The sequence below is a fragment of the Vidua chalybeata genome, chromosome 2, assembly GCF_026979565.1.
Source record: "Vidua chalybeata isolate OUT-0048 chromosome 2, bVidCha1 merged haplotype, whole genome shotgun sequence".
Lineage (NCBI taxonomy): Eukaryota > Metazoa > Chordata > Aves > Passeriformes > Viduidae > Vidua > Vidua chalybeata.
Genome location: NC_071531.1, coordinates 91575976 through 91647098, shown reverse-complemented (window position 1 = coordinate 91647098; position 71123 = coordinate 91575976). Strand labels below are relative to the sequence as shown.

Sequence of the window (71123 nt, the reverse complement as noted above, 5' to 3'; positions counted from 1 at the left end):
CTGGTAGCTGCTGTAGTCTGTGATGGAGTAGACCAGCAGGAAGCCCTCTGCCCACTTCACGCATCTGGACAGGGAGTCCAGCACCTGCACGCAGTCTTCCTGCACCTGCGGTACAACAGAGAGCACAGATTCGGCATTGGGTCATGAAAACATGAAGGCTGTATCACAGTACCATCAAACGGGTCCAAAGGAAAGCCTGAGCTCTGTCTCAGGAGACGAAGTCTGGGCATGCAAGAAATTTGGGCTCAAAAGCTGAGCCTTTGGGTAGCAGAAGAGAACCGATTGATCTAAAATATCTCCGTACCTGAATGCACCCCGGCGTGTCTTGGATCTGTACGGCAACGTGGTCCCCGTCCAGATGGACCAGCCGGGAGTAGAGGTTGCCTGGGGAGCAGAGAGCCGTGAGCCGCGGGACGCGGGGCCGCGCCGCGCCCGTCCCCGCCGCGCCCCGCCTCACCTGTGTTGGGCTCGTAGTCGCCGATGAAGCGCTTGGTCAGGAACCGCACGATCATGGCTGAAACACAGAGCGCCGCGTTAGGCGGGACGGATGGACGGGCGGGCAGGGGAGGAGGACGGGCAGGGGAGGAGGACGGGCAGTCCCGCACTCACCGCTCTTGCCGACGCCGCGGGCACCCAGCACGGCCAGGCGGACTTGGGCGCCGGGCGGCCCCGGGGGGCACTCGGCGATGGGCGCCAGCAGGAAGGGCTGGGACATGCTGGGCAGGCGCATGGGAGAGGCGGCTCGGCAGCCGGAGGACTCGCACGGCTCCGCTCGGCTCGGCCGGCAGCGCCCGGAGCGGGCGGCCCCGGCGGCTTTTAAAGGCCCCGGCGGCGGCACCGCCCGTGCGGCCGCCCCGCTCCCGCTGCACCGCCCCCGGCGGCACCGCCCCGCGGCCGTCCGGCCCTCTCCGCTCCGCTTGCCCGCCCGGGTTGTACCCCTTCCTCTTCTCCCACACCCTCCCCACTCCCAGTGCGCGGGGTGGCCCCGGCGGGCACAGGCACCAGGGGTCTGGCGGACAGCCTGGGCAGGCCATGCAACCTGCGTCCCACAGCAAAGGGCAAGCACCCTGCTGGGCATCCCCCGCCGAGGCAGACGGGCAAATGCACCACCCTCCCTGCAGTGAGGGACTCCAGTCTTGAAGAAAGGAAATTATTATTTTACCTCAGTCTGTTTTGTTTCTCACACTCGAACGTATCCCTCTATAGCCAGTGTTGAAAACCCAGCTTGCGGATTAAACAGCCAGGCCTAAAACCTAAGTGGTCTTGATTTGGCCCTTGGGTTTTTGGAGTGGAAGAGTTTTGGAGAAGAATGGTGCTCCACCACAGGCTGCTCTTAAATGAGCCTTAGACCTGCAAGCAGCTGTGTGGATGTTTCAGTCTCCACAAACCATTGCCCTGGCTCCTGCTTCTGCTTTGCACTGCCTTGCAACTGTTTAATTGCTTAAAAGATATATAATCCATTCAGAGGCTGCTTTAATTTTTATCAGGGAGATTGCACATGCCAGCAGGATACAACAAGGAGGAGGATAGTAAATGGTACTCAAATGGACTGATCTCATGGCACAGAGGGATGGAGCCGCTGGGCCCTGGATGTAGGTTGATGCTTAGACAGCCCAACTGACCCTGGGTGCTCACACACAGGCAGCTGTGTTAAGACAATACTAATAAACATCAGTTAAAGTAGTACCTGCAGAAAAGCATGGTGGAAGAAGCACTGTTGGTTATTTGTGCTACTCTAGTGCCTAAGAACCACTATGGGTTTCTTTTAACTTCCAAAACCTATTGCCCTTAAAGTTTCTACTTTACTCCCCATCATGCCAGGGAGCTCTTTTCTTTTGGGAAAGATTTCTCTTGTATCACTAAAAGCTTTTGGTTTCCAGAGGTTCCTGCTATTGTCACCTGCTCCTATTGTCAGGCGATTGCTTGTCTTTGGCCTCACTCACACTGCCAGCGGCAGCTAGCTTTATACACTTCTTGACAAAAGAGCTATCAGAGTACATTCAGTATGCCTCTGAAAGAATGCTATTGAAACAAGTCCGTTCCAGGCAGATGATTCCCAGGCACTGAGCTGTGAAAGCAGTATTAAACAACTGTCCTTCCCAAACCTTGAGGAGCTGCCTCTTTCTGGGCAGCTGTACAACTCAAGCTGTCTTGCCTGCTGCTGGAGCACCCCCAAAGGGCAAATGAGGGTGGTCAAGATAACGTTTCCTAAGCCCAGGTAGGACACCCTGTGAAGAAATTAATGTCCAGGGTGTGACGGACTATGTCTCCGTCAACATCTACCCAGGTGCAACAGGAGCAGCCCAGTAAATTGAAGCAGTTGGGGCCCAGATTAGCTGTCCCCATTCTACAGACTAAGGACCCCTGGGATGTGTGGAGCTCCAGGCTATTCCAAGGGGCCTTTCTCTGCTCTGCAGGCCCCACTTGGAAGCGCCAGGCTGTACTTTTTCACTCACCCTCTGTGGATGGCCACTAACCCTATGGCCCATCACCATCCCCGTTCCCTCAGCAACACTGCTCAGTGCCAGGTTCGCCATACTGCTGCCTGACGCATCTCCCTGGTCCAAGCTCTGGCAGTGTTCAACAGCTGTACTTTTGGGGAGAGAGTAGGTGGCTTGCTCCTGTGATGGTGACATGGAGGACATCCTAAGAACATCTGGAGCTTCTTTTTTTATTTTTCTGTGTTCCCAAGCTGTATGGGTGCTGCTGGTGGGAGCAATGTTCCTACCCTGTGCAGCCTCTGTTCTGACAATGGTTCCTCCTCCCCCTTCCCAGGCCTTTTCGCTGACCTTCCCTGCCTAACACTGCCTATACAGTGCTCAGGAAACCTCAAATCCTGGTGCTGCCAATAGGCTAAAAATGATGAAGCTGACAGCTCAGAAGGCAGCTTCCTTGCTGCTTCTCTAGAGACAACAGATTTTGCTGTGGCTTTAGGCAGGGAACCAGTGGTAAAGGTTTGTGGCTGTAAAGGAGCCTCAGAACAGGACTGCAGAGAACTGGTTACAGCTTATGGCCTTAGTGTGTAAAACCCCTTCCAGGGCAAGTCAAAACTGGTGACTCCAAACCCTGTACGGAACATGCTTCATGTTTCAGCTCAGGACTGGAGATGTTCCAACAGGCAGTTCTTCAGCTTTTCCCAATTCACAGATCTCCCTCTTTTGTCAGGATTGTGCAAAAACAGGGCAGCCAAACACACAGGAAGCAAACTTCAGCAGCAGGTACCGAGATCTGTTAAGTGTCTGGGCTGTGTTTCTGCGAACTTCAGATGAGCATGAAAACCCCCACTGCACTGAGTGAAACGAACAGACAGGCTACACCTTAGTTTATTTGTCCTGTTTCCAAACATTAAAAACAAACAAACAAAAAAGGTTATTTTCCTGTACAAACCCAACTTCATTTTCAGTCATTTCTGGGAATCCTGACCAAGAAAGCTTTCCCAACCTCTTCCCAGCCCACACAGGGCTTCCAAATATGTATTTATAACCAACTACTGTTGGCATAGTGACCTTAAAAACACTTTTTCTAAATAAATCGAGAAGTGTTGCAATGCAGTGTCTCTGGGAGCACAGCTCTTAAACAAGACCACTGTAATGCTGTCCAGTCTTATTATTCTAATTTGTTGAAAATGAGTTCAAAAGTTTACAACTATGCCCCACTTATGATGTTAATAATTTCATCATGCTGCTACAGCTAATCCACCGTGATTTTGACAAATGACTACTAACCAAACACAGAACCAAAATAGCTTAGACATGCATGCATGAGAAGCAAATTTAAAATGCCATCACCAGTTTGTATCCAATAGCCTCCCACTTAATTCCTACAAAGCCTAGTGGAAAATGATGCTTATCTTTTAAGGCAAATACCACTTTTAAATGGCTGTGGAAACTGACAAGCCAGAGGTTGATAAAGCACACAAATCTTGCTGCTCCAAGAAAAGCCCCTTGACCATAGAAGCCAAATGCATATGGTGCAACAGTGAGAGCTTCAGGATGCAGTGGCACGCTCCCATGTCCAACACCTCCAGTGTCAGAATACAGCACTATTGTCATGGAGCAGCCTGATAAGGGGCAAGCTCCTCCAAGTCACTTCCAAAATCATTCAACCTATACAGCCTGCTGCATCTTCTGAGATGGGAACTTGGAGAACTTCAAACATAGCAATCTGCTCACTGGAACTTGGAAACTCCAGCCCATCCAACCTAAAGCCCATCACCCCTACATACCAGCCCAAGCCAGACTCTGAATTCAAGGTCCAAAACCTACATTCCGTGAGAATGGGAACACCCACGATTGGGAGTTAGGTAAAAGCAAACCTCATAATCTCTCTGCTCCTTACTCCCACACTTACAAGCTGCCCTGCAATTCACTGCTCAGTAACTCTCAACAGTGAACACCTACAAACAGCTTGAGGTCACTTGCTTCTCTAGTACTTCTCCCTCACTACAGGTAGAGACATTAGTTTTACATCACTTACTGAAGGTAGCTGAGCAATGCCTGATATGACACTTCAAGGTAAACTATTATTTATCTGTAGCTACAAAACAAGCCTGAGACTGTGTGTTTTCAAGGCTAACCAAGCAGATTCCCTTCAGCAGTCTCTAGTCAGCTTCATGCTGTTTGAAGCAAAGCTCATTGGTTGGTAAACAGCCAGCTGAAGGTCTTCATCCATTTAAGAACTGCACAGATAGCACTGGGTATTTCTGAGACATCAGTAAATCCGGGATGAGAGGAATTCACTGCAACATTCAATAGGCATGCAATAAATGTATAAAATACAAGTGTTTAGTAGCTATGCCAGCCAATTAAAGTGTTAAAAATCAAAACAAAAGCTGGCAGTTTTGGAATGAAACCCTTGTTTCTAAACTACTACTATTTTTAAGAATGCTTATTGGCATGGAAATGCTGTAAACATTATTTTGCAGGTTACAGTGGTGGAAGACCAAAATTTGCCTACAGACATTTCCCTAGAGGCTGTTTTTAAAAATGGTTCTGATAATTCTTCAGTATTCATGAGGCCCCTTAGCCAAAACCTTGCATCAATTGAAATCTGAAGCACCTTATCTCTTTTCCTCCAAAAAAAAAAAATCAAGCCTTCAAGTGGCACTGTGCAGTTCTTGATACAAGTTCTTAGTTTGCTGATGAAACATTCCATGTCCCCTCATAACAGCTCATGATCATTACTAAGCACCAGCAAATTTCAGTGTTCCTAGCATTTATCATCTATATAAACGACGAAACTCGTCAGCAAAAGCTGCAGATGATTTAAATGACTAAGCATCATGGTAAATGCAAGCTAAATAAATAAACTTCAATAAAAGAAGGTTTCTAAAGCATCTGTTCAAACAAAAAAGCCCCAAACCCAACTAAATGAATCAGCCACAATCACATACACTTGTCCAAAATCATATCTTTAGTTTATTTTTTAAACATACATTATGCCATGAACTCATAAGGAATTGGCTCCAGCAGCTCTGGATCCTTGCCATTAGTTCTCACAAAGTGTGCTTCTCTTGGTGGAGCAGGCTGTAAACAGAAAAATAAAAAATGAAAACTCATGACATTACAGCTCAAAAGCAACTTTTCAGAAAATAACATTTTGTCAACCATTTAGCACCTTATTATGTAAACATTACAGCAATTTTACCATTCCTAGTCTCATAGATTTGATTGAAGGAGTAGCAGTAAGAAAACAATCTGCCAGAAAGTGTGCCTGACTCTTACTACTGAATTAAAAAAACCTATGCTCTACTCTCTGCAGCTTACCAACCCAATGAACATGGAGTGATGTATCCTGTAGTTCCAGAAGCAATAGCCGTTACCTCTTAAGTCTGGCTGTTAATTCTTTCCTTCAAGGGTTACAATTGAACCTGTTGCAACTAAAAATTCAACTAAACCAAAGACTCTACTGACCCTAAAACCATCCAGAGCTGCTGCTGCTGCAGACAAGCAACAACACAAGAAGCACCCAACCCTTTGTTCGGAGCTACAACTACAATTTTCATCTGGCACAGAGCAGTGCTCAGGCACCAAACATCCCAGACAGCCTGAATGCCGACACACTGCATGAGGCCACTACTCCAGGAATTAAGTCATCTCCTGCCCAAGGATTGTGTCCTCAACAGAAACATTACCTGACGTTTCAGCTGAACCCAAATGCCTTTTTCTTTTGCTTCCTTCTTCTTCCTTTCGTTTTCTTTCACACGCTGCAGAAAGCTGTCTCTGCTCTTGGAATGTTTAATATGCTCTATACGCACATTAATTCTCTTCGCCAGAATCTTGCCCCTAGGAAAGGCAGTCAGGTTTTATCTTCACTTGGAAAAGGTCACAGTAAATCAAGACTTGCAGACCTTACAGAACTAACTTCATAAGCTCAATTACAGGTCATTTTTCTTTAAAGGGCAATACCTCAAAACACAGATGCACATCAGATATAACTTGCATATAACTAAAAGCTTATTATTATATAACAATGTAATATGTAACAATGTGCTGACAATTTCAAATTGAAATTGTAGTGAATATGTAGTTTTAGTCTCTTAGCATACAAACAAGTAATTTTATTACCAGTGCACAGCAGCCAAGCTCCTGGAACCAAAAAAACCTCAACTTGTCAGGCTTCAATACCAGCACACATGCTGAGAAACCCTGCTAGGTAATTTGACTTTAGGTGCTGGTAAGAGAAACAAAAGATGTTTCCTCTGACAGGATCCAAGTCAAATGAGCATCATTTGCTTGGGTTATAAAAAGGAAATACACTTTACCCACCTTGAATGACCAATCAAGACAAGAACTGTCTAACTGGCAAAGTGAAAGGAGGGTGCAACTACAGTTCAAGTTTCTCAAATACCAAGTTCCAGTACACAGAATTTCTATTACTTACTTAACCTGCTTGTTAACAATAATGCCCACAGCGTGCTGAGTGACATTATACACCCTTCCAGTCTTGCCATGGTAACACTTGTGGGGCATGCCTTTTTGAACAGTACCCATACCCTGTTAAGAAGCAAAAAGAAATGGGGAAAAAAAGGGGGGGAGGGGTAGAAGTAGCATTAAAGATTTTTCTTTCAGAAGTAATTTAAAGTATACATTTCAAATTATTTGAGATTTAGTTTAAAATATTCCCATTTTATCTTAAAAGTTGAAATTTATAACCATGCATTTTGCATCCGAAGACTACCAAATTTTGCTATGTCAGTTCTGGTAGCTTTCAGTGTCGGTGAAATGATAGCTCACTTTGCTTACAGGAAGAGCAAGCAATCACAAGAGACATTCATCATCAAGCTCCAGTGTGTGAGGAAGTGTCAATTCTGAACAATAGGTTCTCCAAGTCAAAAAACAAACTACCAAATTAAACACCACCTTCCATGTGACTGCTACAAGAAATGTGGCATTCCAAATGAAACCAAAGGATTCAACCAAGCAGGAATCCTTGATGAAAGGCTTTCACATCCATTGCAACTCAGTTGTGAAAGTACAGCTGACTTTAAAAGACAAATTCTAAAATACACCAAGTGATGGGAAATGCTGCTTCACTTTTCTCACCTTTATTAATATATATGATGCATTCTCACATTTATTTCTTGATTTCCAGTTTTAGCATAGCTTTGCAATCATATAACTATGAACTGTCCCACCACAAACCATGGCTCCTAACAGAGTATCTACTAAGTGACAGCTGAGGCTCCTATGAAAGTTGTACCAGTAGCCAACTCGAACATTGGCTATGGTATATTTCACTCCCCTTTTTCAGCTGAACACACCAAAACAAAGTATACCCAAATTATATGGATCTACAAAACCCCACATACACCAGCATATGAAGTGCTACTACTGGTCCAGTAGCACGGTCATTCCAATATTGCTCCCTAAGTGAGCAGCAGGCACTCGTGTTGACACACGTGACCCAAGCAACAAGAGAATCCACCCCAAGGAAATGGAGACTGCGCAGGACCACCCTGCTTCAGCTTTTAGTCACACAGCACTGCAGAAAGTACCTTGATATCAACTATGTCACCCTTCTTGTAGATCCGCATATAGGTAGCCAGAGGGACCACTCCTGTTAAGAGATACAAATTTGGATACTTAGGAAGCCCAGAATTTCATACACACATAAAAAAGGATGGGGGACACAGATCATGCATCTGATACAGTTTTCCTAAATACCTCAAAAATCAAACCATGCTTTTTTAAAGCAGTAATTACACACTTCACATACTTCAAATTTTTAAAATACCCAGCTAAAGAAAAATTAGATTTGTGTTCCTAATGCCAAAATTGAAGAGATATTAAACTATTTAATTTATCAATATAAATACAAGTGCTTATTGATCAGAGGAAAAAACCCTCTATGTTTTAAGTAACTGCTGAAATACGTTCCTCACCTTCAAATTAACTTTCAGGCACTGACAGAATTAGCACTGTGGCACTGACTGTCAAGCAATCAGAATACCAATGCATCTGCAGTAAGAGCTCAGAGCTCTGTGTATAGTTCTACAGTTTTTAGAGAAAAAAAAGAAATCCTTTGGCACAGGCCCTTGTTTCACAGTCCATCCCCAGGGACTGCAGCTGTCCATCAGGTCAGCAACTGGATGCAGTGCTGGTACTGTAAGGGATACTCACCATGCTTGCGGAAGGGCCTCGAGAACATGTAACGCGTCCCCCTCCTCTTTCCCTTTGTGTTCGTCATTTTGGCTGATTACTGTAAAAAATGAAGGCAAATTATTCAGAACCACTAGTTCACTCACTACAAAGTTGATGGAATTTTCAGGTATTTCAGATTAATGGAGTCTTTAAACCTATTCAAAATGACACTGCTTCAATTCAAGCAATGGTATTCACTTAGGCATCCAAAGAAATCAGAGCTTATAGGACCATAGCTTAACTCAGAATGGATGCCAGCAAGGTACTCAAGTTTGACTCCTGCTTACAGCAAGGTCTACTCAAGAACTACAAGAGCTACTCAAGAACTTTCTCCAGTCAGGTCTTAAAACCCTTCAAAGACTAATGAATATTCAGCATTAGAAGGGACCCACAAGGACCAGCAAGACCAACTCTTGGCTCTGTGCAGAACACCTGAAGAGTCACAGCATGTACCTGAGAGCATTGTTCAGAAGATTACTGAACTCTCTAGAGCTGGTGCTGTGACCAGCTTCCCCGGGGAGCCTATTCCAGTGCCCAACCACCCTCAAGGTGAAGAACCCTGATACCCAAATTAAAACCTCGCCTGACACATCTTCATGCCACTTCCTCAGATCCCATCTCTGGTCACCACAAAGATCAGTGTCTGCCCCTCCTCTTCCACTCATGCAGAAGCTGTATCGATGTCTCCCCAGACACCTCAGCTGCTCCTTGTATTACTTTCCCTCAAGACCTTACTGCACAGCCTTCCTAGGGAGCATATTTGGAGGACTGGCTGTTGCCATTAACATTATATCCTGTCTGAGCTTCTCCTGACTTCACGTGGTTGTTTCATGCTCCTTCCGCATGCCCCTGCCAGGCACCAAGGTACATCCTCTCGCTGTGAGATGTCCCTCGATGACACCTCTGCCCCGTTCCCTAAGCCTCTCCTTACAAGGCATCCATAAGGCAGGATCTCCGCCACAACATTTACAAGCCACTATCACGTCTGACACAAGGCTCACATGCTCCGCCGGCCTACGCGGCCGTCTCGGGGTTGTCGGCCCCGAGGAGCCAACCCTGTGCCGCCTTCCCTGCCCCGACACCCCGCCGGGGTGGCCGGGCCCGCCGCCACATGCTGCAGCGCTGCTGCTCCGCACCTGCACCCGCCGCGGGCCTCGGCGGCCCCTTCCTCCCTCAGCGCGCTCCCTCCCGCCCGCCCCCCGCAATCCGCCCGGCACGGCCACCCGCAACCCGCGGCCTCCGCGCTCCCCCACTCTCCGCCCTAGGAAGGCCGTGGTGCTCCCATCAGAGCCGGCGGTCCCCCCGCCCGCCCCTGTCGGCAGCAGGACCCTGCAGGCCGCGTCCCCCCTCCGTCTTCCCGACCCCCTCGTCCCGGCCGCGTCCCCCCTCCGTGTTCCCGACCCCCTCGTCCCGGCCGCGTCCCCCCGAGCGGCGGAGGGCCGCGAGCGCTCACCGTGCGTGCGCACAAAATGGCGCCCCGGCTCCAAAGGAAGGGGGAGGCGCCGCGCCCGCCCTTAACAGCGGGGCCTTGGCGGGGCTGCCCGCGCCGCGCCTGACGAGGAGGGAATGTCCTGAGGGGCAGCGACCCCCGGGATGCTGATCCCGGGAAACAGCGGCGGGACAAGGCTGACCCTGCGGCTAAAGCAGGGACAAACGCCGGGGGGTTCGCGGCCGTGCATGTGTTTTCGCGGCAACGGGCAGAAAGCGATGCACAGGAAGTTGCAGCTGAACACGAGGAAGCGCTTGTTTCTTGTGCAGTGACTGCGCACTGGGACAGAATGCCCAGAGAGGTTGTGGAGCCTCCCTCACTGGAGCTTTTCAAGAACTGTCCGGACGCAATCCTGTGCTCTGCGCTGTGGCATGGCCCTGCTTGAGCAGGGAGTTTGGACCAAATGACCCACGACGGTGCCTTCCAGCCCGACGCATCCTGTGATTCTCTGAGATGGGGGTGGGAGAGGTTCGGCAGGGGGGATGTCGGGGAACAGGGAAGACGAGCGAGGTGTCAGGGATCCCGAGGAGCGAGTCCTGCGGTGAGCAGCTGGCCCGCCATCCATAAGGAGTCAGGTTTGGAAATGTAAAACATAAGCAGCCAGCCGGGTGTTTTACGACATGAAAGCAGTACGCCAACATTTAAATTCGCGGCAGTGTGAGCCTGCCGGCGCTGCTGTGTGTCAGTCACGGCTGCCCGACCGGAGATCCCGGATTCCCGGGCAGGGAAGCGGGGTGGGAGAAGTATGCCAACAACCAGAGGCGAAGAGGCTGTGCAGGATTGGGTTTTCTTGGTATTGTAATGAGTTTTTTTCGTATTATGATGCCGTAATCTCCAGTTTGTGTGGCAGAGATTTCCACCGGATAAATAAAGCCCGGATTCTCCACAAAGAGCCCTTATAGTGCCACAGGTTGCATCGGCTGCGAGAACGAAGGGAGTGGTGAGCAGGTTCCCGAGCTGGCAGAGTCACTCACCGTGTTTGTGCATCTCCAGTATCGGAGCAGACAGGAATCACCATGAGAAGCTGATTGCAGTGAGTCAAGAGAGGGCCTCCTTCCCCCAGGCTAAACGTGCCGGGACGGTTCAAAACTTGTCTCAGAGAGGAGTTGCCCTACTGCAGAAATTTTTGTTTTGAATGAACGAAGCACTTATTTAATTTAGAGGAGGAATGATTACTTAAAGTGGGGTATAAAAACCTTCTTGATCCTCTCACTAACTTCACGGTTCTACTAATGTTGTCTTGCAAAACTCGAGCCCTTTCAATCATCACTTTAAAACAAGTTTAATATTTATGGATCTCAAGAATGGATATGGAGGATTAAATTCACTATCAGGTTCTTCTTGCAGAGCTGCTTGGCAGGACATGTTCTGACTGACAGGCTGTGTGTCTCCACATGAAACCTTTTGGAGTGAAGTATTATATTTAGAAAAATGTACCTGTAATTTATCCCTTCACCATGAAAAATTTAGAATTTACAGCACATGGTATCTATGCAGAGAAAAATATATGTCATTTAATATGCATTCAGCCGAGGTACCGTGAAACTTCTCCAAGCATGAGGATCGTTACAAGCTTGAACATCTCTTCAGTGAGAAAGTTCATTGGCAACAGATTTCAGAGAGTATATCAAGCAAAGTAAAGACAGGAAGCCAAATCCTAAAAGGTATTATTGGACAAAGGAAGTTAGGCATTTGCAGTGAGTGAGCTGAATGCCTTAATCTTACCTGTGATTTACATGGAGGACAAATCTCCACATCCAGCTGGAAGGAACAGGGAAGAAACACCACGTGTTAAAACCCTGTGATTTACATGGAGGACAAATCTCCACATCCAGCTGGAAGGAACAGGGAAGAAACACCACGTGTTAAAACCCTGTGATTTACATGGAGGACAAATCTCCACATCCTCCTGGAAGGAACAGGGAAGAAACACCACATGTTAAAACCCATACCCACAAACAGAACACATGTGGAAACACATATGGAAAGTGTCATTAATAAAGGAGCGGTAACTGGGAACTTGAACTCTGCTCTTTGTGGCCAAGTAACACATTCAGAATTTGCTACATATTTTTTCCTGAATAAATCACATGACAGGTTGAGTCAAATTTCTGTAATGTTTTTTATTCATAAATTTACTTTGATTAGCACATTACCAGGATCCTTCTTTAGCTCCACATTTCAAAGAAACAATCATATTTCACAGTTTGTCTCAATTGAAGCATTCCCTAGGCATGCTGAGTGATCCAGAAATCCATCCTATCTACCAACATTTGATACATGGTTTCCCAAAACTGAGACCTGATGAGCAGCTAAAGACTGCAAAGCCTTTGCATGTTGCTCACAAAACAATTTCTTAATAATGGCAGTCTGCAGCAGATAAAGGTGCACAATTTGTGGGGTAAGTTCTAGTCTGGAAACTGGAGCTAGCAGCCAAGCAGTTGTGGGGGAGACCTGCAGCTCTGCATTCCAGACTGCATGTCCTCCCCTTACTGCCCTGCCCTGCCCTCTCAAAAACCCAGCCTAAACTGCTTTTCCCTGATCAAACCGCAAGTTGTAGGATCCAGACTCCAATTTCTCCTAGGCTGTAGGCAAGCGCCTAGTCTAGTTCTGCTCCAGAAACACCAGGTACTCAAGATGGATGAACACAATGTAGCAATGCACAGCTTAACTCAAAGATCCAAAACACCATGAAGGTCCCAGACTGATGCTCCACCCATTGATGTACTCTGAAACTCTTTCTCTGCCATTGTAAACTGTGTCCCTCCCACTTTGCCTGGTTTGGAGGTAGAGCAAGACAGGGAAAACAGCTCCAGTGGGAGCCAATCCAAAAGTTGCTGGGGAAGGCAGCTTGAAAGGGAGGGCTCATTAGAAGTCAGAGGAGTGAAGAGTAGATAAACATCACTTTGTTTTTTACAGAGTGGAAAGTACCATGCCAAGCCCCAATCGTTTTCGGTCTCCAAGCTCCCACAGTCAGGATCCTGGTATCTTCTCTGGGAGAGCTGTATTTTCTTCTGACATTTCTCTGCAGCATCTGCATGGATGATGGCTCTCTGTAAATAATAAATGTGCTGTGATGATTCTGCACATGGGGTTGCCAGGAATCCTTCACTGAAATTTTAATGCACAGTGGGATCTGGCTTGCTCCTATGCTTAGCGGACCAAGTGATACACACAGAGATCCTGAGTGTGACATTCTGTTTGTGTTGGGTTTTTCACTAGGTGTGTGGAAGGAATTTAAATTAATGAGAGTTTGTAAAGGGCTTTGAGGTGAAAAATGAAAAATATTCCCTTTCACTAGGGTGTAGGTTTCCTGTGTCTCACAAAATGCATTCATTACATAAAAAGGAAAAAAGATAGCTGATTAGGACTGGAGTAAAATTTTAACAGAAGTAACTGAGAATCGGTGTTAAAGAGGATTAAAATCTGCAGTTCCCTTTGTGATAACATTGCAAAACCAAGATCCTAAATTGAAAATCAAGATTGTGAAGTTAATTAGTTACCCCAGCCACAGAAGTGCAGCATCTATACTATGCTTTTGCTTGTAAAGTTACTGACCAAAGTAATGTGTCACCTCCTCAGCTGACCCAGTTATTCCATTGTTCACTCCTACCAAAAGGATCATGTTATATGGCATCTCAGAGTCATGCTTCTGACCCTTTTTATGGTCTCTTCAGCTCCCCCATGATTCCAGCCCTAACAACCAACCTTTTTATTTCTGTGGTTAGTTCATCTCTTTATCCACAAAACCCCTTCTGTAAATACAAGCGTGAGCCTAGTTCCATGAGAGTTAAAATCAATCAAATTAGTGTCTAATCATCCTTCCAAAAATGACAGTGCAGACAAACTTCTTCAAAGGATTCATTGTGGAATTGCAGAAGTGCCAGTACAGGTGGATGTACTGGCTGAATTGCCAGTGAGGCATATCATGGGGAAAGGAATGGGAAAAACGACAGCCTGCCTTTGAGAGAAATGAAAAGGCAAAAACTCTATAGACCAAGAATTGTGATGGGGCTCAGCATGTCACACATGGGTGGAAGTTTTCATTACACTTACGGTACTTATAAATTTGGTGCCAATTCAAAGTGTTCCTCAGTGCAGGTGGATTGACACCAGAGTGAAACAAATGGCCTTTTTTCTATCATTATCTAGACTGCAACACGAAATCTGAAATACTGAACAAGATCTGTCATTCCACTGCTTATTTGATTAACATGGCATTCTACCCATACAGAAATCATCAGGAACTTCCAAGAAAGCTGTTTTGTAACTGTGACCATCTTCTTATAGGTACCAATTAATATAAGACATTTATCAAACTTTGGATTTCTCAGACTTCATTTCAAAAGCAATTAAGGTCCCTTTCTTTCCTTACTAACAGAGCAAGGTCTCCATCACTTGGTTTTATTATTCAATGTATCTGTTATTCTGTTATTCAACTGGTATCATCATTCAGTGTTTTCTCAAACTTCTCATGTTACCACATTTTTGTCTCTCTGTAACCTCTCCTGAGTCCAAACCAGTTACCCAGGAACAAGAAACTCCTTATATTGTCACCATAAGCTTCACTGTACATTTACTTGTTTTGGCTAAAGGTAAATAGCCACTCCTACACTGATACAGCTGATAATTACAGAAAATTCCACTCCTTTGTCATGGAGGAACTCAACTGCTGCCAGGAACAAATCTGCATAAGGTGGGGATTTTTGTGGGGATTTTCTTTTGATAATGTACAGAATATAAGTACACAATTAATATTCAAATATGTTTTTAAAAATCTGATCTTTCGCAATCCAACCTTGAGTCTTTTGCTAGCCCTCTTGGGAGTTACTAACTACAGTTTAAGAGCTGGCTTAATGATTAGGGTGCTATTTTCTCTTCATTTATGTCTGATCTTATGCGTACTTCTAGCTGGAAGAACAATGCTTGCCCTTTTTCTGTAATTATTTGCACAGAATATCTCTTTTACACTTTAATTTTACCAAACTAAATTCTCCATTCTCCTGAAGCCTCCACACACTTAGCAGGCTCTGTGCATTTTCTCCCATTCCCACACACTTCTCTTGACTATAAGTGATCCAATTTATACACAACAGTCCCAGTTAACTTGATCACTGTGAACCCATTACTTCTGAGATACTTTCTGCTGTGTACTGAGGATGATCACAATCATCAACGAAATAAAGGTGCTGTAGTTTAAAAAGGTCTGATGGATGTAACAGCACAAAGTAAAAATGTGGGTGGAATCATTCTCTAATCTATAAATACTCTATGGCATTCTATTAGCAAATTGGCATCTGAAGTAGCCATTTGCATTTCTCATTAATTGTTCTGATCACACCTATTAGCATAATTGTTTTTAATTACTTATGAAATGGCAAAGAACCTTGCTGGAATGAAAGGGCTATATAAAATATTGCTAGTTTCATTTCAGGTAAAGGAATGTTTTCTACTCAGTATTAGCTGAACTCCTGTAAGCACAAATTAAAATTTTTCTTCCAGCTATGCCATGTTAAATTTGCTTTTCTGTATGAATGCCTAAAGACAAAGTAGGCTCTTTATAATTTTAATAGTGCTACAAAATGCTGGTTTTAATAATGTATGAAGTAGCCAGAGTTATTGCAAACTCATTGTAACATTCTTTCAGTAATCATCATTGTCTTGACTCTAGATTTAAATATCTTCTGGAAGCCAAAAGAAACTCCTATCCTGCTTCCATACTATCTTCTTGAAAGAAAAGGAAAGAAGGATCACATCCAAAATCTACAGGAGTAAAAAGCACACTGTTATCTGCATTAGAATGCTTCTCATGCGTTTATAATTCCACTTAAGTATTCTCTCCTTGGTACTTTAGCAGAGTTTGGATCTGTGGTCAGAAAATGTTAGCCTTCACTGAGTGATTTGCTTTCTGCCTCCTTTCCAAAGTGGGAAACGGTCTGTAGCTTCTGCAGTCTTACACGTACCGGTACCTTAAATGATGAACCTGAGACAGAGTCCTTGACATCACAAGGTAAAAATGCCTTAAAACAGCTGTATTTTTAAAAAGTACATGTCTGTTTATTTTCACCCAGTTTTGAACATTTTCAGTTCTGACATCATTTTCCAGCTTTCTAGCTGACTGAGCCATAAACTTGTTATAACAAGGTGAATTTCTCAAGTAATCCTCATCACCTGATCCCAGGAACTGTGGTTGCAAGGGAGCTATCAAATATCACAAGGCTTGCGATAAAATAATGAGAGTTGGCTACACTCTGACAACCCCTGTCAGTGAGACAACAATAGCTGCTCTGAACAAAAACTGCAGCCAGAAAAGAACAAATTAATGATCAGTCAAGGAGAAGTGAAACAGAGAATTAGCAAAGGGTAAAACTTGACCAAATTTTGCCCAGCCGAGGATAAACGAGACCAACTTTCCCATCTATGTAATAGGAATAGTAGCACATATATATGGATCAGGATTATTGTTAAGGATCAATTAATTAGTATTTGTGAAATGCTGTGGAGTCCTTAATGGAATATGCAAAATAGCAATGTGAGCTAATCAGCATATGGGCTGCTCCAAGGTAGCTGCAACTTATTCAAAGGAGAGAGTCATGTGAAGGGACAAAGCAAGGAAAAATTCCCACGGGGCAAATGGCAGTAAGTGCTGCAGGGAGAGAGAAGGAAATGAAATTGCAGGGAAAATAGAAGGAGGAAATGAGACCATACGGGACAAAGAGGTGATACTTGGATTATTGTAGTATAAAGACACCAGGCACAAACTGCAGGAAATGGAGCATTATTAGTTCTGCTGCTCTTGCAATAATTTGCAGTTGGTTGGTGGGTTTGGATTTTTTCTTTGTTTGTTTGTTTGTTTTTTTCCTTTTATGTTTTTTTGTGGGGTATTATTTAGGTTTTTTTTTTTAGAAAAAACTAAGTATAACCAGAAAAAAAACCAAACATAACCAGATGGGAGTATTTAACTGACCATCTGCAAGTACAGAGGGAAACTGTGGGTTCTCCAGGGTATCAATCTTGCAAGGGAATAAATCAAAATTATTCTACTTCTGTACTGCTGACAAAGAGAGCATTGTTTGAGAATTGATTGCAACAAGGACTTGAACAATAGCTTTAGATCAGCGGAAGCACAAAATATTGCTGTGACATATGTTTCAGTTAAAACAAAAGTAATTCACCATTCATTAGTGTCATGAAAGACACGGGCTATTAACAGTAAATGCTCTTTAACAAATTTATTATCTCCACAAAGCAGTTTCCAGTATTTTTTTTCTACCTCTTATTGGATATTTTTTTCTACTGTGTATCTATCTCCATGCTGGTTTACATATTCCTCCTTAGCCTCCCTTGTATCTTGGTACTGTAGAGAACTGATTAGTGGGGGAGACTGTAATGATACAAACTCTTCACCTGGAGGCTGCCTGTTGTCAGATGGTGCGTCATTGTTGTTATTCTGTGACAGCTAATCTTGCTTTTGGGAAACTGCTGCGCAGATCACAAAAATAAAACCTTGCTGACTGCAATGGAAAACGTTGCTTGGTATTCTGGTAGAGAACACAGAGACTGAAGAAGCATCTTGAAATTCTTACCTCTAATAATGGATTTTCCAAGTTAGTGTTAGACACTGTCACTGACTCTCAAAGTTTCAGACTAAGGAGAAGCTGGAGTTACTGAAACAGTGGCATCTCAAGTGCCTGAATCAAGGATCAAAGCCATTAATTTTTAAACAGTTTCCATTATTGAAAGCATTTCATTATAATATTAACCCCCCACTTCTTTTTAAATATACTTGTGGCCCTATTTATTAAAAAGATTCTGTTCAGAACAGTGTAAAAAAGCAGACAGTTATTATTTTTGTGCCTAGCCCACATCCTTTTATATCGAGATCACCGAGACCCAAGCTATGCACACTTCTCTTGTGGAATATAATGACATCATTCAAAAGAGTTGCCATATTATAAATGGACTCCTTTTCTACAAATTACAACTTTATTTCCAGTTAGAATTCCACCTTCTTTTAGAAGTCTAAAGACTCAAACAGTGATAACAGTTTAGAAACCTACTGTTATTTTAAACACAACAACATTCTTACATTTTACAGCCCATTGGAAATCTCTCTTAACTGATGTATATTTTATATTTGTAGAAATTTTTATTCAGTTTAGTAGCATAACTTTTTTATTTTCCCTTTTAAGATCTCAGATGCTGATTATCCTTTGTATAGCAGATTAATTGTTTGCCAGCTATACATATATGGCAAGATGCCCAGTATCAGCTGAGCTGTGAAAATCAAAGTATGAAAATATCTCCATGTGTGAACTCAGCAAGAAACAAACATTACCCTCTGATTAAAAAGAAAAAAATAAAACAAACCAAACCCACCAAAAACAAAAACCAACAAAAATCCAAGAGAACTCAACACCTTTACTGAGGAAATCTTTGATCTTCTAAAATGAATGTAAGGAAAAAAATCATCATGAGCAAATTTTACCCTGTCAAAGAACTACTGCCCAATCTATTTTCTATCAGATTTGGTCTAATAATGATTATTTCTCACACCTCTTTGTAAAATATTATGAGATCTACTGATAAAAATGTTAATAAATAAAGTAATATTTATCTATTGAAGAATTATACATCATAATTTGTACATTTTATATACTTTCCTATGATAATAATTTGTTCATATCTTGCTTATGATTACAACTAAGACAACTCATGCTTTTGAACCTATGAATAAAGTGCATCACTTGTCTAACCACTTGCTCACATCCTCCCATATCCAGGTAATTTACCACCACCCCTGTCGTGGCAGCCAGAGAGCATGTACAACTGTTATGAAAATAGTTGTATTTTCTGAAATCGTACCTTCAATGTAATTTACAAAAATAATTTACTAATACAGATGTTTCACTATCTGTCAGTCAGTACAAGATGGTTTGATAACATTATTTTTGAAATATATTTCCTGCTGTCTCTTCAGTTCTCCAGAAGGATCCAGTGTCAATTTTAATAATGTGTCAATATTCCAGTCCTGTATAATTTATGCAGCATCAAGTTTTCTTGGAATTATGAGATACGAGTTGGGGAAAATTTCCTTTACCTCTTACTCTCTAGTGCCTCATAGCACAAATCCTGGAGCACCCATTGTCCACAGAGATGCATTTCCATAGCAAGGCTGGCTAATCTATGATGAGAATGGTGGGTGACCTTCACTGGGATATGTGTCAATAAAAATACAGATGGTGAATTCAGATGGTTTTTTCACAAGGACAGAACCGCCTTCTCTCCATCCCTGCTATTACATCTGGATCCAAATTTAAGAGTTTCCAGAACAAGTGGAGGTATACAGAATCATAGAGCCATTTAGGTTGGAAAAAGACCCTTAAAACCAAATCCAAGTATTTACCCAGCATTGCCAAGTCCACACTAGCCCATGTCCCTAACTGCCATATACACAAAGCAACCTGTTCTGGCCTCAGATCTGACTCTCCTAGGAGCAGAAGGTTGGACTGAAGACCTCCAGAGGCCCTGTCCAACCCAAAATATCCTATTGTAGTACGCTCTTGCAGTCACTCTGTACACTAGTCCAACAACAGGTGTGGTATGTCTGCATGCAGGTAGTGCATCAATAGTCAGACCTGCTGGTGGTTTGGCGAGTGGAGGGGTAAATAGACTTGTGGGACCAATTCTGTTGTCAAACAACATTAATGAAAACCTGACAAGCCCGAGATTCAGCAGGACCATCTATAGTCACAGATGGATGATACAGGCACAAACACACCTGTACCATGCCTACTCTTCAGTTTCTGAAGCCAACCTACCCACACACCCTAGAGTAATCTGGGTGTTTGCCAAACCACAAGATTATGAAACAAGGAGAGGCACAGGTTAGGCAGCAGGAGTTTACCCTTGTTATATTTTCTCTTTGCTCCTCTGTGTCTCTGTACATTTGGAATGTAAGTTCTTCAGAAGATAGAATGGGATTTTCTCTTAGCATCTCATATGCTGACTGAGGAGGCCAAGTGCTGTGGCCTCTGACTTGTATTCTTAGATGTTGTGGTAGTACAAATGCTATGCAATAACCACACTTCATACTCTGAGAGATTTTCAGGGCAGGGAAATAATTCTATCTGTTCAACCGATGTACCTCTGTAAGAAAAGAACCCATTCTTTAGTGAAGCCCTTAAGAGACAGTGTAGGTGCCATTTCTCTTGGCAGCATATTCCAACCATTAACATCTTCCACTGTTAAAAAATGTGTGCTATTTATAATTAAACTTTGTTGCATTCCAGTTTATAGGTATTTTTCATGTTATGTCTCTCACTGTGCAAGATTAAAGATCACTGTAGACACCTTCCAGTCTTTTTGAAAAGTCAAGCAGATTGTGCTCATTAAGTCTCTCCATACAAAGAATTTTCTCCTGCCTCAAATAATTTCTCAGCACTCTTTTGACAACAAGGACACCAGAGGCTAGTGCAGTGTCACCACAAAAATCTGTTCAATGCCATATCTGAAGGGAAAATAATGTCTCTTCCTGATTTCCACATTCCTGGTTCCCTTGTTATATAGGCAAGGATTCACTTATTTGTTTATACCATAGCATTAGACTGACCCCTGGCCACTCTAAATTTCTCTTCAGTCACTGCTCTGCACAACAAAGCACCTCATCTCTGCAGATGTGACCTGCTTACTGTATTTTTGAGTGACTCTACTTGAGTATATATTGAAATATAATGTATCTGAATGGGATGCATTTACTAAACAATGCAGATTTTACGATAATCCCAGAATAAATTTAATTTCTCATTTTGCTCCTCTTTCTATCTTGACAGTATATAAATTTTGCTTTCTCAGTGCTGAAAATAATAATGCCTCTATTTGTTTTTCCCGTTGTTAGGATCCCAGAACTCTCCTGCCAGCTTTCCTGAGTAACTTTACCCTTCAGTGCTGCTGTTCATGGCATCCCATCTACCAGTTTCCTGAATAAACTTGTCTGATCCTCTTAATCCAGGGTTGATATTCTCCTCCTCTCCTTCCTCGGCCTACACAGTATCATGTACTCCACTTCTCAGTCCCTACAGCCCTGGCTTTGATAACCAAGGGATTGATTACTACATCCCTAGTTCCTCCTTGGTAGTGAAGAGCAGATCCAGCTGCAAAACACTCCCGGGTGGCTCAGCCACAGTCAAGAAGTTATCCTTGATGCCTTTCAGAAATCTCCTTGATTGCTGTCATCCTAATGTGTTATACTTCCAGCAGATACCAGACAAACTAAAATTATCCCCAAACCCAAGGTCTGTGATCAAGAAACTTCCTTCTTTCTTATTACAGTTCTCAGCAGATTGGCTGGCCAGTTGGCAAAGATGCTCTGGTTGCCTTTTGTCCGGCAAGACATGACTGATGTCTTTTCTCAGACCAGGTCAGTTACTGTGCTGATCTATATGAATTACAGTCATTCTGTTTTCAAAACTCTGTAGCCTCAAGCATACACAAACACATGCACAGTCCTGGTCTACCCAACCCTATTTTTCCTTAGCTCACCAAATATACTTAATTTTTGAATAATTCCAATTATCCCAAAAGGCGTGATGATGACAATTACGGGATGATTTTCAATTCTATTCCTCATTTCCTCATATTTTACTCTAGTTTAATGGTTGATCATATAGAAGATGTTTCTGTATTTCCCCTCATTCTATGTGGCGTGAGTTGAGTTTGCTTATAACACAGCAACTCAGTTTACACAGAACAAAATCAGTATCTCTGTATGTCACTAATTTAGCATCTTCCTAGCTGCTCTTAGTCTCCAACCACGATTATCCACACCTGCCAGATACAGGCCAACACACCCATACATTCTCCATGCTTTTTGAAATGTAATCCAATAATAATTGAAATAACTCCAAAGTACCTGAATTTTTGCCTTGGAACTAGAGACAGAAAGAGCTCTTCATAACAATAATATTTTACCTTCTTTCTCTAATTTATGGGCAGGAAGAAACTTCTAGGCAATCTCTGATTTTCCAGTTGAGTGCCTTTCAAAATTTCCTGCAGTATTCTCTGGCCTGAACGGTTCCACTTGATGCCACATAATTGGTTCAAAACTGAATTATCTCCCAGATAATGGTATCAGCTTCTGCAACAATGCAATTGCTTTTTGTGCTTTTCTGCTTCAAGGAGACAGTACACTGCCTTATTTTTTTCATGTCATGTTTTGAAATTTGGTCTACTCTGGATGATAGAGGAGTATCTGTTGTGGTGGGTCTGACTAATACTGGAAGGAATTGTTTTGGAGATGTTTCTGGCAGCAAATGTATTTCAGTAGATGAACTGAACTGCTGGATATCTGAAGGTTTGACACGTCTAACCTGCTAAATACCCATTCTTGCTTTTTTTGCTCAAAAATGGCCAATCCACTACTTTTGTTTCTATTCTTTCTCATTCCCCTGATGCTGTCCTCCCCCATGGTTTCTGTGGCAACAGTTTCAGAATGTAGTCATCCAAGAGGTGTTCATTTTCTCAGCTACTATACTTCTGAAGTATACAATTCGAGATGACAGGTATCTGATAAAATGTTTTTATGTGATATAAAACCATTTTCAGGATATTTCAGGTTGCAGTAGAGTTCATTTATAATACTTTCTAAAGTCATATTCTCTATGTTTCAGCTGAAGGAACATTTACTATTCCATTAACTTAGTTGCTAAAGAACATTTACGTCTGAAGATTGTATAAATTGTAATGATTTAATGTTATAAATATTAAAACACTTTATAGTGAATAGATGTATTTATGATCAAGACCTTGTGTTCATTGACAGTGTTCTTAATAGTAATGCATTCTGATCTACTAGATTTTTCCTATATAAGAAAAAAGACAGGGTGACAGATATCTTGGCTAGCTTTGTGCTTCTTTATTGCAGGTATCAACATCTTGAACAAGTCATCCAGATTTCTTCTTACAATCTGCAGACAAACAACATGATTAAGCTCTTTCTCAAGCAGGTCCCTCAATTACTGGTATTACTACTTTATACATCAGTTTCATTTCCGCAGATGTCTGAGGCCGGGGCACTGTGGTCCCTTCCAGCCTGAGCCATCCTGTGATTCTGTGGTCAGGTATTGGAATAGGTTGCCCAGGGAGGTGGTGGGGTCGCTATCCCTGGAGGTGTTTTAAGAGGCGTCTCGATCCGGCGTGGGGTGATGTGGTTTAGGGGTCACAGTGCTGGGTGGACAGTTGGACTGAAGATCTAAGGGATCTCTTCCAACCTCGACGATTCTATGACTGTACAAATTCTGGTGCCACTGACAGATCCGTCCGTTCCCTCTGTGCTCCCCGCGGCGCCGGGCGCGCCCGGCCGAGCTTGGCCGGCCCTGGCGGGGCGGGGCGGGGCGGAGGGGCGGGCGGCAGCCGGGCGCTGACCCGGCGGGAGGCGGGGCCGCGCCGGGCGGGATCGCTGGGAGCCGGCGGGCGCGGGCGGCGGGAGCGGGGCTGCGCGGCGGCGGTGGGAGCTGCGCGCCCGGCCGCGGGGGCCCCGCGCCGGCGGGGGCGGGGGGCTGCGGGCTGCCCCCGCCGCCTGCCTTCCTTCCTTCCTTTACTGCCTCCCTCCCTCCCCTCCCCTCCTGCTCCCGCCCGGCCCGGCCCGGCTCCGCTCGGCTCGGCGCTGTGATTGGGCGGAAGATGGCGCTGGGCGGATGGAAATCCTAATGACAGTCTCCAAAATCGCCTCCATCTGTACCATGGTGAGCGAGAGGCCGGGGCTGTGCCGGCTCCCCGGGCTGGGGACGCGGGCGGCGGCAGCGGTGCGGGGAGCGGGCGGGCAGCGGGGGAGGCCGGGCGGGGGCGCGGGGCGGCGTCTCCGGCGCGGCGCGGGAGCGCTGCCGTGGGTGGCGGTCGGGAGCGGAGCGGGGTTAATCGGCTTTGGGAGACTCAACCTGGATGCGGGCGCCGAGGGGGTTGAGCTTTGCGGGCGGCGAAGCGGGGTCCCGGCTGCGGACGGGGCTGGAGCGCGGGGGGACCGAGCGCAGCCTTCACCAAAGTGTGCCGAAAGCGGGGGCAGCGCTCCGGGGCATCGGCTCCGGTCCGGGGCTGCCTATTGCAGGCGTGTGGTGGTTACGGAAGGGTTTCTGGAAGCGCCCTCCTTCTCCCGACTCGCTCGGTAGCGTCCCTGCTCTCCCTCCGAGTGCTGCGCTCCTGAGCTGGGGCTGGGATCGCCCATCCACGGGCGGGTGCTCCCCGGGTTACCCGGACACGTGCGGGCACCCATCCCGCCCCTGGTGTGCATCCATCCAGGTCCCGATAGGAGAATTCTCCCTGTGATTGCTTTCTCATTACTCTCTCTCGTGGTGAATTAGAGCCATAAGAAGAAGCACAGGTGTGATAAAGCTCTCTTGGGTTGTTTTAAATAGGGGTGGGGAGCTCAGTAGATTCGCTGATGGAGGAGTGATGATTTAAGGAAGGAATTATCCCTTAGTCAGTAGAAGTTACTGCTTGTTATGGAAGAGATGTGCTGATGGTTCATAGCAGAAGTTCTTATATTTGTGCTCTCTTCCACCTATTCCGTGGCCGTGTGAAAGTTCTTGTTACCAAATGTGTTTCCACGGGGGAAGGGAAGAGGTGAATAAGGGGACGAACATGCTCACTCATCTACTCTGTTAATTTGCTGAATTGCTATTATTATGTCTCATCAAACAGTGGGAAATGCTTACATTTCTTATTATTGGAAACTAATTTATGGTTTGCATAAATCGTGCTGCAAAGAGGCTTGAATGTCTCAAACAGATATTTTAGAGGTGGCCTGTGAGAATTTTGAGTGAATATCTGTAAGCCCATAGGATTGGATTGCTCAGGTGGTGTTTCGTCACTGGAATAATGGGGTTTTTTTTGACACGGGAGATGACATATTTTAGTTTGGAATTGGAAGAGTCTGACTTCTTGAATTTATCGCCTGTATATTTATCAGGTGTCATACTGACGTCTTGATGTGGCCAGATTGGTAGGACATGTAGCATGTGCTTCAGGAGTTTCCATTCTCTGAAGGCAGGTTTTAGGTTGTTGAGGAATTAGTGTGATTGTTCCCGAGCTGGGGCAATCTTTTATTGCAATTCTAGCTGACATCTTTTCACCCAGAGCTGGCCGCTGGCCTTTGTGTCAGCATAAATTCACTGCTGGCCTCTTGATTTGGGTCAAGTGTGAGGCCTCGCTGCTCTGCTTCTGGACTACATACAAACCATAGGTCTGGACTGGACAAGCAGATAGTTTAAGATTGTTCTCTGTGTATGTTTATTAGAAATGATATTATGTCACTGAGATTTAGGTCAATCCTGAAACAAAATTTTCAACTAAAAATCTTATTATCTTAAAGTTAAATCTTATTAACTAAAGTGCATGTATTCATAAAGCTGAAATTCTGATGGCAGTTAGAGATTATCTGTCCAATCACTGTCATGTGCACTGAGGTGGATAAACTCCAGGCATAAGACTTTTGCTGGGTCTTTCTGATCCATAAGCTTTAATAGTACTGTGATAGGGGACACCTAACATAGGATACCAGCTGTAAAAGCTTTTCAGCAGTTAATATGAGATTGTGCTTAAAAATATATCTGTAAAGATAGTGTGAAGGAGCACGTGGTATTTACTGTGGTGTTGTTCAGAATTGTGTGGTTGAGGCAAGGCAGATCTTTTTAATTCTAACAAGAGTCAAATACTTATGTTTAAGCATATGTTTTACAAAATTGAAGAGGATTATAATTGCTGAGTAATACTATTTCTTTTTTCTGGCAATGCTTCTTTGTGTCAACACACTTCGATAAGTGCCAGACAACTACCTAAGAATTCTTACAAGTTTTTCTTGCCTTTTCCCATGCCTGTTACAAGAACTCTCAGACTCTTCTGTGTCTTCTTCTGAAGACAAAAGTTCTTGTTAGTACAAAACCAGTAACAGGCAATTTTTGTCAAGAGACAGTTTATGCCTACACAAACCTAACATGTGCATACACGCATTATCTGTAACAGAGCAGTCTAGAACTGTATTGAAGAAAGTCTTCCATTGCAGTTCTGTGTTTCATGACTTCTTTTTTTTTTTAATCCAAATTCAAGTTTTGCTTCTGCTGACCCATTTATATTTTATGTGTCTTAGCCCTGTTGTTCAAGCTCCAAATATTATAAATCAGTATATTATGTTTTACATAATATATGTATGGGCAGATTGTGTGGGTGCAGTGAAGAGTGATAACCAGTATGTTTAGTTTATCTGTGGTACCTTTTGGGGATGATCTTCCAGGAGGACATCCTCTGTGTTGGTTGATAGATACCTTTGTATATGCTGCATTAGTTCATTGATCAAACACCTTGGTGTTCATACCTATGTTAACAGAGCTCTTTCTGCAGTAGTATGTCCTAGTGTCACATCGCCTTTCAGTTTCCTTAAAATTCTTTGCTCTATATCACCATTCACATGCTTCCTTGTGCTGTAGTAAGTCTTAATTACAAGGCTGGAGATTGTGGAAAAGCACTGAAAATACCTTTGCCCTTGAGTGCTTTAGCCACTGTTCTTGTTGCAAAAAGGATGAGGTTAAAATTGTGTGGTCTACTTTTTAAAATTATTTTTAAAGTCTTTGCAGTAAAAGTAGAGCTTGGTCTTTACCCTCATCCATGAGTAAAACTGCAATCAAAGCCTTACTTGACTGAACTATATGGGATTTTTAATGCATGGCTGAGGAGGGATAAAGTAACCTAGGCTAACTGAAATGGAGATGTGCCCCATGTTATACTCACAGATTGCGTCTGACTTCTGACTTCTGCTCCTTTTGTCTAGAATCCAGGAAATACTTGCTAGCAGTTAAAATGCATCAAGTCTTTTGAGTAGCTGAAGCAAAGGGAAGATAGAAATTACATTTGTAGCTTAAAAGCTATGAAAAGCCTCTAAGACGTCAGTCTCAGACATACACAAGGAAGTTGTAATGGTAGTAGTACCTGTTTTCAGTGTTTCTTCTAGAAAGTGGTTGATGATGTTGGCACAACCTGAAAAAGTATGATAATATTTTAAAACTATGCTAATTTAGAAGCTGTAGCATTAGACATCAAAATCTTCATGTTTTGGGTGTTTGTCTATGTATTCCCTTCTCTGTCTGCCATCTCAGCATCTTGCATACAGGGTCTGTCACTGAATGTCTTCAGTGATTGTTTCAGCCCCCCAGCACTGACATCAGATACATAGCTGGTGGTTAGATATTGATTGTGTGATGTAACAGTGTGTTCTGCGTGAGAACCTCTGCTCTTCTTACAATCCAAATTTTTGTTCTATTTCTGAGAGAATTTAAGACATGTGGAGCTGCTCTGAATGGCTGGCTATTGTCCTTTTCCTGCCTGCCTCCTCTTGAGGGGCACTGTCACAAGCATCCTTTTGTCCATTTCAGTCACATTTCACAAGGGTGAAGATGTTTCAGAGGTACTAGAGTTGAAACAAGCATGTGTGAGAAAAGGCATCTTAGAGGAAACAGACCCTGGCAGTGCCCAGCTGAGGGAAGGTTGAAGTGTACCTACCTTGAGTGTCATAGCAGAGAGGCTTAATAAACACTCCCAGTTGCAGGAAAATTTTCTAGCTAACTGTGAGAGAGGGGTGCATTTAAGGGCTTTCTTACTGCTTCAGGAATTGTTTGTTTACAATAGGGTTTCAAACCTGATTGTGAAATCTGCACTTAATGTAAATTGATGCTTGCCAGAGTCTGCAGCCAGACAGCAATGGCTATGATGTACTCAATCGTGTTCCTTCTAATTGCACTGTCTCTTCTGAAGCACAAATAATAAGACTTAAACATTGATTGATGATCAGGTTAACAGATTCCACGGGAAAGTATACAGAAGACCCATGCTGGAAGAAATGAGAATTGAATTACAATAAGGAAAGAAAAGTTATGGGAAAACAGCTTCAAAATGAGGAGATGACAAAAAAACTAGCAAAGAAGGAAAGGACTAAAGTAACACAGAGGAAGCCACAGTATTGTGGGGTTCTTTTATCCAGCTGTCTGACTTGCTTGTGTAGCAGAGTTGGCAAGAAGGAACATGTGCTCTGTCTCAGTCATGCATTTCACTCTGGCACGATGACCGGGATCTGCCGTGCTCCATGGACCGGAGCATTCAGACACGTGTTCTGTTTGGGTGGCTCTGTTGCAAGGCCAGGAGTTTTTGGAGAAGTATTTGTTAGGCAGTTGGGGTAGGAGCTTACACCACAGTGGGGAAGTCCACTCATCTGTTGGAGTTCTTATCAGGAGACACTTCGATGATAAACATGACACTGAGATTCAAGCATTTGTCGTCATCATTTTTCTAGCTGTAACATGCTACAATATGGTAATAAAAGATGAATATTTATATTTGGTCTTTGGAATACTGGGTTTGTGGCACTGTTTAGTATAGTAATTAATTTAGATAAATTTGTTTTCAATTTTCCTCAAAATAGGAATTTGACTCTAACATAAAACAGTTGTCAAATATGAAACACAAAGAAGGAATTCTCAAAGTTACGTAGTTGTAAAGCAGTATGTATACCAGCACAGGAAATTACTTAGTTGACATATGACTTACTTGGATGATTTGATTTATGTAAGTGTTCATTTTCTTTTTACCCGTAGACATGTGTATATTCATCTTGTATGTTCTAAGCACAAGGAAAAATGAAATATGAATTTGGACTCTAGTCTTGGCATCTTGGCAGCAGAATTTTTAGCTGTGTCAGTGGGAACAACTGATCCTGTTACCGGTCAGTTATGTAATCTTTATATTTACTTTTTATGTTCCTGAAGCAACTAGTTTGCATTAAAACTTATAGGAATGATTCTGTAAAAATGTGACAAAAGAGGCTTTTTCTATTCAAATTTCCTGAGGGAAAGAGGTGTATAAAAGCCTGTAAGGGTTGACTTTTGTTTTTGTGGGTTAGGAAGAATGCCAAAGTAAAATGCTTTTAAAAAATGGTTTATTTCAGTAAGATCTAGCTGATCTTTCAGTTGAGGAAAGAAAAAATCTAGATCTTTTCTGTAGTGTAAAACCAGAAGGTTGTATTAACATAAGTAGACCAGAATAGGAAAACATTTTTACCATCTTTTATAAACTCAAATTCTTTTTATGATTCCATGAAAATGGGAAGTTACAAAAGCAATATATTTGTTTTCTGAAACTGGAATTACATAAGTAATAAAAGCATATGAAACACACTGCAGGATGCAATTTATCAAAAACAACTATTGAGCAAATATGTTTTCCGCACTTGCCCTGCATTTTGAGTAGTTAGGTGAGTCTAATTTTTCTGAAATACTAACTTGTCTTTGACTTCAGCCTTCAAAAAGGATACACCATCAAACACTTGTCATATATGAGGAAGTGCGACTATAACTAGTTGCTGTGAAGGAAAATACATTGTGAATGTTCAGTGGGGCTTAAAAAGATGGGTTTGGTAGACATATCAAATGTGAAGAGGAATTCATTTTGTGCTTTGGTATAATTTTCCTTACCCAGGCAGAGGTGTTTTTACTTCATATTCAAAAATTCTTTTGTCTTAGCTTCACATGGTAAGAGTATACAGGACTATGTCTTAGACTGATTAATAAAATAACACTATTTGGAAATATTTAAAAAGCATTGACTGAAACTATCCAAATATTTCATGTATTAATATAATGCATGTTCTTTTGCAATGAAATAAACAACAAGGATTATTGAATCCCACTCACATTTCACTGCTACTTCCTGGCTAGAAACAGTATCAAAAGAATTATGTTTCAGTTTTGGTTGCAATTGAAGCAACAAATATAAGCTGATTCAAGGTAGCTGTTCCATCTCTTTGCTCTTAGTCGTGATTCATGTGAATACACAGAAATGTATGAATTCACAGATTCTGATAAAATGTAACTGTAAGAGTAGAATTCTGCATTTCTTCTTTAACAGAGAATTACTGTTACAGTGCATTAATTAGTGCATTGGGCTGTGAAATTCTGTATATCTTCACTAGTTGCATAGACAAGGAAGAATCTTTCTAATTGAGGCATAAAAAAAGGAAAAGCACTAGTGAGTGCTTCTGTACTGAGATTTATTTTTGGAAATTATAAATAATTTCATTAATTTTAGACTTATTCAGGAACATTGTTATTCCTGATTACTGAGTTTCCCTTTTACTTATAATGCCCTTCTATCACTAGAAGGAGTAATTGTTCTGTGTTTTGTGGTGGTGTGGTTAATTTGCCTATAACTAAGGTCATGTTTAAAAAATCTCACTTACATATACCCATGCAACATGGTTTAGTTATTTGAGTCACCTTTAGTCAGTGTTGTTCCTTGCTTCTTGAGTGAGGTGGGGAGCATTGTAGGGAAGGATCTAGCATAGTGCATGTGTGAAGGGAGAAATGGATCTTCAGGGTGCTGGTGACAAAGGTAAGTTTTCAGACAAGAAATTTGTTTTAAAGGTAAAATTCTGATTTTACTCAGGAAATTTACAGCTTAGTTAAATTAGAGGGTAAAGCTGTTAACCAATTCAAAAGATGACCCACCAAGCTATCAAGTGATCTTTATTCTAGAAAGGGATAGATCAAACCCCCCTATCCAAGGCCAGTAAGATGTGTAAGCTCCTAAGCACGTTAGGCTGGTTATGAATCAAGGGTTTGTAAGGGAAATTCTGCCTGCTAGGTTGGATGCTAATGACAAGGTAGGACACTTTAAAACTGCAATTGTTTGCCTGCTTGCTGACATGTTTTTAGACAGTATTTTTAATGTAGGTTGGCATCCCAATTTACCATGCTTTGGTTTGCATTTTGGGAGCGGTCTTAGAGTGCACAAATTGGATGATTTTTGGAGGAAACTACAGCAGACAACATAGATCAGCTGCAGCTGGTGTTCAGTCACAAAACCAGCCTATAACTAATCTGGCAAGAATGCTCTGAAACCCAAGGTGTGTATGTCAGGTCCTAAGCACCAACTGATTTGTTTTACAGCCTGGCTCCACTTATCTTATCCCTGTGTCAGCTGTTGGTGTGTCTCAGAAGGACTAGTTCAACATGGAACACCACAACAGTGTGGCCTCTGAGGCTGTGAGAAAAAGCAGTAATAAATGGCATTTCATTATATTGTTCCAGCAAGTGAAAAACTAAACAAACAAAAAACCGCATCTGCGTTTGTCCGTGCTTTGGTTTTTTCTGCCCTTTTTTTGTCGAAATGTATGGCATCAGTGGGCTTTTTAGTTTATTTTAGAAATTTGGGATGATGTATATTTGTAAAACATGAAAATCAGGAAAATACAACCATACACATTTCAAAGATAATACACCTTCCTATTCCGCTATATTTCCTGGGCTTTGATTCCACTAAACTGAAATAAAACCCTCATCTTGTTAGTGTTAAATGTATTGATTTTTACAAAACTCAAGCTCTTTTGAAAAAAGTTGAGAGATTTACATAAGGTACTTCCATGGTAAACACAGATTCTTATCCCTTCACTAAGAAATTAGCTTTTAAGGCAAAATTTATAAATCCAATAATATAACTTTTTTCTTTAACTTGATGGAGGAGATAAAGCAATTAATGTTCAACTGATTTGAACATGATTAAATAAAGGTTACATGACTTACCATTTTGAAGGATGAAGTCTGCAGTAGTTTAGTTTTACACCTAACTTTCATTGGGTTTTTGAAGATCTTCGTGTAATCATTGATAAATTTCAGTAACAAATAAAAAGCAAATCTTGATTTCATATTGTGTTCTTGTAAACACACCTTAGTTGCTGAACTTTCCACTTTGTAAAGCTGCATTTCATCAACTATGAGAAATGAGTGTTCTCTCTGCCTGTACTCTTGTCTCTGTGCTGGAAGGGGGTTAATGTAAGGCAGTGCTTGGTTGTGCAGCTGTATGGCTTTTACACTGATGAGATGCAAAAAGTGGTAAATCCCAGTACTACTGCAATATTATCATCTTCTTGGACTTCTGCTGTGCCTCTGTTGCATCTTATTTCTGGATAATGACCATGTGTCCTTCCCTTCAGAAGAACAAGGGAAGCTGGAGGTGGACGTGCTGACCAAACTTAGTGATGTTCCTTTCTGTCCCCTGTGTAATATCAAAGCCAGGTTGCAGTGTGGAGACTGGACACCTTTTGTATGTGTTATTAAGTGAGCCCCCCAAAAAAGAGAGTTTTATTTGGGGATTTTCCCGGGGATTCCAGTTAAGTGGCAGAGGAATAAAGTCTCTACTCCGCAGCATGCAGCACAGCCTGAAATTTCCCAAGTCTAGTTCAGGTCCAGTAACTCCAACTTGGCCAATGAAAAGAGAGGCACTCCCACTTATGCCTTAAACCTCCTGTGTCCTCATGTCCAAGAGGTGATACAGTACCATAATAGTTGGTGGTGCTGCAGTGCTCCCCCTCTGCATCTGTATTTGCATAATGGAAGAGTCAGCTGGGACTGATAATGTGGACTGTAATCATGACTGAGAAACACTTTGAAGCAAGGGATAATTAGGTTTTAAAATAACTTTTATGGGTCAGTTGTGAACACTCATTTTAGTGTACTCTTGCTGTGTTTCTGCTCTTTGCAAGCAATACACTGTGCACAGTAAAAATGATTGCTTTGGAGGGAGAGATAGCATCCTTTTTATGACAGACAAAAAGAGAGCTGTAAAGGGAAGTCTGAGTAGCTCGAGGGGTTTTATACTGGTGTAAAACATCCGTGCTGCTTTGTACTAACATTCATAAACAGCTGCATTTAAACATAGATGATGTCATGCTTTGAAGTCATGTGAAAGTCTGAGCCTTGAATGAAGTGTCTTTGAATAATCAGAAAACTGAGATGGTCTGGTAGTATCTCAGCCAAGTCAGATCTTTATTGTGCTAGAAAACTAAATACAGTGTTCAGGTCTGCACAAACAGAAACATCAATGTTTATATCATAATATTTTCCTTTCAAAGATGGAGTAAAGTAGCTGCTCCACCCTAGCTTTGAAAAGAGAAAGAATTTCCTTAAACCTGCTCTTGAATTTATTTTTAAAGAAGTAGAGATTTTAACAATAGCATAAAAGGCCCCCACAGTTCCTTCTTTTTTTTAGTTTATTTGTAATACTCACCTTGCCGGAGCTTGTGGGAGCATTTAAATAAGGCTGCAAAACTAAATATTCGTAGTCTCAGAGTGCTTTAATCTTAAATGAGGGTTTATACCCCTTTTCCTCACCACTATAATCTCCATTTGAAAACACCTTCTAAAGTAATAAGCCCTGCAGCTAAATCCTCAGGAAAGGAGAGGCTTTATCAAACTGGGTTATTGGAGGGGATGTGACTGATGACAGCAGCTAGGGCTGTGCTGTGAATGGAGCAGAGCTGTGGTGTGGCAACCGTGGAGTTTTCGTGGCTTGTGCCCTGTTCTGGTTAAAGTTGTTGCCTCCTAATGGACCTTTGAGCACATGCTTCCAGTTTTGGAACTGCTAAGGTAGTTTATGTAAAGTTTTGCAGTACCACGGTCGTACGGTGGCAGATGCCACATCACCATTTCATTTTGATTGTATACATTTTTGACACAGTTCTAATATTCATTCTGTTTCACTACTCCCTGTCTGCAATTAATCTGTGCAATCCTATGTGCTGTTTTTAGTGCAGCCCGTGTTGTAATATAATTGTTGTAATATGCCATGTAATGGCTATTTGCTATATCTTTGGTGTAAAAAAATGAACTTGGTGGGATGGAGTTGCACCTGGTTTTAAGGTTCTTTGATGCATATTATGTTCTATTTTAGCTGCACTTATATTCTTCTGGAATATTCATACTCATGTATTAGTCTCATTGAGGGTATATATAGATAGTTATAGGTATACAGATATCAGTTTTGTTGAGTGCAAAAAGTTGTATACATTTCCATTTCTCTAAAAGCAATCAGTGTAAGAGCTTATCCAAAGTTAGGATTTTTTTGTTGTCTGAATTTTCCAGCATACAAGTTTTTCTGTCTTTAAATAAAAAAGAAAACAATGCTTTTCTTTGAAAACACAGTGTTTACTGCACCAGTTCAGTCAACAGCCACGGCATAACCAAAGTCACATTCTCTGACTTCTTTTTGAGGATCAGACCCAACAGGTTTTTTGGGCAAAGGCTGCAGCATTTGTAACGCACACCATCACTGGCTGTACTGCATTTTCTTTTAGTTTTACAAAGTTCAAGGCATTTAGGAAAGCACTTTGAACAACTTATGTTTTCAGGTGAAACAGACCAGTCTCTTTGCTTCCTGTGAACAATCTGCATCTCTTAACTTTTTCTGGAATGTGCTTTACAGTATGAAAATTGTGCTTCTTAGAAGGAACTCACCAGTTGGCCTTGTATGGCCTGCTTTGCATCCTGTATTAGTGCAAGTGTTACCAAAGTAATTTGACTCTGGAAATAATAAGTAAAGAACATTGAAACAGTGTAATTGCATGAAAATACATAAAAATTATATAACTTTGAGATGCTTTTGAACAGCACATATTTGGAAACATCTCTAAGGTATTTTTTAGTTGTGATCAGGTGTTTTACAGATTTTTTTAATGGATGGTTAGTTGGTTTTGATTGTTTATCCTTGCTGAAAACTTCTTTTCCTCAGCTATTTTCACTGTTGTCACACTAATATTTTGTTGCTTTTGATTTTTTCCTAGGGCGCCAATGCCTCAGCTTTGGAGAAAGAGATTGGTCCGGAACAATTTCCAGTCAATGAGCACTATTTTGGTTTGGTTAATGTGAGTCTCAGACCGTAACTTACTGCTTTGAAAGGACAGAAATGGGTTGGTTAAACTACAAGACTGGGATGAGTGAATACTTAGAATTCTGAAAGATATAATCACTGAATATTCATACTATTGAAATGTGTATTTGTATTTAGTGTATTTGTTGAAATATGCTACTGGATTGTTGAAATGGGCTCTCTATTGAATACTTTTATTTTGATTTATTAGTTGTAGGGTAATTTTTACATCACTTTCATGTTATTAAAATGTGTAAGTCTTAAAGAAGGCTATTTAAAATATGTAGCTTGTTGTTCATAATATGCCAACAAAGTAAAATAAATACATGAAAAGAAAAAAAAATCTTGTCAAAGACAACGATGCTAGGAAGTATTTATATCTGCTATTTATATTAAGATTAAAAAAAAAATGACAGCCCAAAGAGGAAAGCAGAAAGGAATATATTGGATTGTTTGAATCAATAATTATTTTTAAGGAATGATTTAAACTTAAATTTCTGATATTACTGATGCAAAGTGTATCTTGTTAGAAATAGCATTATACTGATGGGAAATATTGAATTAGTCTCTTTATTGGGCTTCAGAAGCTACATAGTTAAAACAGGTTGATTTAAGAAGAGCTATTGTCTTGCTTTTCTTAATGAAACTGATTTAAATGTTGTGCTGGTACTGTAATGTGTCTCTACCTCCAGGTGCTTAGCACTGACCTGGTTCAAGAGTCTGCAATCTGAGCATGCGCTGTGGAGTCAGTAAACACTGACAAGCTGACTTCATGCATCTCCAAACACCATTGCTTAAATTCAAGTAATTTCTTTTCCCTTCTCATGAAAGCTGCAATACCCCCCAGATGCCGCATTGCTTCTCCCAGAAGAGGAAATACAGCAGTTTCACTGTCAATGCCTGTCACTTCTGCAGCTGAGCTGAGGCTTTCCATTTTTCTAGTGACTGGGTTTCTCAAATCTGTTACTCTGTTGACAGATAAACTGTTTTCCTAATTTCTTGTCCAAGTCCAGAGAGGATTTAGGACTAAACGGTGAAATTGTATTGTACACCTAATCTTAAAGTTTTAGATATTTTTTACCCTTAAGAGAAGGTTCAGTAAAGGACAATCTTCCTAATATGTCATGAAGACCAACAAATTCTGGCTTTTTGTACTCAAGGGGGAGTAGAAATTTGAATGGATATCTCTCATTGCACTCATTTAAGAGGCAGGCTGCTACAATATATCAGAGTGCTTTTAATTTTCTGTCTACTGCAGGAATTTTGCTTATTTTAGCTTCAAACAATAAAATGTTATGGGCTAAAATTCTTTGAATTGTAACAAATAATAAAATGGGATCTCATTATGTTTATGGCACACTGATGCTGGTTTTCAGGTACAGTGGTTGGAAAAGGAAATTCTGTGATGTTGATGCCTGAATGGTTTTCAGATCTGTTCTGCAGGCTGTGTTTACTAACACAGCACATATACACCATAAATGTGTAGTAGGTTTGTAGCATGTAAATCTGCCAGGAAAAGTCAAAGTATCAAGCTATGGCCAATTACTAGAAAGAATGACAGAGATAATGAAAATAAATACTAGATAATTAGATAATAAATTAGTACTATTACACTGAGAAGTGATAGAAATCATGGGGTTTGTCTTCATTGATTTCTCTAATTTATTTGTCGCAATTAAAGGAAGTGAATCTCCTAGGGGCTTATTAACATCTACTGCTAATTTTTTCTAATTTGTTTATTGATTTTGTTTGTCCTAACTTTCTCCAGGGTAATGGGAAAAAGGGAAACAACATAGAAGTCAGTAGCTTTCTTCTAAGTGTGCAATAGGTGACCATTTGAGCTGTCTGGGATACAGAAAAGCATTTTACATAAAGATGACAATTCTGAAATAGAGATCTGTCAATTTTCCAGAGGTAGCATAAAAGAGGAGGAGGCAAAAGCACTGTCTTACCTCTTTTCCAGCTTTGTGGTAGAATATAGGGATTGTTCAGAGGATGTGCTGAAAGAGCAATTTGAGAGGTAAAAGAAGACCTAAGAAAGGGCAATTATGGGAAACATATGGAAGACCAGATGGTTGATAGGAATGGAAAATTCAGCTTAGACTTAAAGGGACAATATCATTCACTGAAATAGCAGGAAATATCTAAGATATGTGGTAAGATGAAAGCATTAGGAGTGTGATGTCCCATGCATCCGGACAACCAGGAGCATCATTCTTCTTTCTCTCTTCAGTGCAGTAATGCAAACTGTTCCAATCTATGTGCTTCACAAATTAAATCAATCATTTTATCCAGTGAGGATGAAATAAGATGTTTAATCTCAGAGAACTGCCTTGGAAACTCTTCAGCAGTTTACTAGATTTCTAGAGCAGAAGGTTTGGTTATGCAATCTCTCGCAGTGGATCCGTGTGTTTTGGAGAAATCCTTTTCACTGGAATGGCTCATTGCAACAAGGAAAAGTTGTTGGAGCTGCCAGTGCATCAGAGCTGGGAGGAATCCTAGAGCTGCTCAAAGACTGTGTTGCAAACAGACCTAAGTTCTTGTAAATCTCTTTGTTGAATGGGGTTCAACAACCACATTTCTTCCCAGTTGTATTTGCATCAGAAGAGTAAGCTATAAGACTATAAATGTTCATGGGTGTGCAGTGGTTTTGTTCCACTGTGTTTTTGTTTTGCCTGCTGTCTCATTTTTCCACATAGGTTTGGGTGTTGTAACTTTGCTTTCAGAATTTAAAAGAGAAAAAGAAAAGGAGTGTGTGTGTAAAATGTAGAGAACGCAGTATTTTTGCAAATCAATCTCATTTCTCAGAATTTAGAGCAGAAGAGCAGTATGAACTGATAAGAAGAAAAAAATGTGGATTTTTTTTTTTTACATCTCTTAGTCATGCACAGCATAAGATGGTCCCAGCAGGGTCTTTCTTACATTTTCTACTGCTGTTCTGAGGCAAGCTGGACAAGCATGAAGTCCCACAGTGCAGGGCTTGCACTCCTGGGTGTTGTGGCTCTGAGGCAGTGCTGGCTGAGCTGGGGAGGAGGAAGGTGTCTCTTGGCAGCACAGCCCACTGCTGAAGGTCCAGGATTAGAAAGCAGAGTGTAGGTGTTGAGTGGGTGGTGGGAGCATGGGGAGGCTGGAGTAAGGCATTGAGTGTTTCTCTAAAGATGGGAACTGAAGTAATAATGGTGCTAAGGCCAACATTTGTTCATTTACCAAATGGAGTGGTTGCGTAGTCTAGAAACCTCCCAACCATTTCCCACTTGTTGTTTAGTACAGGTGCCTTTTAATTTTTTTTCATGATTGGAAGCATTTATTTTAAAAATATGTTGAGTTTTGAGGTGATAAAGACTGATGCTTTAGAGATAAAACAAATGTGAACTATTTAAAGTTTATTCAGGAGTTTGCTTTCAAACATTCTCCGGTTGCCTGCTGTGTTTCTGAATCTGGTTGGAGGAAAGCCTTTTATGAACTTAATCTGGTTGCTTTTATTTCATACTCACAGGCATGTAGGTTAACATACATTCATATTAAATTAATCTGAATTTTGTTCAGTGTTCTGAGGTCTTCATATTTTGTTCATCTCTCACTGCATGGTTGCCATTCTAATTAATTTATCATCAGACTGCTCCTTTTTAAAATTGGAATCTTATGAAAATTCTAATTTGCTTGCTTTTCATCTTTTGACACTTGCTGTATAAATTTTAGCAGTTTCCCAGTTTGATTAAATTTTAAGAACTTTCTTAACACTTTAATGTAGTTCTCTTTTTATGGCTGTTTCTAATTATAAACTCCTAAACAGCTTACAATATTAAATGTTTTGACAGAAGCTACTGTGTGATTTCATCAGCTTCCTTTAAGGTAAAAAGGCCCAGTTTGCCTCTTAAGTTCATTGAGTTATTTGCAGATTTGTACCACAAAGAAGCTGATATAAGCATTTTCCTAGCTTAAATAAAGAAAAATAATGGATGTTGTATTAATCACTTTTTAATATGGATACCTTAATGACATTTTAGTATTTTTTTAAATATGCTTCTTATTTATTCTTTGAGTGTGCCTTGCTTATTTAGAAAGTAGTTCTTTGTATTTCATTAGTTTAAAATAGAGGAAAGTAATTAATTTTTAAGTTTTGTGATTAAATTGCATGGTGCTCTTGTTTATCTTAATTGGGAGAGAGCAAAAAGTAGTTACTTCCCTGTTATTCCTAAGATGTGAAAGCTTTTAGTTCTTTTTCTCTGTTGAAGGAACCTGCTCTTAAAATAATCTCTGAAGGCAGTCTTTGCTATGTAATGCTCCCTATCACAACGATAAAGTCTCAGAATTTGCTATCTCTGTGTGCTGCTATCTCTGTATAACATCAATCTGAATGTTATTTCCACATTTTGCAGAATGTGTGTAGTGGGTGCATGCTGCAATTTGCAGGTTGTGGGACTGCAGGTGAAAGGTTGGATTACTTGCTGTGAGCCTCGTAAAGATTTTTCCCACACTTTCAGTGTTGGATAATAGGTTCCACTGGAGGAGGGCAGTTTAAAATTAGAATGGCAGCATAAGATTAGAATGGCTTTATCCAGTGATGGCTCACCACGCCTTCACAGGTGTGGTGGGGATGTTTGCAGTGTTGGGGTGAGCTGCAGACAGGGGCAGTGACTTCAGGTGCCTAAAGGAGTCTGAGGAGAGGGGAACATCTGGGGTGTCCTGCTACAAAGTGGGCTATGGACGCTTTTCCTGCTGATTCTGCTTTCCTCCTTCAGTCCAGTGGCTTGTCTCCTGCAAAGTGTGCACATTCCAGTTGTGTTTGCTTTTCCCTGCGATCTTGATTTCAAGCTACCGACTGCCATAGCTTTGAATCCTAAGCAGGCCATGTCACATTGGCATTCAGGAGTTTCCTTAAACAAATCTTGTCACCCTGGAACGAGAACTGAAAATGTAGGATCAGGTTAAAGTAGTTATTTCGGACTTTGCTGACAACTATTAAGATTTGGAGAATCTAATTCCTGAAGCGTGTGAGACAGTCTCCATTTTCAGATTAATTTCTTCACAGTACAAGGTCATGCTGTGCATGTTCGTCGCTGTTGTGACTGATGTGTGGTAGACAGATATTTTTTCCTGAGCATATTTTGGGAGTTGTGACATTGGGGGTATTTTTTAAACATTTTGACCCAGATAAATGTAAAACATTACAAATAAGTTAAATTTTAAGTGAGACAAAATTAAATAGTATTGTTCAAGTTAGCCTAGGTGTTTCAAGCACTTACATACAGTGTACTTGGTAATCATTTGTGCAACATCAATTTGTTTTTCCACCTTAAAGTCAGGAATAAACTACTTGCAGAAAGTTGGTCCCTGCTTATGCACTCTCTTACAGCTTGGAATTAATTTTACATCTCCACAGTAATGCAATGCAAACTCACGGATCTCTCTCTTATTTTGTAGTTCGGGAATACGTGCTACTGCAATTCAGTTCTCCAGGCACTTTATTTCTGTCGACCATTTCGAGACAAAGTCTTAGCATACAAGAGTCAGCCAAGAAAAAAAGAGAATCTCCTTACATGCTTAGCTGATCTCTTCCACAGTATAGCCACCCAGAAGAAAAAAGTTGGAGTAATACCTCCCAAGAAATTTATTACAAGATTACGAAAAGAAAATGGTAACTTTTTTTCTTTTTCTTGAGTAACAATTATAGGAATTATGATTTAATTCTGAAGCTGACATAGTGGAATGCCTGTATGTTTGTGCTCTGTAGAATACCTGTATAGAAATACCTATAGCTCTTGGTGCTGTAATATAAACAAGAGGTGACCCCAGGATAAGGGTGTAACCCTGGAGCAGTTTTGAGAGGGAATCCTTGTCTCTCTTCATATAGAGCTAAAGTGTATTGTCGTATTGTCACTGGCTGCTTATGAAATTCCTTGCTAGTTTTGTTTTTCTGGGCGTTTAATATTTGTAATCAAAATTCACTGTAAAACCTTTGTTCTTTGTTTTAAAGAAAATATTTTTTGAATAGAGGAATCAGTCTTCCAGACTGAGTCTGTGGAAAGACTTGCCCATAAGAATCTAGATTAAATCCCCCACCTTTTAAAATTGACTTAGAATTTATATAATTGTAACTTGACCTGCTTTTAAAACCAGTAAGTAGTTCTGGCGAATTGTTTTTTAAATGTCATCTTTATCCTAAATTTCAAGAGATTTCTAGGGATTTTTCACATTTCTTGTTTCTTATCTGCAGGGCTAATTCGTCAGAATGTTCTAGAAAATTATTTGATGTTAAAATATAAATAAAGCCTTGTAATCTGCTACTCAGTTTGGATACATTTTTATAAAAATACAACTTTTTTTCCTTAAGGAGTAATCACTATATTTAAATAAACTGTATGAGGTACCATACTTAACACTGCTGCAATAGATATGTTCATACTGTTGCAGTCTTCCCAAGACCATGAATGCAGACTGAAAAAGCGTTTAAATGGTGACTATCTCCGTAGTAAAAACAAGAAATAAAATATTATGATGACATTCCTAGTTTGGCATGGCTCTTCCAGCAAATGCACTCCATGAGCTGTAATGATATTGTTACAGAAAAGCTCTTGGGTGCTGTACAATCACTTGCCTGTGCCGAGTAGAAAACTCATTCCCTTCTTTGGCACGTATACTCGGGTAAGTGCGCTTGTGTTTGATGCGTTTACAGAAACAGTTCATTATAACAAATGCAGAGAATCATTCAGATGGAAAGCAGAAAGCAAACCACAGGAGCCATTAAGATCATTATAGAAAGTGTTCTTTGTAATGTGTAATTATGTCATGCCACTAAAATTCTACCCAGAGCAAGGCAATTGGAAAACCTTCAGTAAAGAAGTCAGATGTGGGAGTTCAACCCTTGTCTTTTTGGGCCTCTTTTAATGATGATACTCTCACCTTTTGTGCAAATAAATAGCTACATTCAGGCTGCAATTACATGGGTATCATATATGCCATTAAGTGCTTATTGTAAGGGCATATAATTTTGAAGAATAATTATAATAATATAATTAATTCTTAAAGAAGAGTTAGTTTAAGAACCAGGTAGGTGTGCCAACACCAATCTAGCGTCTCTTCAATCAGTATTCAGCGATACCAGGGTCATAACTGAGGACACAGTCTTAATGTATTCCAGACTCCAAAGCTGCTGCTCCATCTTTATTTGCAATGTCTGAATACAGCATGCATATATTATACATCTCTGAACTGGAGAGGAGCTTTCCACAGGGGCGTGTAGTGACAGGACAAGGAGGGATGGCTTTAAACTGAAAGGGGCCAGGTTTAGATTAGATATCAGGAAGAAATTATCAACTGTGGTGGTGGTGGTGAGACACTGGAATAAGTTGCCTAGAGAAGCTGTGGATGCCCCATCCCTGGAATTGTTCCCTGCCAGCTTGGATGGTGCTTTGAGCAACTTGGTCTTGTTGGAAGGTATTCTTGTCCAGAGCAGGGGAGTTGAAACTCAATGGTATTTAAGATCCCTTCTTACCCAAGCAATTCTGTGTTTCTCTATTAATGACCTTAAAGTTTAATTGCCTGGGAAGCAGCTGCTGGCTTGAAGTCAGCTGGAGGTGTACTGTTGCATTTGCATAAAGTTCTTCTAATTGTAAAATGAACAATCTGTAGCTTTCACTTTGCTGTAGTTAATGCTTATTACTGACTGGGCACATAGCCCTGACAGGCCTGTGATACTGCATTGTGAAGAACCTCTGAAGTCTTTTACCTCAAGAGACTTGTAGCTCTTGCCCTGCCTTGATTTACTCTATTAAATATGACCCTGCAGTTGGCTAGATTGAACTCACTCGTCTCAAAAACAGTGTAGTAGTTCATTAAATAAGTGACATGGTTCATACTCTTGCCTGACCTATTGCACTACTTAACCTCTCCAAATGACCTAGATTAGCATCAGGGTTTCCCTACTTAGCTAATAACCCTGGACCTTTTTTTCCTATTTGAAGTTTATTCCTGGATGCCATCAGGCGAATGACTGTAAAGCTTCCCTGGAGTCTCTGTATGCATTTCAAAACTTGAACTTCACTGAGTATCTTTTTCATTCATCTATCCATCTATCCACTCCTGTACACTGAAGACCTGTCTCTTAGAACATTCTTGGACTGCCAGCAAAGGGAAGTAACTGCAGATTAAAAGACTTGTATGATATTAGCTGGGTATATAGAATGCTTTTTAAATAGGCAGGTAAATTTCCTCTCAGCAATTCCTGGTCAGAGAGAAAAGAAGTAACTATTACTGAATCTGTGTTATCCAAGACATTGACCTAAGCTTGGCAGAGATAACATAGCCCTTGTGGGAGATCCTGCCATCTGGAAGCTGGGCAGGATGACCTGTACCAGTTCAGCTGGCACCCACATACATCTGTGTTTAGGCCATTGAATTGTGCCCTGGTTTTCTTGCAGTATGGTTCAGTTTTCAGGTAATTCCAATCAGCTGAGTGATTTCTGTGCAAGCTGACTTGCTGTCCCCTCTTTGCACCCCCTATTTTTTTAGCTTAGTTTATCAAGTAGGCATTTTGTGTTGGTGTCGTATTGCTGTGAATGATTCAAGATGTGAAATAAAGGACTGGTTTTGAAATCTGATTCTCCTAAAAACCTTTCTGTAGTAAAGCACTAACTGATCAGTTAGTAAGCCTTCTGTTTTATCTCGCAGAACTTTTTGATAACTACATGCAGCAGGATGCACACGAGTTCCTAAACTACCTTTTAAATACGATCGCGGACATTTTGCAAGAGGAGAGGAAGCAGGAGAAGCAGAACGGGCGCCTGCCCAACGGCAACGTGGACAGCGAGAACAACAGCCCGCCAGACCCCACCTGGGTGCACGAGATCTTTCAGGGAACGTTAACTAACGAAACCAGGTGTCTTACCTGTGAAACTGTAAGTTCTCATGTGCTTTGTAAACACGAATGCTGCCACGTTTCCCAGCTGTGTGCTTCACGGTTCGTTTATGCCAGCAGACCAAGATATTAGTTTCTTTCTTCAGTGATCTTTATATTTACATTTTTTCTTTGTTAGTGAGAACATTCCAGCAGCTGATGCATGAATTGTAGGAAGAGACATTTGATCAATATTAGGGAAATGCCCAATTGGATTTTTTGTCAGTGTGATCATAATCACGTTTAAAATTTAGATCAGCAAATTCCAAAGTGGTGTATTCTTAAAAAAAAATAAACTCACTGATTTAAGGGTGTGAGGTTCTTCTCAAATTTAATTTCTTAATAACTTAATGTTGAACTTAGTGATATATCTCATAATTAAGAATTATGAATCAGTTTCAGTGGATTCTTGGTTTTTAAATTTAAAGCCATGGAAATCAAGATACTAATAGTTGGCTTTCGGCACTTTGATAGTAGACTGGGATTCTCAAAAACCATACCTTCATTATTCATGAAAAGTAATCTTTCCTTAAATGTCTGTCCATGGGAATTCTTCTAATACTACACCCCGAGAAATGAATTTTCTCTGAGTAAGCTATGCTAAAATATTTTTGAGAGGTTCTACAATAAGAGAAAGAATGTATTTCATAAAAAAACTTTAAATTGGATTTTACCAGCTTGAGAAAGAGTAAAAGCAGCACACTTTGAAAATGACAGTAATTCTGTTGTGGTCTATTCCTTAGAGATTGTAAAAGAGCTAAATGACTGTGTATTTTGTATAACTTCATGCCAATTTTCTTTAACTTAATTAGGAAATGCAGATATGTCAGCATGATGTTGGGAGGAATGAATCAAATCTGTATATTTCTCATGTAATTTTCTCAGTTTTCTAGAAATACCCATCTCTTTTATTTCAAAGAAAGGAGCTTCATAATGTCATGTATAATGTAACTGCAGACTATGAGTAATTTAGGTGCTGATTCCGTGCTACCATATTTTTTTCTGGCAGATTTTCCCCTCCCTAATAAGTATTTCTTGGCAACTGTCAGTTGTTTCTCTTCTAGTTCTTGAGCTGTTCCTTTTTTTTTTCCCTTGAAACATGAGTTTAGCCTAAGTCTTTTGTCACAATTCATCATTACCTTTCCTCACTGTGGCATTATGAATTACTGCTGTCAGGATTTTGATCTAGGTACCATCCTTAATGCAATTTTGAAACACTGATATGCGCTTTGCCAGCATGTTTTATTAGTTATCAGGTCTGTCACAATTTTGAGAATTCTACTAACACTGCTTAGGTTTTGTTTTTTTTTTTCTATTAGCTGTAGCTAATAGAAATATTTAGCTATTGCTGAACAAGATAATCAAAGTAATGTGGAAACTATTTTATCAGTACCTGTCTTTTTAGTATATCAGCTTGTGTCTAAAACACAGTGACCTGGAAATGAGCACTTAGAAACATGTTTGGACACATTAAATGGGTAATATTACTGTGGATTGTGTCTTATTTTTAAAAATACTGAGTATATATGATTGTTTTGATGCTTATTAGAAGCTGTTGGCATTTAGATTCTTTCAAAATGTTTAGAAATAAGTTAAAATGTTAGGAGTGCTTGGAAATAGCTCATGTACAAGCAATAGTGGATGAATTACTGCTTCTTAATGACAAGACAATAGCCCTAGTAGATTTTTAATTTAAATTGGAAAATTATTGCATATTTAAATATAAAGCATAACATATCTCTTTGCTGATATATGTTTTCATTAGCCCATCTTAGAGATAAAAATTGAACTGTCTAAAGAAGCATTCTCAGTTTAAGTATGGACAGTGGAGTATAAGGAATATAGATACAATTCTTTAACAAAGATTTGTGTTGTGAATCAAACCACTTTATTAAATGAATATGTTACAGAAGGATTGTAAGTTGTCTTTGTGTTTTTAATGTGCTTTCTCTTTATAATCCTTTGAGCCTTCCTTGATAGAGGCAGAATGATGAAGTGAATGTAAATTTTATGGCTAATTTATAGAAATGATCTAGAAGTTAATTGGCTTTACAGATTTCTCTCACAGTTGAACAAAAAATAACAGTAAACGAGGAAGTATTATAATTGGCTTCATTAAGATTAAATTTTGAACAGCTAAATGTGGCCAGTACTTCTACAAAGAAATATTGGAAATTGTCAAAACCACCATATCAGTCTCCAGGTGATGGTCTTGCTCTTGGGTTCAAATGACTCTACAAGGCATAAAATTCTTTGGCTCAGTTCTGCTTTGGACTGAGAGAAGGCAATAAGGAAAATCCCAGTGTTCTCTCTCATATGAGTACTACAGAGCCTTTGGCTCTGCTCAATTTTCATTTCTCTTTTCTTTTTTTTTAAACCAAGGTAAATCACACACTTTGTTTCAGCTTCTTTTAGAGCTACTTTCTGTTTTAGTACACATGGCACTCTATAGCTGCAAGAGCTCTTTTGACAGGGAGCAGATTCACATTGCCAGTGAAATTCCCAAGTGTAAGAAATAATGGATTCTGTGAGTGTCAGCCTTCTGAGCTTTGTGTTCTGTGCAGCTTTGGTCATCAGAGTACAGCTGAGCTGTGTGGGTGCAGATTATGTCCTTGACGTGAGAGCAGCACACCATCCTTTTCAGGCAGAACACTGGATCATCCAAAGTCCTCACTATTAGTCAGATGTTCCTGTTAGAAGCACCCAGACAGCTTTTTGAACACATCAGGGCTCGATTCTGCAAGTGCTGAGGTTTTTTGATCATGCCTATCTTTTTTTCATTCTATAGGTGATTGAAATTGCTGATTGTAGTCTAAGAAGCTTAGTGATGTTTATTTGAAACAGAACCTTTACAAAAGGTGGGGCAGAGGCTTGTAAGACTCCGGAGTGGCTTTTAATTTTTTTTTTAAACTAAAACTATATGAGTTCATGTTAGAAAAATCTGTTTAAATACTAAGGCTCAAAGAATCTTAAGAATTAAGAATAGCAATTTATAAATCACCAAAATAAATGAAAAAAAATCCACTTGGCTATTCTTGCAATAAAGCCTTTAATGGTTCCTCATGATCCTAAATGCACTGTTCTGGCTAACCTGAGTGAGATGTTTTAAGGCCATATCACAGAGAATAATGGGAATTGTCCTTTTGCGAGCTTCTGTTTTCAGTACCAATCTCTTTTTAACCAAGAAGAGCGCATCCCTTCCCTCCCCTCCATTGCCCTTACAGCTTTTGTGTGGGATAAAGCTGCCTGTGAAATCTGTACTGTTTCACATAATTTTCTTTGATTAGACCAAAAGAGGAAGAATTATCTAATTGCATGTCTGAATAACACTGATCACATGGCTGTGTAATTCCAGCTGTCCTAGCTGAAGATTGCAGCAGCAGAGTATTTTCTAGAACTGAGCCATTCTTAATCCCCAGTTACGGTGATTTTCACCAGAGTTCTTAATGTTATAAATGCGGGTCTGATAATTCCAAGAGTGATTTGCAAGGAGATATTTTGAAGAACTGTCCACACAGCTAAACCATAATACATCCCTGAATACAGGAAATGTGCAGCACTCTGAAGATGCATGTGTTTTTTTTCCCACTCTGAACATTTTGGAAGTTTTCCTTCTGTGTTCTGTGATCTCTTTAAAAGTATAAACGCTACACTTGAGCATCTGAATATTGCAGGAGCAATGATGTGCACTGACATAGTGGCGTTTTTTGACATGCACACTTAGCTCTTGGAAAGACTAGCAGCAGAACAGTGGGAGCCCAGTCCTCTCACAGGTATTAACAGAAGATTTCAACTTATTTTCCTGGGTGTTTGGATTTGCCCTGAGTTATTAATTCTCAAATAGGGTTGTCTCAACCACCTGCCTTTTTCTTTTTTTCTCCATGTACACTGCCCTTAGGAGCTGTGTGTTTCTCCTCTCTTGATTACCAGAGAGCAACTTTCCACTTTTTTTTTTTTCCATTCTGAGTTGAAAGGGGAACGTAAGTCTCATATGTTTAAAAGATCAACTCACATTATTTCCCTGTAGCCTTTTCACTTTTCATGCATTCAGTCAAGAAACTGCAGCCAGGTATCTTTTCTAAAAGCATTTACGTCTGTATCTAGGCAGAGACCATTGTCATGAGTGACATTGAGTATCTTTAAGATGCAGAGAGGACACACTAGCAGGCAAAAGTTAAAGCTGCATATAACTGGTTTTTAAAACTTAGTAGCATAGTTGGTTTTCAGGGCAGCTGTGGATTTTTTCATAATTTGTCAGTTTGTGGTGGAATTTATTTTCTGCTTCTAGAATGTTCTGTTTTACAGTCTTGTTTCTCTTACATTTTTGTGAGAATTGGCTACTATTCTGCCTCTGTCAGACCAAGCTCCAAGCTCTCATTTGCCAAATTTACTGTCTGCTGTTCCTTTAGGAGTATAAGTCCAGCCTGGAAGAGGCTTCAAAATATTCATGCTGTTTATTAGGTACACTGTGACATGCAAATACATAACTTTCAGTTCAAGGGACTTAGAGAAGAACAGAAGTCAGAGCACTAAGCAGAAAAATCACAGTGATTCTGTTCTTTTGAAAAATCTGAGGTGTAGAAGAAACTTGGCATTAATATCGTTGACCTGAAATCGCAGCATAATGACACCTGGCATTATATGCACCCAGAGATTCAGACACACTTCACCCTTCCTGAAAAAAAAGGAGAAAATACAGTAAATCTCTGAAATAGATAGGCCACTTGGAAAAAAATTTTTAAAGGATAAGGTAAAAGATGCATTCTGTCAAAAGAAAGTGGTACTGAAAAAATTAGTATTACTTGTTTTAACTATGTTCTGTTGGTTCTTCCTTTCATGCAGGTAAGCAGCAAGGATGAAGATTTCCTAGACCTTTCAGTTGACGTGGAGCAGAATACTTCAATCACTCACTGTTTAAGGTAGACAAAAAAATCCAAATTTTTGTGATATGCCTTTACCTGTTTCCCAGAAAGCAGGGAATAAGCTGCCAGTTGTATCTTATGTAGATTGAAGTGTATTAAGTGATGTTGATATTGTACATTTATATGGATATTTCATATTAAAAGTTAGTATTTACAGCTTTCTTTCTTTACTCAGGGGTTTCAGCAACACAGAAACTCTGTGCAGTGAGTACAAGTATTACTGTGAAGAGTGTCGCAGTAAGCAAGAAGCGCATAAAAGGTACAGCACAGCTGGGGAGGGAGAAAAGTAACCCATGCATTCAATGAAAATACTCTGGTATTTCTTCTGTGTGTGTGTGTAAAGGAGAGAACACCCTTTCCCCCTTAATTTTTCTACTCTTCTTCCACTTAAAAGTAACTTGCCTTCATTCCTCTTGCTAGAATTCAGTGTGTCTTTTTCCATGAGTAGTGAGAATCCGTGTAAAGCGTTTTGGGACTCCTTTGATCATTATTATTTTACAAATGGGAAAATGAATAATCTTAAAACAAAAAATAAGTTAAGAAGCCAAGTTAAAACAAGGTGTTGGTGACTAATCAAAGATAATTGGCAATGATGAAAAATCATTGATTGCATGTGGCTTTTTAAACTTAGTTTTGTTTTGAAAATAAAATATTTTTACAGTTGCTGAAAGATTCAGTTTGATAGCACTTTTTGTAACTATTGTTGTTAACTGAGTTTCTGATTTCTTGAACATGTTTGATTAGTTGTGCTAAACTGCTTGACAGTGCTCCTGAAAATCATCAGAAGGTCTGTGGAAGCCAGAAAATCATTATGTTTGTTTAAAACCAATTCTTGTCTGCCTAATAATTCTAGTCTTGTTTACACCTTTGAAAAACCTGTCAGTTTGTGTACTGTGTGGTTATTTATTATCTGAGAAAGTATTTGGCTGAAGGAGTGGGAGCTCTGACATGCTCTACTGGTTAAACCACTGCTGCTGGTTATTTGGTTTACCATAGATTGCACACACAGCTTTTGCATATCTCATCTGCCAAGTCTGCCTTCACTTGTTGCCTAAGCTTACTAATTGGTGTCTGGTAGAGGTTGTGAATCCAGGCCTGGCCTGTTTTCTGTTGCCTGAGCTCTTTTTCTGTGTGGGAGGTCATGTGAGCCATGACCAATATAAATTGGGTTGACATAAAGCTGTACTGTAGGCACTTCCATGGCAAAACACAGCTTTGACTGCTTATATTTTGGATTTCATGTGGGGTGCAAGTTCAGTTTCACTACAGTCATTCTTTTCTTCCATCTCTATTAATAAACAGTTTATCTGTGATGGGGACTACTCAGCTAGCAAAGATGGTGTATCGAATTTCTTCATCATTGAATGAGCTCCTATTATTACCAAACACAGTTACATTATGGGGAGAGGACTTCGTTTTGAAAAGAGAGCAGAAACTGTAGCCATAATATAATAAAAATGTAACTCACCCTAAAAAATAGTTGCTTCTGTCATCTTTCTGCCCTGCTCCAGCTGTTTTCATTTCCTAGTTCCCTTGTGAGCCAGGTGAGTTATCAAGGAACTTGTCCACAGTCCCCTATGTTTTGAAAACCAATTGTCTTTTACAAATTTCCTAACTTTCTGAAAGTGTGGTCTTAATAGACATGTCTGAAACCTGGGCTGTATTGCAGAGACTTCTGAGCTGCCTTTTGGGGCTGAAAGTTTGAAAAGTCAGCACTGTGCTGGTCTAAGGCACTTGGCTGTGCCAAGAAGCAGAGCGCTTTGGTTTGGTTGTTTTGTTAGGATGGGCAGATTTATTGCCCAAAGATTTGGAAGTCTGTGTTTGCTGCCAGGCCAGCTATGGCTGGCTGAGGAGGATTTGTAGGCACTGATGTGAGATCTCAATGCCTCATGCCTAGGGAAAGGAGCTATTGAGCCCTCAGTAGAACTAGGTCACTTTCTGGCTTTGACTGCTGTATATTGCTGCAACATCTGTACAAAATTTTTGTGCCAGAGCTCAGCCTTATCTTGTTTGGATAGCAGGAGGTAGGTGCATAACAGTGGGCTATTTGTGTCCCTTGGAAATTTTAAATGAATGGCTAGGAAAGCTTGGAGTAATACTTATGTGACAAAGTGGTGTAACAAAGCTTATTTTAAAGAGCTTGTTTGACTTGGCTGGTTTACTGGGAAATTTAGCTGGAACAGGACCTCTGAAACAGCTCTGTTGCAATACCTGCACTGTACATCAAGTGGGATCTAGGTTTTGCTTTTGGAACTCTGGAAAGCTATGGGTAGATATACTTAAAAATTGAATTCTGTGCTATATGATCTTTATGTCTAAATTATTATGTGAGCTCATCACGGCTGTTTTTATATACTATATCTTACTGTTTTAAATACATTTTCAGTTCTCTCTTTCAGTTAAAATCTTCCTTTAGTTTAGCAACACAATATGCTTTTAAACAACTGATTATTTTGATTTCTTTTAATACTTGCAAAGGTTTTTAAAGACTTCAGTAAAAGTTTCTTATCTGTTGATACTGACTGAATGTTTAGGATGAATATTGTAAATACTGCTGTGTTTTTGGGTTTGTTCTTTTTTTCAGGATGAAAGTCAAAAAGCTGCCTATGATTCTAGCTCTCCATTTGAAGAGATTTAAGTACATGGATCAGCTGCATCGATACACAAAACTCTCTTATAGAGTAGTTTTTCCTTTAGAGCTTCGTTTATTTAACACCTCAGGAGATGCCACCAATCCTGACAGAATGTATGACCTTGTTGCTGTGGTAGTCCATTGTGGAAGGTAATAACTCTGCTTTAAACAAGGCATTTTTTTATAAACATAACTGTGCTTAAAAGAACAAGACAAAGCACCCACTATCATATAAATCAATAGCATTTAAAGACCTCTTAAAAAGAAACTTTTCTAGGAAAAAAAAAGTATTGTGGGGAAAAGCTGCCAGTCCTGACAGAAATTATTGGCCGTGTTGTTCGAGAGATCATTGTGAAACATGGTAACTGTATTTCACATTACAAATCTTTATATGAACTTAACTGTGTTTAAAAGTAACCCAACACAAAATGCACATTATCATATAATATCATTTAAAAATGTTTTCTAAGGAAAAAAAGCTTTCTTAGGAAGGAAAGCATTATAGAAAGATTAATTTACAAAGCATTTCCTCTACAGTGTGTGGTTTTTTTTTCCTTAAGGCTTGAGCAACATTTTCTGAAATATATCCATATATTATGAGTTTTGTTGATTACTTTGTTTCATTGCTTTCAAAATAGGACTGTTAGATTTGTATTTGATTTTGCTATATTCAACAAATGTTCTTCTGGCTTCAAGGCTTAAAACCAGGTTGTTCTACAAACTGCTTATTATTATGAAAAGCTGAAAATCACAATTTGACATCTAGAATCACAGAATAATTTATGTTGTGAGGTCAAATACTAAAATTCAAGGCAGGGTAACTTTGACATTAGGTTGCACTGATCACAGTTTCATAACTAGGAATCCTAATTTGCTTTCTGTTTGGGCAATTTGCTCCAGTTATTCAGTGTTCTTACAATGACTAAAGAGTACAGTTAAGATAAATAGGTCTCAAATTGGACAATTTTGGAAAATAAGCCTTTGTGCCATGGTTTTCTGGGTTAGTCTTGTTCTGGATTATAAGGTAAATTCTTTCTGGCCCTTCTGACCACTTCTGCCTTCTTGGGGACGTCTCCGTTCTCAGAGCCGTGGGCAGGAAGGAGATGCCCATGCTGTTTTCATGGTGTTGGTGATCTGGTGCACAGACATCTCCCTCAGGGATGGCAACCTTCCCTCCCTGATCTGGGCACAAAAACCATGGGAGGGCTGCTGGCCAGTTCAGCAGTTCCAGAACTGCTTTAACTCAGTTGTACACTTTCAGTTGTAAGGTTCAGCTGTTTCAGAAATTGTACCCTTTCCTTACTTGAAACCTGATGAGAAATAAGACACTCCTTAAGTTTTGGTGGGTTGTTTTTTCTGGCATAGTCGTGGAGAAATTTCTTGTCTGCCATAACTGAAGAGGCTAACCATTGTAACAATTTTAATTGGGAACCCTTCTCATTGCTGAGTTTGTTGAGACTCCTAAGCTGCCCATTTAATTCACTTTCTGTTTACAGTGGACCATATAAAGAGACTGAGGATTAGCAGCAGCTCTACAGCCTTTTTTTCTTTCTGAAGATCAGAAATAGTTTGGGATCTGCTCTGTCTCTATGAAATATCAGAATGCTTTATTGATTTCACTTCTCTGTCTCTGTTTAAGATTTCATTTATATTTTCAGTGCCTGTGCTGCTCATTCCTTATTTGAAATTGTAATCCTTTATTTAGCATAATAAGTAAGACCATATTATAACGATGATGTAAGTAGAGAGTAAAAAAAAAAGACAAGACACATCTAAATAGAAATCGTAGTGGTAGCCATTTTAATTATGGTTAAGTATTGCTTTTCTACAAGAAAAATAATTAAAGGGAATGCAACTCCACATATATGTGTGTTATGATTTATGTTCTTTCCTAATTTTATTTTACAGTGGCCCTAACAGAGGACATTATATTGCAATAGTGAAGAGTCATGATTTTTGGTTGCTTTTTGATGATGATATTGTTGAGGTAAGCCCAACCACAGCACATGCACCCCTCTTGTGGATCTGATTATCTAAAGTAGAATGACTGGTGTGCTGATGAAAAGAGGCTTCAACGCCAGTCTAAATGAGCAATAATTGTGTGTGCAGAGCTGTGCCTTACAATTTGACTGTACAATACTTTGAATTCCATTTAGGCTTTTGTACTTAAAAGAAACTCCTTTGTTTATGACCCCTGAATTTCACCATTGTTTAATAAACTATTCTGTGGAAAGAAAACAAGTAATGATATAGATAAATTGGGTTTTAGCTTACAATACTTAGGGACTTAATGCAATACTTACAACAACACTTGAAAATTTATATATAAAACATACATAGCTGCTACCCTCTGTGGAGTTGATAGCTGAGGGGAAGCTGAGACATGACAAGTTTAAGAATTATTTGGATGTTATTGTTTTATGTAATTATGTGAAAATTAATTTAGTTTGACAATAATTTTAGAGTGGAACCTAATTTTTTTGTGAATATTATGCAAGACATTCCTACTTCAATTTTTTGTGTTTTTACATCCAGAAAATTGATGCACAAGCTATTGAAGAATTCTACGGGTTGACATCAGACATCTCAAAGAACTCTGAGTCTGGTTACATCCTCTTCTATCAGTCTCGGGACTGAGGGGGAGCTGTAGTGAAGAGAGATTTTTGTGTCTCACATCTTCTCTTTCCTGGAATGGAGCAAGCACTGAAGAGAAGGAAAGCAGGGAGCTCTAGGGGCAATAGCACAGTTTGCACACAACTAAGAAAAGAGTTCGGGGTTCTTAAAACTTTTGGATCATTTTCATTTTATTTGCTCAGGTATCATGCTGACTACACATCTCCACTGCATCCCATAAAAGCAAAAAGAGAGATACCAGCCACTCTTGCAGGCGCTTTCCTTTGAGGAATACCATCTCTGTGGTCCTAGTTCAAAGCCCATGGAAGCCTTCCATGGGCTTCAGTGGCCTTTGAATCAGGTTCTCACTGTGCTGCCAGATTGGTGCAGTTAGGAGCATTTGAAATCTGTATTTTATACAGACTTTGTGTATAAAAGGTAAAGGATTCCCTGTGAAATGAGTTTCTTGTGCTTAAGTTGGAAAGAATGAGGTTTGGAGGGTTAATGTGTAAGCAGGAAGTTATGTCTGGGTCCAACTCAATTGCCTTCTTGATGGAAGTGGTTTAACTGAAGGTGTAAACTGGTGTCAGGGAGGCAAGGATGCTTTGCTTCTCTGGAGAAGCTTACATTATTTATAATGTGTGATCGGGAACAATCAGTCAAGGTTATGGCTTTTAATCTCCGTATGGGGAAAGATTTGGTTTGTAATAGTTTATTTTTATTTATAAATTATTGTAACTTAGGATCTTGTGTATTGTCCTTTATTCTAACAAGTATTGGAAATTTTATATATTCATTTGAATTTAAACTAATTATGTTTAAATATTAAAGGAGAGACAATAAAAATTACAAAAGCGACACCTGAAAAAAATTTATAACACAGAAGAGAGATTTCCTTCTGGAGGAACTGGTATCTAACTCAGGTACTTTATTTAATTAAATCAGAAGAGACTCTTCCCATTAACGGGTGAAAAAAGTGATCAAACTGTTATGTAGAAGACAGAAATTATAAGAAAATGTTGGTGTAGTGGTGGTATACCAGTCTTTGTAGTTCTTTGATGATTTGTTAATGGTTCATACTCTAGGCAAATTAGAATGATTTGGATCTAAGTCAGTAATTTTAAGAATTATATTTCCTCTCCTAAAAGCAGATCAACTTCTGTTAAGCATTAAATTAAGTCTGAGTAATAAGAAGAAATAGGTTTGGAATTTCATGAGACTGAAGATACCACATTCCTGTGAAAGTAATAATATTAAAGTCCTGTATAGTGGAAATTTTTGAAACTAAGCAGTTTACCTTGCTTTAGGTTTATGAAACAGCATTAAGAATTAAATCTTGACAAAACACCTGATCTGTAAAAAAATGTGAATTATTTGACATTCTTCACTTAGGAGTACATTGTCTGACAGTAGCTGAATGTAATTTCTGGAAGGTCATTGAATGTGCATTCCAGAATATGGCAATCAGGTCTTGGATGTCCTTGTCACTCCCTTGTCAGCTAGTGATTTTTACATTACTGTAATTTTCTAAGGTTATTTTATTGATACTGTTACAACTTTTAAAAAGAATGTCTCCTGTCTGCTGCTATAACTGACTACTTACCTGTATCTTTTAGCTCAGGAAATGACTTCACCTATTCACTCAGTTGAACAAATCTTTAACAGGGTCACTAAATGAATTGGGCTATTTAGCAACTGTCATACTATAACAAATTACTTTTGTAAGATGCAGAGTTTCTAATGCCTTGGTTTGGCTAGAATTCTTTTATAGAAGATTATGTATCATGATTAAACTACCAGCATTGTAAAGTAAAGCCTAAATATTGTGGGAGGTGCAGAAAAATATGATTGGATTTTTCTGAAAGGATTCAAATAATGTTAACATCTATTTTTGGCTTTCAATAGAAAAAGGGTTTAAGAGGTAAATCAATTGAATAATGGTGCATGTTAGAAGGATGAAGTCCTTTGCATACTAAAGGTACAGTATTGCTAAAGAACTGTCATGTTACTTTTTGCTAATTTGTTTGGTCTTTTTTTCCCTTTTTTCTTCTTTTTTTTCTTTCTTTTTTTTTTCTTTTGTTTAATGCAGTTGAAAGCTGAGGCTAGTTGATAAATGTTTTATACTTTAACAAAATTCAAAACATTTTTGTTGTTTCACTGGTTTTACTCCTGCTATGTATTTTTATAAGATACTGACTTTTATTTTGTATAGGGGTTTTGAGATAGTATTCCAAATTATATATTTCATTTTTCTTTTAGCGCAGCTGAAATAATTGTAAGTTCTTAATTAAACTGATGTCAGAAACTGCAATTTAAAACAGAATTAAAAGAGACAGAAATATGAAATATAACTGATTGGTATGTAAAACATTATAGGATTTTTTCTTGACTGTAATACAGTGAGGAGTGTGGGAAAGTTGTCAGTTGTTGTAAATGGTGGAATTTATTTGCTGTGTAACTATGTAAATGTCAATTGGGATTGCAGTCCCTTATTTTGTATATTGGAGCAAAAAACTTCTATTAAATAAAGTTATGTTCTCTAAAGATACATACTGTATCCTTTGTGGAGCCCAGATAGTCAGTCAGCTGCCTTTTGTACTTTATAATGTTTTCAAACAAAAAATCTATGTGGAACTTGCTATATTAGGCCAACTCTCCTGAGCCCTGGGCAGAGAGGTGTGTTTAAATACACTGCATGAAGTATCTTACTCAATGTGTTGTTAGGGAAATTCTAGGGTGGCAGCCGTGTTTTGGGTGGTGTTCTGCTCTAGGAGTAGTTTTTGCTAAGTCCATGGTCTCTGAGGTAGAAGAGAAGGGAGTTTTAAGTACTGTTCTTCCTGGACTTCTCCCTTAAAAACAAATTTGTACCTTCTCCCTTAAAAACAAATTTGTACCTTGCCACAAAATACGTGCCTCAGTTACCCAAGGGATTTCTTGGATCACCACCTTGTGGGGTGGGGGGGGGAAACAGAAGGAAAGAAAAATGGGAGAATCTGCAGCCTTAACATGTGAGATACTGACAAAGGACTGGAGTCCAGCATCAGAAATACAAGCTGTAGCTGGTTACAGTATCCATGGATGATCTGGGATCATTCTTGACTTGGGGTCCACTCTTCTTTTGTAATGGAAGTAAATAAACTTGGGATTTCACAAACAGCTCAGACCATGCCCTAGTCGTAGTTGTGACAACTCTATCTGTAGCTTTTCATTGCCCAGAAATGGTGACTTTCAGGTGTTGGGGTACATGTAGGAATGGTTAAACCAAGTTATATTTTCAGAATTTAATCATAAATCAGATTGCATCTCCTTGGGTGGCATTCAGGGGGTGGTAGCACACAGGGATTTGGGGCCACCTGAGATTCCCCACCACAGGCTGTGCCATCTGCAAAGGGCCGACAGATTAATGTAAGATCCACAGAACTTATCCTTCTGGAGCAGCAGCGTGAAGCTGGGTAGGACATCCCGGCTTGTTCCCTGTGGAAGAGGGTGGTGGTTTGGTGGTTTGGATCTGTGGATTTGTCATTGGTTTGGGGTTTTTAAAAATTGTCAGAGAACAGTTTCTTGAAATAGTATTCATAGATGAAACCACCTCTTTGGTTACCTTTCTCTCTAAAAGAAGAAAACGTTTCAGTGCATATTAATTACCTGTGGGCTGCAGTATTACACTGATGATACTTTTGTGACTTTTAGAAAAGTTTAAACAGTGCAGGTATTGATTGTTTTCTTCCAAAGAGTGGCTGTACTTTGTCAGGTTTCCACTTTTCCCCCACATTTGTCCAAGTTGATCTTAATTTTGTGTGTCTTGGAAATTCAGGGGGGGTTTTCCCTCTTGACAATGCACTGTTAATGGTTTTGGTCTTACAAGGCTTCAAAGTCCTCTAACCTCTCACAGCATAATGTGAGATGTATAATACATTAGTCTCTTCACCTGTGAGCCTCCAAGAACTCAATTATTACTGAATTAATATTCTACATAATCTGTATTCAAGGGTGGTTCACTTTGCATTGGCTTTGCCACTGATTGATTGCTATAAATGAACTGTGCAAGTCAACTACCATGCAAACAAACACAAGCTTCATAAATACAGAGATCCCTGAAATCCACTGTTTCCTCTTTTAATGATAAGAATGCGGTGAAGCAGTAATGAACTTTCTTTGGACTTTGTTAAAATATATTCTTTGGGGAACTTCTATACTTCTACAAGAATGTTTATGATATATAAGGAAGACTGTAGATATCACCAATTTGAAATGAACAGAGTAATATCTTTGAGTTTCTTAATAAAAGTACAAATAAATTATATTCTTTCTTTCTCTCTAGTGGCTTGTGATTGCTGCCTGCATAAGAGATTATAAGGGCTCAGAAGACAGCAAGGTACTTTGTAGCCAGGTCATTGTTCTAGAACCCATGTTGGCATCATTAGGGAACTCTAATTACAGAAGGATCATCAGTCGTGTCCTTGATCTGCGCTCTGCAGGTTATATAATGCAGGAGAGAGTGCACAGCAGGAATCTATCTGGAAGTAGAGAGACATAGCTTTACAATTATTTACTGACACAATAGATGTGAAAGCAGCATTCCCCCAAAAGACAAAATACTGTATTTAGTGCAGATTTCTGGTATTTGGGGAATGTAGGGGGTACTCAAAACATCCTGCTGTTCTAGGCTTTTTCATGCCTATGTGTGTGTGTTTAATTTGCCATTTCAGTCTATTTGAAATTTCTGTCTGTACACAGATATTTAAGGTTGATATGATTGTATTAATGAGTGTTCCTCCAGAAGCAACTTATGCATATATAGAGTGTAATATTTTAGTGGTCTGATCGACAAAGATTTTCTGACTCTTCACTAGGACCCATTTGTGTATTTTCTGCAACTGATCTTAGGAAAAAAATAGTGAAGGTCTCAAAATATTTTATTAGCATGTTATATTCTTAAGTGATTCAATATGTAGGGATGCCTCTGTTCTTGAGTTCATCAGCTGAATTTGAGTGTCATCGCATCGTAGCACAACTTGATGTAGATCAGCTGCTTTGAGGTGTGATTGTTATGTTATTTCAACTCTGTTTCACTGAGAGTTGCTTCCTTGCAGTGGCTTCTGTGATCAGCTCTTACAAGATGTGCTAACAGCATTCAGCTTGAGTTGCCTATTTCCATGCTTGCACATTTATTTGGCTTTCTGGAGGCTCATTATCCCAATGTTGTGTCACATCCATCTTCTCTGCATCTTCCATGTCAAGGAAGATTGCCGATACACAGCCTCAGACAATGTTGGGTACATCACTGAGTTATATGTCAGAGATGAGATATAAGGTATTTGCACTGAAAATATCTGGTGCTTTCTGTTTTCTAAATTGTCATGTCTCTGTGGTGAAAGTACTCTTCAATATAAAAATGAAAATTGGAATCATGGGATTGAACAAATGCAACCTTGGTGTTCCCTTTTCCTCCACTTTTTAAAGAGACTATGAAAGGCATGCAGTGTTTCTCCCTAAGATTGCTACATAATCAAAACCATATTTGAAAACTGAAATCTTTGTTTTACAGAAGATGCCTTTTAGATTATTTTTGATCTTATTTAGAGTTGCATGGCATGTCACTGTTACACAGGGGTCATCAGAAGCAGGTTATGAGAAGACCTGTTAGGAGCTAGATGCCAAAGAGATGTCACTGTAATTGCTAATCCCAGTCTAACACGACCCAAATTTTGCAGAGCAGCCACCAAGAACCTTCAGTGAATATTGGGAGAAAAACTGCATTAATCAGGACTGTACTTGCTGCATATGCAATACTCTGAGACTCTTTTCCATTCCTTTTTTTTCATAAAAGAGAGACAAACAGTTTTAAATGTGCAATTTCAATATTTATAGGCTATGTATTCACTCTTTTTTGGGTTTTTTTTGTTTTTTTTTTTTGTTTTTTTTTTTTGTTTTTTTTTTTTTTTTTTTTTTTTTTTTTTTTTGTTTTTTTTTTTTGTTTTTTTTTTTTGTTGTGTTTTTTTGTTTTTTGTTTTTTTTTTTTGGGGGGGGTGTTATTTCTTTGTTTTTAATTCTGGTAACTTTTCCTGTATTGGAGAGTATTAAAGGGAGATACTACAAGTTGAGATCAACAAGTGTGTTCCATATATATATCACAACACCAAGTAGCCTATTTTTTCCCATATTTTGTATCTAGAATTATTCATAATTCACCAAAGGAGAAAAGAGACAAAAATTACTATAGTTCTGAAGTTGTCTTTTGTTTTTATTCATTATTGGATTTTGTGCAAGGTAATATATATTTGTGAGGGTAGAAAAAAATTGAAAAATAACCTGGCCATTTAAAAAAAATACAATGCATGATAATTTTGTGTTTCAGTGAGTAAAAAAATTTTTTGAAAAATATGAAGCAGTGAAACGCTGCTTTTTGGACAAAGTTGGTTAATTTAACAATAATAGCATATCAAAAGCTTGTTAATAAGGGTTATAGTGAGATGAAAAAAGCCCCAGAGCCTTGAAATCTCTAAAAACAGTGACAGGCTGGCTGATGGGGCAGTCTGTATTACACCAGTTATTAGCCTGCACTGTGAGTCTGTGTGTCCAAACAAATGGCATCTATCTCCTGGTGTTTTTGCTGTGCGTCAGGTACATCTGCACACGTCAGGAGACTCAGCTGTGTGTTCAACTGGAAACTTCCGTAAGGAACATAGCTGGGATAATAGTGACAGCACAGCAGTATTTGTCGCTAAGGGCACAAATGCCAGCTTCCATTTTGGAAACTGAGAAGGAGGAACGTCAGAACGCAGCTGCCAAGTGTCCCCCTCACAAAAAGGTAAATCTCGGATTTATATGGGGATGCTGAGTCCTGAGTAATCCAATCTCACTTCATTGTTTTCCATCAAGAAAATGTGCTTCAAACAGCTGCCACACATCTCAGGAGGTCTGGCCTGCCTGGCGCCTGTCCTGCTATGTTCTAGTGCACCTACGTGAAGTGCGATAAAAATTCCATCTTATAAAACACTCCTTGCAAAATTAGTGCTAAGCCTGGATAGAAAGCTGCCTAAACTGGTTGCCTGCTCTTCCTCTTGTGTGCAACAGGCATAGCAGCTTCAAGGGCTTAGCATATGCTCAGTGGTTTTCATAGTTGAGACATCTTGTTCTAACTTGCTCAGTTTGGTGGTTTTAACTGAGGGCATTTTAGCATCTGCTCGTGGCAATTATCTCATGGAACCACGATCTGACTCCAATTTCCATTCCTGGCTGGGCATGCATAGAAAACATTTCCTGATGTTCTGTGCCTGTTTATCTAAGTACTAAGAGCAGAACTGTGTTTTTTTGTTTGGTTCCCTCAAGGTTTGGGTAAGATTGTAGGAGTCAACATGCAGGAAGGTTACAAAAATCCAGTTAATCATTAAATTTAATAGGAGTTACATATTTTAAATATTTTTGTTGATGAGGAAAATAGATAATGTAAAAAAAAAAGGTATGATTCATGTGGAAGCAAGGAATGATGAAAGTTTGTGGCCTTGAATATCTGAGAGAACAAACCTTTCAAGTGCTCCCTGAGAGTACATGGACCCTCAAAAAGCAACATTTCTCTCTGAGCATTATCTGATATGCTGATTCAGTGCAGATCTTACCTTTTCTGGTGAAATGAAAAGCAATGAAGTATTTTTCCTATTCTGCAGGCAAGGTCTATAGTTTTGGAGGCTTGAGGTGTTTTTCATTAAAAATCATTTTGATGTTTTGTGATTAATGATTTACTGGAATCCTTCTTACAGATGATTAAATTTGGTGAATTTAGGTTCTAAGTCTTGTATCAAGGCTGGTTTCCCATTGTTGCTGTTATTTTTTAAATTATATTAAGGAAGATGTGGAGATCAGTATTCAGCTGTCACATTAGCGTTCCATTTATTTGGCTGATTGTTCTGTTGTGGATGTCTAGATAATTATATGTAAATCATTGACTTCTTGCTAATGGCCAACTTGAGGGTTTTTTTCCACAAATCTGTCAGTTCTTGAATGTTTCTCCTAAAGTGTGAGGAGGAATTAAAAAAAACGTTTTGACATATTCATGCAAATATAGGCTGAACGTAGATGTGCAAATGCTTAAAGTGTGTTATCTAAACGTGGATGTTTTCAAACTGCTACTTTTGTATGGGAAATCAGGCTACGTATTTAAAAACAAAAACTGCTGAATTGTAAGTGCCTGAAACGAATAATTTCAATATGATTTAAAATCCTGCTTGTCTTCTGAATATTTTTTCAGTGTCAACAGTAAAAGTCCCCTGAAATGAAAAGGAGCTACATAATCCCAGTGTCTTTGGAAAGGTCATTACAATGTGGATGCCCAATACAGAGTTGGAAGCTTAAATTTTATATGGAGTTGGCAATTTTGGCCTGACTCAATAATAGAAATTTTCCCTAGTTTTACATAAGGTAAAGAATCCATTTTGTGCCTGGCGATGAAAAACAATTTTTGCATTAAAAAATCCTTGTTTTCTTAAAATCACTGGAGCTAGAAATAGCAATGGTCAAAGCATTAGGGATGTCCTAAGTGTGGCATATTTAAACCTGTGTGAGCAAAGGCTTGTGTTTATGGATGATTAATACTATTCATACAAAAACACTAACATCAGCAGTGAAGCTTTCACATATTATGTGTGAAAAAGCAGTTCAATTTTAAAGAGGCTTTTGAAAGCAGTCTTTGCTCATAACTTTACTGTGCTCAGTTAATTGAACTATTCTTTCTTGTTCAGATACCATTTGGGGCTTGGAGAAAACATTTGCAGTAAATTTGGATGCTTTTATAGCTTCAAGTGAATAAGTTTCAGCCTAAAACTGAGTGAAGTATGCAGGCAAACATAGTTATAATTATTTCATTCACATGTCAGTAATAGCTGACTTATCCCATATAGAATTTTAAATCTTCAATACTCAATTAATAAGCCTTGGAAAACTGTGCTTAGTCTGTTTTCTTATACTGTTGACCTGAAGTTTTTTTGTTTTGATCATACAGCTATTTGAGAAGAACAGCCTCCTCCTAGAATATGTTATAAACTAAATGACAGAGATATTTAATATATACATGCCATTCTGTGAAACTGTTTGTATAGCTTTCATAAAATACTGAATAAACTGGAATAAACATTGATGATGATGATGATGTTGACTAATAAAGTGTAATCCCAAGCTACAGAATGGCCAGCTGACTGGAGGGTTTGGATTTTTTGTTTTGTAAGTCATTCTTTGGTTGCTGGATGTATCCATGTGCCTACCCCTATGCCTCCACTGTGCCCTGAGATTAAAACCTAAATCTGATGTTCCTGTTGCTGGATTAGGATTGGTAAACCACGAGGAATAGTGGCCACTGTGGATAATAGAAACAGCCATTAGTGTTGTCCTATATTGCTGAAGAGCAAGGCAGACTGAAACATTGTGGTTGTGAGTGAGAAGAGCAGTGGTCCCACCAGGATACCCTGGAATCTGGGCTCCAGGACTGGCTCTGGCTGTTCTGTGGAAGGACAAACATTGCACTCTGCTGCAGAATTCATACACATTAAACCAGCCAAGGCAGTGCCTTGTATATGTACTAAATACTCAATGGCATCAGGAATTTTGCCAATGACTAATGGTGTATTAGGGATTTTTTGCTTTAGAGTGCTGTTGTGAGGAAAAGCAATTGCATTCATGTCAGTAATACATGCTTTTAAAGCGGGGCTGCAAGAGCAGCTTCCTGAGAAAAGGGAATCTGGTTCTGTTGAAACATGTTTCTCTTTCCACATCAAAATAAAATCCAGCAATTTGCTTGGGCAAACAATAGGACTGCAGAAGGGAGCATAGAAGGAGTTCCAGCTTGTTGAGAATGCAGTGGGCCACCTACCAAGTGGCACTTGTCACAGCAAACACAACACGCTGAGCCCTGTGCTAGCTTCCAGTAGGACGCTGGCTCAGATCCACTGTGCTATTCCTGGTCTTCAGAGCACCAATGGAATGTGTCTTAACTTCCTCAGAGCCCATCCATCTCTCCCTGAGTCTTGGTGGATAGGAGATCACCAAACTGCCAAGGGCCAGGGTAAAATCCACTAATGGGATATGGCCTTCTCTGAAGAGAGTCCACTCCAGTTGTATTTGTGCACTTGTGTCTTCAGAGCTGTACCTTGGTAGGAATTACCCAGCAAAGAAAATTTTGCTAGAAACCGATGATTTGTGAAAAATGAAATGTTTTGTGGGAATGTAATTCACTGGGTTTTGGTGAACAGGTGCAGAGTGAAGACAGCGATCCGTTCACTTGCCTGCCAACTCATCGGATGGGTTTATGGGGAGTCCAGATTTCAGGAGCTCAACAGGGTAGTTATGTGGGTTTCAGACAACATAAGTATCTTGAGTCTGCTGTGCTTGTTTAAGTTCTCCACAAGATACAGTGGCTTCAGCCGAAAGATTTGGTAAGCCTGATAACATGCGTGCACTGAGAGGCTGGATTGAGACTGCCTTCCTTCCTTTGCTACCTTTGCGTGCTTGGCTGTGTAACTTTCTGGATTTCACTGAAAGACAACAGGGAGAAGCAGAGGTGGCTTATTGTGCTGATAATAAACTGAAAACTTTGGCTATGTACAGAAAACTGTCATTTGAGCTAATTGAGTGAGAAATAGGATGGTTAGCTTCTGAAGACTTTGGTATTAAAAAAAACATGTGAGATAGCTAGGGAGTTTCACAGAGACTTCTGAAGAATATAGGTGACCTTGGAGTGATCTTCTGACTCCCGAGACTGGAGGAGATTGTTTCCCACTTAACCCTCTTCTTTCATGTCTGCCCATGGCAAGCTTTTGGAATTATCTTTCAATGCCATCCTCTTGTTTGCTTTTCACTGTGATGAATTAAAATTGGTTAGTGAAAGAGCAGGAGCTATTCCCTTTCCAATTCTGTGTTCAAACAGCGTCTCTGGTCATGCCAGGTTGTTACGGGCTTTGTCCATTTTGGTCTTGAAAATGCCCAAGGCAGAGATGGTACAGCCTCTCTGGGCATCCTCTGTCACTGCTTGACTGTGCTTGCTGTGAAAGTTTCTCCTTGCAAGACTGAACTTCTCCCTCTTCAGTTTATGACGATGATCAATCATCCTCCCACTGTGTATCACAGAGAATAGCCTGGCTTTCATCTTCTGTGTTTTAAAATCAGAGACCTATTATTATTTAATGTGACCCCTTGTGTATCACAGAGCTGTAAATTTCCTCCTGCTGCTCCTGGGGGACACCTCTAAGTGGTAAATGTCTCCTCATTTAAGGTGCCTCTTGCTGGCTTTCTTATGGGGCTACTTGTTGCAGATCAGTACCCTTCTGTTCATCTGCCTTCAGAATTTTCATGACCTTGTATATGGTTGGTTTGAACCAGTGATTTCCTCCCCCTGACATGACTAATCTCTTCTCCCCTGCCTTTTCCCTCACCTCACTCTCCCTGACTCTCCAAGTTTGTGTGTAAGTCTCATGTTCCATAGGACCTGCCCCCCACCTCTGAACTCTGCCTCTGAGGGCAGATGTCTGCTCTCAGACACGCTTTCTGTTCCTCCCTCTGTCTTCCTCAGCCTCAACTCCTAGCCTAGCTCATCCCACCAGCTCCAGTCCTGCCTTCCTCTTACTCTCTTCCCTCTCCTCTGGGGTAGGTCTGAGATTTGGCTCCTTTGCATTCAGACTGGAAGTTCTTGGCCTCTCCCTGCCTGGGCTCAGCAGCAGGATGTTTCTGCTGCAGGTTCAAAGCTAACCCCCAACCTCAGCATTTAATTTGTGACTCATGAATTCTGCCTTTTGAGAGCTGCAGATTCACAGGCTCCAGGTATCCATGTAACATGGGGGTAACCTTCACCAGAGACTGGGCAATGCTGCTTGCCAGAGGGGACACTGCCATTTACTCTGTTTTCAGCCTGGAAACTCCTGTGCAGTGCTTTTGTTGTACCATACAAAGCTACCCACTTCAGTTCCGAGATCTACCTCTCAGAGGTCTGCTTCTCATCTCTATCTGCACTTTGGCTTGGGCAGCCATGTCAGCTTTGTTTTCCTAGCAATGTCACAATACCTTTTTCTTCATTTCCACTTATGAGTAACTCGAGGGCTCTGCTTAAGATTTAGTAATTTGTAAACTAAAAACATTGGAAAGATGACTTCACTTCATGATCTCCTTCTTAAGAAAAATTATCCTTGCAACACGTGTAAATTACCTGATGTACTGTGTCTGCTGCTAGTAATATACTATATTTTCTCATTTTCTAATTTTAAATTTGCACTGCTCATATCCATTTATATCTCCCAGTGAGTTACTGTGTAATCCTGAAATTGTAGGGGTGCCAGGCTATTTCCGCCAGTTTATACAGCCTAAGTCCAGTGGGGCTGGGTCCCTACATGCTGGAGAAAGTAAGCCACAGCAATCATTATCTATGGCAGGAGGCATCAATTACTGTTTGCCATAGGATTCCTCATTCTCAGCTGCTTGTAATGCATTGCCATTTTAATTTTCTGTCCTGCACAGCAGACACATTGGGCTTTCCTGATGCTGTGGTTAAGCCATGGTGGTGGAGATGGGGCCATGAGGGGGGTCCCAGGGAGGCAGCAGTGGGGTGCAGTGCTCCAGCTGCCCTGCTGTGACTCCCAGCCTCAGGACAGGGCAGCTGACCTGCCACCTTAAAACCCAGCAGCTGCCAGGTAAAGCAAGAAGGAAACGCTGAGATAAAACTGTGTGTTACAACAGCTTTCCTGCCCTCAGCTGTCTTCCTGCTCCTGGCTTTAACAGCAAGTCCAGAACTCCTCAGTTCTGCAATGACAAACCAAGCTTGCAGGGATGATTTCTGCCTAGCCAAGAACACATAGCAGCCCTGAGAATTTCTGGTTTTCTGTCCACAAGTAATGAGTGGCTGCAGGATGGAACCCTGAGAAGTGACAGGGAGTAAGATGTTAACCAGCCATCCAAACAACAGTCTAGTTTTTGACACACACTGTTTTTTGATGAAGAGAAATGGAGTTTTCCCAGCCACTTGCTGAGATGATGCTGCTGCTCCTGCCTTTGCTGGCAGCTTCTTCTCCAGCTGCTGCTCCAGTGGATCCCCCAGCACAACTACACCAACCCCTTGAGGGGGTATGGCTCCCCAGCACCCCCTTCCCTTTTCCTTGTCAGCATATGAGCTCTTGTGCCCCCAGGGGAGGTGAACAGCTTGGCAGCAACACAGAAGCCCTCAGACACAAACTCTAGGGGAAGTGTTTTATAAACATCACACTATTTTTTTGCAGATTTATTGAGGCTCTAATCAGGAGTAATGAGAGGAGGTGCAGCTCCAGCATGCTGCTAATTAGACACTAAAAACCTGAGCACAGGTTGTCAGCACCTCTGTCTCCAGTGATAATTCAAAATGTGGTATTCTTCCCCTTCCAATTCCCCCCCGATGAATAACTAAAGTGACATTCAGTTATAGTCACAAAAAGTTATGGCAAAACTGATTCATTTTAAGCTGTTACATATCCAGCAGTCTCTGGCAAAATCAAGAGGGCTCATTCCAATTATTGAAACACAAAAAATATATTGCTATCTTTTTTATAAACAGTTACAAGAAATTGCACTTGATGCATCCCCTCAGCCAATGGCAGCAGTGCTGCTTCCTTGCTTGGCTAGAATCCAGCCCCAGCCTGAGCCATGTGCCTGCCATGACTTGTTTGGGAAATCAGCTCCCGAGCTGTAATTTATCCCTCCAGCTGGTGCCTTTGCAGTGTTACTGAAGGGATGTGCTAATTACCTTGTATTAATTCAAGCAGAGACAAGCAAACTGCATTTTCTAATTTGTAGGTGGAATGAAGATGTTGGACATTGGTTTGTGGCAGCAGATCTCTGGCCACAGAGAGCAGGCACAGACTTTCCCAGGCATTTTCCCAGGGAAGGCTGTGAGAAGATCAGAGAAAGAACGAGAAGCAATTCTTATCTCCACTTGTTGGACCTGCTGTTGTGTGCATGTGGAATGTGTCATGGAAATTTGTTTACCAAAGGGTGACTTCTTGATTGGACACTGGATGGTGTTTGGATTGATTGACCAATTAGGTCAAAGCTGTATCAGATTGGCTGTAAAGGTTACTGAGTTTCTTAATAAGTACAGTATAATATAGTGCAAGATGAGATAATAAAGCAATCGATCAACCTTCTACAATCATGGAGTCAATGCTAATTATTACCCGGCTGGGGGCCTGCAGCGACATTGGTCCTATCTTGAACAGCCTTTTGTGCACACATCCAAGCCGTGATCATTCCAGCTTCTCCATGAGAATGCTGTGGGAAAGTGCCAAATGCCTTATTAAAGTCCAGACAGACAACATTCACAGCCTCTCTCTCATCTACTAAGCTTGTCCCCTTGTCACAGAAAAAGATCAGGCTGATTGAGCACAACCTGCCTTTTACACACCCTTGCTGTCTGGGCGTGGTCCCCTCATTGTCCTGCAGGTGCTGTGTGATGTCGCTCAACCTGCTCCGTGACCTTTTCTGGCACCAAGGTCAGGCTGACAGGCCTGTAGTTCCCTGAATCCTTCTTCCAGCCCTTCTTATAGATGGGCATCACATTTACTGACCTCCAGTCAACTGGAACATCCCCACTGAACTAGGACCGCTGGTAAACCATAGAACCGTAGAATGGATTGGGTTGGAAGGCACCATAAACATCATCTAGTTTTAACCTCCCTGCCATGGGTAGGGACACCTTCCACTACACCAGATTCCTCCAAGCTTCATCCAGCCTGGTCTTGAACACTTTTGGGGATGGAACGTCCACAGCTTCTCTGGGGCAACCTGTTCCTGTGCCTCACAACTCTCACAGGAAAGAATTTCTTCCTAATATTTAATTTAAACCTATCCTCTGATGGAAAGTGTCTTGATGAACACTTGAGCTAGGTCACTTGGTACCCTTGGATGAATTCTGTCCAGCCCCATAGACTTGTGTCTAAATGGTGTAGCAGGTCAAGATAACTAAACATTTCCCTTTGGAATCTGAGGGCTTCGTCCTGCTCCCCATCCCTGTCTTCCATCTCAGGGGTGAGCCCCGTTCACTCCTTTAGGCAGGCCATGTTGCAAAGGCTGCAGGCTGTATTTATTGCTGAGATCTTGCAGGAAGAGAAAGTGACTGCTTTTCTTTAGAAAATCCTCACTTTTCTAGATCACACTCTCATCTTTTGAAAATCCTTAAATGGAATTTAGGATGAAAACCCTGATAGCTGGCATTCGTGTTCCTAGTAACAGATTGGATTAGCTGGGACATCCAAAGGAGTGTGGCTGCTCATCCTCGTTGCCTGTAGCTCCCTTGTGCACTGCCAGGGGCTCAGGACCCTTTCCCCTTGTCACTTCTGCTGCCAGCAATGCCCTGGAGCAGAAGGACATGTCCCAGAGCTTTGAAGGCTGGGAAACTAGAGGTGAAGTTGTTTACTTCTTCACCTGACATTTATCATGGAAGTAATGGTAAAATCCAGCAGTGGCATACAGCTGGCAGGAGGTGCTGAACCCGGGAGTCTGATGAGACAAGCAGATGGGTCACTTTAGCTTCAGAGAGGAGTGGGTTTGTGCTCTGAGCCCCCAGAGATGTGCTGGGGTTCCAGCTGCTGTTCCAGCTGTGGGCTCCACAGGATCCTCTCCTCACCCTCCACACCCGATGACTTCTCCTCCCGGCAAGGCAGATTTCCTCATCTGAGAGACCATCCTGTGAAAAATGCTTTCCCCCAGTTTTGTGCCTTACCCACAGCTTTCCCCCTGTGCTCCTTCTCTAGTAGCTTCTGAACCAAACCCATGCCGGACTCAGGAGTCTCAAAGGTCATCAAGTTTCTCCAAGGCTCATGCGTGGTGTTGGATAGGTAAAGGAGAAAACCCAAATAATTATTTCCACTAGTTGTCTCTCTTAAACTTTTCATAACAGGTTTTCTTGAGGTATTTTCACTCTTGAGGGGTGAAAACAATCTCTGAGAGCTGAAGAGTTAAGAAAAAGCTCCCTGCCAAGTGTCAGTGACTTTGCCCAAATCCCAGGGATGTCTCCTTCACACTACTACCCTCCCAAGCTTCTCAGAGAGTTCAGGTTTTTATAACAGCACTGTTCCCATACCAAGGGGACTATGTATTTTTCTAAGCTGAATTTCTTTTTATTTCCATCTTAGTTTGTATTTTCTATTTCAAAAATTATTCTTCTTCCAATATCTCTATCAAAACACACATCAGGGCTCATTTTTCATAACTATTTATAGTCCTTCACTACATTTGGAGTTTCCTTTAGGGGCCCTCAAAGCTTGTCAAAAGGAGGCTGCCCAGGGGTGGGCAGGGTTAAGTAATGGCAGGATGTTTTAATTCCACGGATGATAGGAAAGTATTAACCCCAGTATCAGTGCCTTAGTTCTGGTCAATGTCCTTGGCAATGTCTACCTGGCGCGCAACTCTGTTAAGAAACATCCTAAACTAGGGCATATTTTTGGTATAAGCAAATACCCCAGGAGTTTGCCATTGGCTTGGTGCCCAAGCCCTCTGCTGTGGACAATGTCCTTGAAATTTAAAGAAGATACCTCGGCAGGGACACCTCGGCAGGGCCCGCCCGCCCTGGGGCAGCCCTAAGGCTGTGCTGCCCTGCTCCAGCTGTGCACAGAGCCAGAGCCGGCTCAGCCGAATCCACCGAGCTCGGCAGTGTTTGCAGTTCTGTAGGTGCTCGTCTAAGCCCTTAAATAGCCCTTGCTGCTTTGAGGCTAGACACAGGTACTGAAGTCCCGCAAATATTTCAGCTGTCATCAAAGGCAAGAAAGAACTTGAGTAGGCAGTGGCTTATTTTTAGAGCTGATGATACACCCATGGAAAAGGTTTTGTGGTTGTGTTGTGAATCTCCTTCCACCTTATAAGAATTATTCACCCACTCTACCACAGTTTGCTTGTCTGGAGTAGGCAGTGACTTGGAGTTTCAGTCACAAATCCTCACTCTCCATTTTTGAGGATCTCTCCCGGCACGGTCTGCTCCAGCCATCTATGGGACAGTGCTGGTGTCAGCCCCTCCCGTGTGTCTGGCAAGGCAAGGGAAAGCCAAGTGGTCTGTCAGCCCACTGTCATCAGCAGCGAGGGGCACCTGGCGAGCAGAGAGTGGGGACAGGGGCTCTTCTCCTCTCCCCAGGCAGCTGAGGATTGCATGCTGCTTGCTGTTAGCAAAACAGTCCATCACACTCTTCTTTAACTCTGG

General features: G+C 40.6%; 3 protein-coding genes and 2 non-coding genes across 5 annotated transcripts in view; 1 reads left to right on the top strand and 4 right to left on the bottom strand.

Moving 5' to 3' along the window:
* RASL11A (RAS like family 11 member A) overlaps positions 1 to 773 on the bottom strand; it is a 1202-nt gene extending 429 nt beyond the window's left edge. The window contains exons 1-4 of the mRNA XM_053935052.1: positions 610 to 773; positions 458 to 514; positions 305 to 384; positions 1 to 105 (exon numbers count right to left, since the gene is read on the bottom strand). The exon at positions 1 to 105 is cut by the window's left edge and continues 429 nt beyond it. Of these exons, the coding sequence (XP_053791027.1) occupies positions 1 to 105; positions 305 to 384; positions 458 to 514; positions 610 to 730 (363 nt within the window). The 5' untranslated portion in view covers positions 731 to 773. The remainder of the gene's footprint in view (positions 106 to 304; positions 385 to 457; positions 515 to 609) is intronic.
* A 4616-nt stretch (positions 774 to 5389) lies between these two features.
* RPL21 (ribosomal protein L21) lies at positions 5390 to 10203 on the bottom strand. Its single transcript, XM_053935670.1, has 6 exons — positions 10096 to 10203; positions 8622 to 8700; positions 7997 to 8058; positions 6883 to 6995; positions 6134 to 6284; positions 5390 to 5525 (listed from the first exon to the last, which is right to left on the bottom strand). The coding sequence occupies exons 2-6, from the start codon at positions 8686 to 8688 to the stop codon at positions 5436 to 5438; spliced, it is 483 nt and encodes a 160-aa protein (XP_053791645.1). The 5' UTR covers positions 8689 to 8700; positions 10096 to 10203; the 3' UTR covers positions 5390 to 5435.
* LOC128784856 (small nucleolar RNA SNORA27) lies at positions 6690 to 6822 on the bottom strand. The gene has a single exon (XR_008429657.1). It is a non-coding gene; the product is annotated as a small nucleolar RNA SNORA27 (small nucleolar RNA).
* LOC128784842 (small nucleolar RNA SNORD102) lies at positions 7205 to 7285 on the bottom strand. Its single transcript, XR_008429644.1, has one exon. It is a non-coding gene; the product is annotated as a small nucleolar RNA SNORD102 (small nucleolar RNA).
* Positions 10204 to 23689: 13486 nt separating the features above from the next.
* Positions 23690 to 56477, top strand: USP12 (ubiquitin specific peptidase 12). The gene is made up of 9 exons (XM_053935947.1): positions 23690 to 23873; positions 34781 to 34861; positions 40291 to 40504; positions 43537 to 43763; positions 48605 to 48681; positions 48860 to 48943; positions 51269 to 51466; positions 53225 to 53303; positions 53852 to 56477. The coding sequence occupies exons 1-9, from the start codon at positions 23826 to 23828 to the stop codon at positions 53951 to 53953; spliced, it is 1110 nt and encodes a 369-aa protein (XP_053791922.1). The 5' UTR covers positions 23690 to 23825; the 3' UTR covers positions 53954 to 56477.
* The last annotated feature ends 14646 nt before the right edge of the window (positions 56478 to 71123 follow it).

Coding starts and splice junctions, on each gene's coding strand:
- RPL21 (XM_053935670.1), bottom strand. CDS start 8,688: ATGACGAACACAAAGGGAAAGAGGAGGGGGACGCGTTACATGTTCTCG. Junction 6,996..7,996: donor GTGACATAGTTGATATCAAG/GTACTTTCTGCA, acceptor GCTTCTTAACAG/GGTATGGGTACTGTTCAAAA. Junction 6,285..6,882: donor ATTGTTAACAAGCAGGTTAA/GTAAGTAATAGA, acceptor TGCCTTTCCTAG/GGGCAAGATTCTGGCGAAGA.
- USP12 (XM_053935947.1), top strand. CDS start 23,826: ATGGAAATCCTAATGACAGTCTCCAAAATCGCCTCCATCTGTACCATG. Junction 23,874..34,780: donor TCGCCTCCATCTGTACCATG/GTGAGCGAGAGG, acceptor ATTTTTTCCTAG/GGCGCCAATGCCTCAGCTTT. Junction 48,682..48,859: donor TCAATCACTCACTGTTTAAG/GTAGACAAAAAA, acceptor TTCTTTACTCAG/GGGTTTCAGCAACACAGAAA.